At 55.8% G+C, this 69,907-nt stretch overlaps 1 protein-coding gene across 7 annotated transcripts; it reads right to left on the reverse strand.

The window, feature by feature from the left end:
- Positions 1–605: 605 nt before the first annotated feature.
- Positions 606–57,379, reverse strand: ZNF185 (zinc finger protein 185 with LIM domain). Of its 7 annotated transcripts, none has more exons than XM_058292237.2 (23): positions 57,282–57,379; positions 44,149–44,214; positions 43,916–44,039; positions 43,754–43,819; positions 41,565–41,603; positions 41,375–41,452; positions 41,087–41,176; positions 40,463–40,549; positions 39,123–39,206; positions 38,807–38,845; positions 37,815–37,898; positions 37,395–37,484; positions 33,043–33,147; positions 32,525–32,623; positions 30,605–30,694; positions 25,336–25,539; positions 16,766–16,969; positions 13,188–13,298; positions 12,040–12,120; positions 10,100–10,174; positions 8,146–8,248; positions 3,343–3,441; positions 606–2,956 (listed from the first exon to the last, which is right to left on the reverse strand). In XM_058292237.2, exons 2-22 carry the CDS (start codon positions 44,180–44,182, stop codon positions 3,343–3,345), a joined length of 1,986 nt encoding a protein of 661 aa, XP_058148220.1. In that variant the 5' UTR covers positions 44,183–44,214; positions 57,282–57,379; the 3' UTR covers positions 606–2,956. The 7 variants fall into 7 exon arrangements, with proteins under 7 accessions (XP_058148220.1, XP_058148221.1, XP_058148219.1 ...); XM_058292238.2 differs by having other exon boundaries at positions 37,395–37,481; positions 38,807–38,848; XM_058292236.2 differs by having other exon boundaries at positions 38,807–38,848.
- Between the last annotated feature and the right edge of the window lie 12,528 nt (positions 57,380–69,907).

The following is a 69,907-nucleotide window of genomic DNA, read 5'->3' on the forward strand; positions in this document are numbered from 1 at the left end:
TAGAGCTTCCTGAGGGAGGACGTGATCACTACCTCCATCTATGTGAGGGGCTGGCACACAGGAGAGGGACTTGAGAGTGCCAGTGGGTGACAATTCAAGAGAAGCCAATTCTAACTCCACAAGGATTGCACTTTTCTAAAATGTGGTCTGTCCACCGACAGAAGGGGCTTGCAAGGGACTGAGTGCCTGGTCAGTGAGTATGCAGCAGGGACTAGGCAGCCTGGAAGAATAAAATATTTCTCATTAAGATGTGGTAAGTGTGAAGAGTTCTGGTAATGATGGTGGTGATGGCAGCACAACACTGACTTTAATTAACACCACGGAATTGTATATTTGAAAGGGGTTAAATGTTATGTGTTGTATCTATGTTAACACAATAAAAAAATTTTTAATTGAAAAACTGATACTCATTTCCATTATTAAAGGAAAACGTGTGCACAAAAACACTTGGGTATGTGAACCCACTTTTTAACTTGAAATTTTATGAAATCTAAATATAGATCAAGTATTTCCAATGAAAAGTTAATGTTTCAACTGAAATGTGTTTCATGTGTAAAATACACACCAGATTTCAAAGACTTAGAATGCAAAAAGAATGCAGAGTATATCAGTATTTTAAAATTTATTACGGGGAGCAGGTGTAGTTATGTGGCTGAGCACCTGCTTTGCATGTACAAGGTCCCAGGTTCAAACTCCAGTTCCTAAAAAAAAAAACCTATTACATGTTAAACCGACAATTCTTTGTGTATATTAGGTTATAGAAATAATATATATTACTGAGACTAAAGAAAAAAAGATATGTCTAGCCTTCCACACTTCCTGTGAATAGTCCAGTTTCTAGACCTTGCTCTTTTCTCTTTTGATCTGATTTTTCTTAAAAGTATTGGTTCCTTTTGTAGAGTGAATGCCTTCAGGTAACAGAAGAAAAGAAATCACACAGCCCAATACATGAACTTATTATGTTTAAAAAGGGAACCCTTGACATACATGTAATATCTTAACATTTATTAGAATTGTGTACATTAATGTGGGCTATGAAAGTAGGATTAGAAACACTAGACAATGAAAAAGAAGCAAAAATGTAACGCAACCACCCTCTTCCTTGAGTCTGCAGAATTCTGTGCCTGTTTAGACATGAGAGTCTGTTTTGGATGGAAATCAGTGTTGACCTTGCAAGCTTGCTTTCACCACTTGCATGTTGGCACTCAAATTTCCTCAAAAGCAAGGTACACCTTGAAGGTCGGCCTCTCTTGGGCCTCTCTGCCCCACACCCCACCAGTTGGGCCTGCACTGGGACTCAGGCCCACATCTCTCCCCCAAGGCCCTCCACTCATTCACTGAGCACACATGAGTCGGCACCTGCCACAGGCCATGCCACGTGCGAGGGGCCGGATTGTACACGTAAGTCTCACAAGCCAATGTGCCTGGGCTCAGAAACTGGAGAGAGATGGAGAGGCATTTTACTATTACATCAAGGAAAGGCCCTCATCTTTCACCAGAAAATCAAAGACTGGTCCTCCTAAGACACTTACAAAGGATGCTGGGCCCAAAGGCTGCCAAACCCCAGGCAGCTGACCATGAAAAGGTTCATACCTGCCCAGCCAGCCAAAGGGTTCCTGCCTTCTCAGTCTTGGGGCCCCAGTGGTGGCCACTAGCTTGGGACAGAGGCACTCTGCTCAGGTCCACAAGCCCACTGGAGCATTCCCTGGGTTCGGAAGGTCTGTGCTGGGGCACTTGCCAGGGCAATGTGGCCCTGGCAGTACCTGCTGGCGGGCCCAGGCTGCCTCTTTGTAGCAGGGGGCCTTGGGGAGGGCCTGGGGTCTGTTACCTGGTAAGGATCAAGTAACCTGTGCACAGTGCCCAACACGTACCACACACCAACTCAGTGTGTTCTACTGCGGTTCCTGTTACTAGAGAGATCGTGGGCTCCAAAGAGAGACAGTGATAGTTCTGCACGGGGCAATGCGATGGCCACCTCCCTAAACCTCATCTGCAAAATGGAGACAATAACGCCCTCTTCACAGGATTATTTATGGGTCAAATGCCATTGTTTTATCATAATGCCTGGTATTGTAGCAAAGCCTCAAGAAAGGTTAATTGCTTGTCTGCCTTCTGAACCCCACTAGGATCCATTCACCCTCAGACCTGCTTGAGATGATTTCTGTGTCAAGCTCAGGGATTGGGAATTGAGGGCAAAGGTATTATCACCCATCAAGATTCCAACAGACACACTTATCCCTTAGGTCAGCAGCTTCCTAGGATCACACACTGCCACATTTAAATCTAACTGTGCAAACTTTGCAATATATGCCCAAGTATGTGCCTGGAAAAACTCAAATATAGTAAAGGGTGGCTGAGAGGAGGTAATTAGAATCTGCTATATAATTCAATCTAAAGCAACTGTTTTTAAAAGTATATGGATTTTTTTTTTTGTAAAAGCATGGCAAATAGACAAGCTAAACATTAGCTGATACCAATCCTTAGCATTCAATGCCAGTAATTTACCCAGCAGGAGTCGTCAAGACTCTTCAAACTTGGCCTTCAGAAGCCCCAGAGGACTCTCTTTCTGCTCCTGCTGGAACATGGCAGACTCCTAGTCATTCTCAGTCAGGACGGACCAAACCCTGCACTCCTGTCCAGGCTCAAGGTATGAGGCTGCCCAAACTCATCAGGGAAGCCAAAAGGGCATTCTTGTTCAGTCCTCTGTGATTGCACCTGAAATAAGATCATGGGTGGGAAGTGCTTTGTAAATTATAAAAAGCTACAGACACAAGTAACTATCATAGCTTCGTTAAGATACGCTACTGGATGTAAGTCAGTTCAACTCAAAAAGAGCAAAAGCATGAAGAAGTTGAATGGGGAAGGAGAAGGGAGGGACGAGGAGTCAATAGCTTGGGGCAGCCAGGAACAGCCAAACTTGTCCAGGAGTCATCAGCTGCTTCTCAGCCTGAGTGAGCTAAAAGAAAACATAAATAGATGTGAGACTGGAAACACACATCCGATCCAGTCATCAGTGGGAAGCCCATGGGGTGGGTGACTGCTCCAGTAACTGGGAATAACAATCCGGCTAACGGTGGTTTCTGGAAAGAAGGCAAAACGGGCAGGCCCCTGGTGGGAGAGCCTGGCTGTCATGCTTTCCAACTGTCTTCAAGGAACACATTCTGTTCTGGGCTTCTAGCTGAGAAGGGGCTTCCTGAGAGTTAAGAGACCCTGACTCCTGCAACTTGAAAGGGTCCCCAGGAAGGGTCTCTATCCATGACACCCGGGCACTCAGACCCCCCAAGCATAAGGGACAAGCAGCCGGGTAAATGGCTGCGTGATCTCTGGAGTGCCAACACCCACCTAGAAGAGCTTCTCATAGCACTTCCCACAGTGGACGGTGTCGCGGTGAAGGAAGATCTGATCCAGGAGGTCGCCCATCGGCTTATTGCAAATCCCACACTGAAAGGGAAAGCAAAGGCCGTGGTTATGGGAGACCGAGTGGAGTGAACGCACAAAGTGAAGCCACGTGAGCTAGCACTGTCAGGAGGTGGTGCCTGATCAAGATGGACAGATGGATTCTCTGGGCTGTTGTCACACCCTGGACTCTGAAGCAGGCAATACAAAATGGGTAACAAACAAAAACAAAACCCATACCATCCAACCAGTCCAGCTGGCAGGATGACCAGTAGTGGTGAGGGGTCCAGGTTCTGGAGCTATCTTGGGTGGAGCCCTGAATCAGGCAGGACCTACTTCTCAAGGCTCTTAGGAGGACCTGGGGAGGCAGGCCCAGATTGCCTGTAGAGTAAGTGCTCGTGGAACGCTAGCAGGCATTGCTGTGGCAGGAAGGGATGTTAATGGTGACAATGAAGATCCAACAAAAGGTCTGAGCTGGACAGTCCACTGGGCAGGAGGGATTAGGGATGGTGAGAAAGGGAAGGACAGTTCAGCACTGCAGCCCTCAACCTTACAACTCTCCAACCTGCCTCTCCAGTGAGTGCCCAATGAACAAGGACAGCAGCCACTGCAGGGGTGGCCCACAGCCAGTCTTAAGTAGGACAGCCCCACAGTGCCCGTGGGTGTCAGTCCTCGGCCTGGGGCCAAGCCACTGGCTTCAAATCTGCAAAGGGAGCTGGGAACAGCTGCTGGGAGCCTCCAAGCCCCTCGGGGATTCTCACCAGCACTTCTCCAGTGGGGAGCTGGCTAGGTGCTTGCACTTCTCAGTTCTTTCCCCCTGGCAAGTTCAAGTCTTATTGTATATTAGTGCTCTGCTTCCTGAATTCTGTCTGCCATTTTAGTTACTGCGACCCAGGACTTGATCCTCAATGTAGCCGAATGGTGGCGCTGATGCCCTCTGGAGCTCGCTCCAGGGTGCTACAGTCAGGGTCAGCCAAGAGCCTCCTGCTGCAGGGAACAGGATCTCCAGGGGGCTATGATGCTGACGCTAAATACAAGAATATTTTTAAGTGTTATAGTAACACTTAAAAAGATTGTCGATGGAATATTTTTTAACCTCAGGAAGGTGAGGACCTTTCTCAGTAGCAGAGTGTAGTTGGGAAGTCATGGGCTCTGGTGTCAGCCCTCAGGAAGGAGACTCTTGCCTGTGATCCATTTGATGACCTTCTCTGACTCAGTGCTTGGCCCCCACAGTCAGCTCTCAGGCACCCTGCCCACCTTCCAAGAATCCCATCCTCAGTCCCCAATATTCTGTCAGTTTCAACTGCCCTCCATGACATGAGTGCCCCTCTATGCATGCACAGAAGGAGGCCACCCTGAAGACAGCCCTGTGTGCCCCTTAAACCCCAACTCCAGGCCCCCCTCCCACACAATGCCTTCCCATGCCTCCAGCCTGCTCCCACTGCCCCCTCCCCCCACACACAGCCAGCAGGGACCTCAGGGTCATGGGACCCTGCTCTGGGCATAAAATGAGAGCTTGTCACTAAGTTGATACCCAACATCTGCAAAACCTCCTGAGATTTTGCAGGTAAACACACAAGTCAGAAAAAAACACATGGAGAGCCATGGGTTGTGCTCTTTAGCTTGAACGCTGTCCTCATCCTTGGAGGTCACTGCACACCGTCGGCCATCCCATGTCCCTGCCTGGCCCTTCTTAGGGCAGCAAGCTGCGAGGCCTCTCCAGGCCATGCCCCCTTCCAAATTCCTCTTTCCCCACCACTCCAGCCCTCACCCGAGTGGGCTAGGGACACGCAGGGACAGAGATCCCCGACAGTCCACCTCTTGCTCCCTTCCACCAACAGTGGCCCCACTCTACCTCAGTCCTCCTTTGGTGTTCTCCAAATGGGTTTCTGGGACGAGCCTGCTGGGAACTGGCTTGAGGTGCCATGCTTGGGCCCTACCTCACCCCTCCTGACAGAGAAACCCTGGGACGGACCCAGCACTCTGCATCTTAACAAGCCCTCTAGGGGATTCTGATGGCCACACAGACTGAGAACCCCTGCCTGAGACCTTTGTCACTACCAAAAGCTTCAAGCCCAATGCCTCCCCCCTTGACACCTCCAGCTCCCTCCGACATACCCCCATCACCAGCCCCAGCCTTCCCTCCCTCCCACAATCACCCGTGGTAACCGTGCCCCACACCCAGCCTCACTGGTCCCACTCCCTTCATCAAAGGGGGCTGATGAGCTCATCTCTCTCCCCTGGCAAAATCGGAGCCCCAGTAAATGCACCTCGACCCACTCCCCTCCGCGGGCCTCTGCACCTCCTACAGCTCCCTTGGGGCCACTCACCCTCCTGCTCCCCTTTGCTCCTCCAACCCTCCTTCCACTCCTCGCCAACAGATGACCGAACTTTTAGCTGTTATCCACCAGGACAATGGAAGGCCCAGCTGAAGAAATTCCTCCCTTTCCCCCACCCGCCTGCGTGGGGCCTGCACACAGCCTCCCTACGCCTGTGCCCCCGCAGGCTAGGCCGGGGTCTGGAAACTGGCCCCAGCTACTCTTCCTCCATTTGTCCCAGAGGCGCGCCTTGTCGCGGTGGACTCTTGCTCGATACTGGAATACTGCCCTGGGCACCTCCCTGCTGCCTCCCACTCTGCTCCCCTGCAAGAGAGTGGTGGAGGCTCACCCTCTCCACTGCCACCAGTCAGGCTATGGGACCCACCCCTGCCACCCTTCCTGAGGTCCTTGGTCAGCACGTGGCTGACTCCAATAGCCAAGGTGCAGTTACCGGCCTGTTCCACCTCTTAGCACCCACTGACATGTGGCTCCTAGCCACCACCCCCTTTAATACTTTGCAGCCTCAGACTCCAGCAAACTCAGGCCTCCTCTCTACCTCTCTACCTCCTCCCAGCCTAGGTGGCTCATGAGGCCCCACATGGGCAGACCACAGGCCTTGACCTCTCCCTGGGATGCAAACTCACACATCTGGCCATTCCCTGGACCACTCCATGTGGCTCTCTCAGGGTCAGCTTACACTGCAGATGTCTCAGCCTTCACTCTCGAAAACGGGCCCAAACCTGCTCCCTTCTGTCCTGCCCATGACACACGTCAATGCACACAGTGGCCTCTCTTGGCCACCCTCTGGATGCTGGGAATGGAGCCTTCACCCCAGCGTTCGGGGAGAGCATGGTCTCTGCACAAGCCCTTGGAAAGAGTGGGGCTGCCACTCTATCAGGACCAGAGGACAAACCATCATTCCAGAGATGACTCCGAGACCATGAAATCTAATGAAGCATGCCCAGCAGGGTTTTGGAATTGTTTGGGATCTGCAATCTCTGTTCTCCTTCTAATTTCTCCCTATGGGAATGGGGACGTTGATCCTATGTCTGTCCCTCCCTCGTACATAGGAAGCAGGAAGCTTGTTCTCTAGGTTTCGCAGCACCACAGATGGAGAGCTGTGCCCCAGGACACACCACACCCTGAACCGATTCCAATTAGACTTTTTACTAAACATTTCTGAAATGACTTAAGGCTTCTGGGATATTGTGATGGAATGAATGTACTTTGTGTGGAGAAAAATAGGTCTTTTGGGGGTCCAGAGGGTGGAGCATGGTGGTCAGAAACTGTATGGACCCCATAAAGCCAGGTCTGGAGCTTTAATCCATCCCTGTGAGTATGGTCCTGTTGTAAGTAAGGCCCCTATGCCGAGGTGACTTCAGTTAAGATGAGTCAGGTCCAGTCCAGGCAGGATGGGCCTTCATCATCTTATTAAAGGCCTCACAGTCAAAGGAAATGGGGGTTGACGTGGGGGAAAATGAGCCCCAGAGGGAGTAGTCAGAAGCTAGAGGCCAACAGAACCCAGAAGAGAAGCTGGGAGAGGCCACCATGGGCCAGAAGAGCCAAGGACCAAGGAGCCCTGGCAGCCAGCCCCAGACACCAGGCTTGGGGAAGAAAGCACGGCCTTCCACTGAGTGGACTGGGGGAGAGTGTAAACTACAATGTAAACCACTATCCATGTTGTGCAGCAGTGCTCCAAAATGTATTCACCAAGTGCAGTGAATGAAAGAGGTTGTTGATGTGGGAGGAGTGGGGTGAGGGAGGTGGGGGATATATAGGGATCTCATACTTATTTAATATAACATTTAAAAAAAATAGAAAGAGAAATAACGTGGATGACAAATGACTGTGGGGTGAATTTAGACTTCTCCTAGCCTCAAATCAGTGAACCATAAATCCCCACTGTTTAAGCAGGCCCACTGCATGGTATCTAGTTGAGCAGCCAGGAAACTAAAACACGCCCTTACAGTCCCTTCTTTGCTTAGCAGCCAGCGGGGTCCTATAAAAAGTCCAAATCAGATCTTGTCACTCCCCTGCCCAAACTCTCTAACATGTTCCAATCACATTTAGAATAAAACCGGGAGGAGCTCCATGTCCTTTGAGGCCTATCCAATCTGGCTGCCAGCTGTCCCTGTGGCCTCATCTCCTACTGTTCCCCCTCACTCAGGCCACGGCAGCCACATGAGCTAGAACACTATGTGCTGCTGCCCCAGGCCCTTTACACTTGTTGGCCCTCTGCCTGGAGGAATCTTCCCCCAGAAGAGCGCCCATGTCTTCTCCACTAAGCACACGGACTTGCCAACACTCATTCAGTCCCTTGGACTTTGTCGGCTCACAGTTCTGTAAAGTCTGAGACCAAGCATGAGCATATACGGCGATCAAACCTCATGCATGCCCTCTGACTCCTGGCTCTGGAGAATTTTCTTCTTACCTTAAAGCAGTATTCATGGCAGCAGATGCCAAGGTGCTCCAGGGTAATCTTTGGACAGTCTTGAATCTCACGGTTGCAGTAAGTACAGATTCCTGCAGTCATTCTGTGAGACAGAGAAGAGCCTGGCAGTCAGGCCAGCATGCACACCTCTGCTGCCACCCGGTAGACCCGGGGACAGTACCAGGACTCCCGGCTGCCATCTTCTCCTATGTCGAGCAACCAGCAGCAGCTTCACTGGAGCCTGGTCCTGGGCCAGGTGGGCCCTTGGCCAGCCAGAGCCCCCTGCACTATTTCCAGAAACCAGTCCTGTCCCTTCACCTTGGTCCCACTATGTATATATCCAGAGGCTGTTGTCAAGAAAGTCCCGTGTGTGTGAGAACACCCTACAGTGACCCTGTCTTCAGGCTGCTGGCCTTGCACACCTGCTGGAGCAGGAAGGCCAAAGTCATCTTCTACAGGAGACGTGTCAGATGACCCTTCCCCATACACCTAGGGCCACTGAAGTCTCTCCCCTTCCCCACGTTCTTGGGTTTACCCCACTGTGAGTCTGCTCAGGAACTCTGGTGAGTGCCACAAAGTCACTCTGGCTGTAAGGCCCACTTGGGTCTTACATGAAAGTTCAAGGCTCCTCCCTAGTTCCAGGATCCCTGACTTTGTTCTCCTCTTCCCACAGGACCTGCTGAGGCTGCTTGTCTGTCTGCCTCAGTCCTATGGACCTCGGGGAAATGCTTTCTTCCAGAGATGTGCACCTGCTTCTGACAGGAGCCAGGCCAATGCTACCAACCTGGGGCCCCTTGAGCTTTGCTCCAAGGCCCAGAATTGCCAGGGGAGCCTCAGGCGCTGCTTCTCTATGCCATCACCAGCACCATCTCCACCTCCTGTGTAGTTTACCACCCAGTACCCCCACCCAGTTCAGTCCCAGCCCACCATGACTCTGTGTGTTCACACAGCATGTGTGCAAGTAGCTGTGGCTGTCCTTGGAGAGCCCCCTTACTTCCTGCCAGCCCAGCATCTCATCAGCAACGGTGGCTGTGGGCCTGATGGAGCCTGCCATACCCCGGAAAGCGGGGCCCCCTTCCAATTGCTCCCACCCACCTTTCTCTGGTAGCTCTTATCTGTCAGAGCCCCACTCTTGGTGAGGTAACTCACCCAGTGCCTCAGGGCTGCCCAGGACCCAGGTATCTGGCCGCTTTTCAGTCACAACGGTGGGTACAACTTGCCCCATCTGCTCACCTGCCCCAGGCTGTTTGCCCTTCCATGCTTCTCCCCGCCCTATCCCTGGCCTATTAAGTGGCATCCACAGGAATTTCGCTCTCTCAAGAAGTGATAACCAGGTGGCAGAGGAGAAATATCCCCACCTGGCTCTGCCACTAATGTACCAAGTCAGCTATTCTATGTGGACCTCAATTTCTTTTGCTGTCAACTTCATCTTTCCTTCACCATCAACTTGATCTCTAAGATCCACTTTTCCCCAAAAATAGATAACTGGGACTACTTCGTGCTTTAGCCCTTCCTGTGACTGTCCTGCCACCTGGCAACAGTGTTAGAAACTGCTCAACCGGTGTTCTTCTGTGTCTCTTTTTGGGCTCTTGACACTAGCTGGCTTTTTTCTTTATTCTCCACCTGCCCCTCTCTTTTGTAGCTGTTTTTCCCTTCTGGTAAGACCTGCAAGTTAATTAATGATCATTTAGGTTCTAATCGAGGGCTTAAGGGACTCTCAGGCTGCTGAGTCCTCTGGACTTTCTGACACTATTTCTCTTCTTGTGTTCACCCCGTAGCCTTAGCTGGGTTCGTAGGTTCTGGTTGTCCCGAGTGACATCCGATAAGGGAGGTGCCGCCCTACACCACACCCCTCAGGCGCCTCTGATGCAGAAATGCCTCCGACAAAAGCTGGCAGGCTCAGCTGCTTTGCCTCCGGGCAAAAGGCAGCCCCGTGGTGAGAAATGATACATACCGCTCAGAGCACGGAGTGCCATCATACGCAGGTTTCTTCTCCACATCAAATGAGTCCTCTACGCTGCTGACACGGCTGCGGTGTGATGGCAGAGGAGGGCAGAAGGCAGGAGACAGGTCGTTACCATGGCAGTAAGTGAGGAGCGCCACCGCTCACTAACTGCCATTGCCAGGGCAACTTGGAAGCCAATCCATAAGAGGAGCAGAACCTGGTGTCACAGGGCTGATGCTGAGGAGGCAGCAATCCCTCAGGAAAGAGACCTTCTATGGAGGACAAAGGAGGACTGGCACCCGTGAGGGGGTGGGGTGGGGGGCTAGGATCCTTAAGGTTGGAAGAACCTCCATTTCCCTGACAGTCATCAGGAGATGGGAGAATAGAAAAGAGGAAACGTGAATGCCCAGGCCAGGATTACAGGGTGGGATTGTGGTGATTTTTTTCTTTTTTGTCTCCATTTTCACTAATATTGCTTTCCATAAGGAAAGACTAATGGTCACAGACCATCGAACAAAACCACTGCCCAGCAGAGATGATTAAGTACAAGCCCTTGAGATTTGCACTCCAGAGTTGCCGGTTCCATGGGAGCCATGTGGTGACCACCACAGGTGGTCAGCACACTGCTGCTCCAAGGTGACGCCACACTCGGAATGAGGGGCGGCTGGCATTTCAACCAAGCTCCTAGTGAGGCAGAACAAATGGGAAACCCACCCGGCTTGACAATTCTCACTGCCTGAGAAAGAGAGTCTACATGTTTTTCATAAGACGTCAAATATTCATTGAATATTGCATTCAATTCTGAACTAAATTTAACTATCACAAACTAAGGATGAAATCTGAAAACAGGAGTGACTCTCACAGGGAACAACGGTGGCTGGCAATGACAGTAGCTACTATGCATGAGCCAGGGGTTCCCATCTTATAAATCTCCCTGAACGAGGCTCAAAAGATGGAAAGTGGATAAGTGGATGCAAGGGGATCAAGAGAAGGGGGATAGGGAGTAACTGCTAATGGGCACAGAGTTTCTTTTAGGGGATGATGAAAATGTTCTAGAATTAGACAGTGGCAATGGCTCTTCAACTCTGAGTATACTAAAAGAACAACACTGAATTGCATAATTTAAAGACTGAATTTCAGGATTTTGGATTTGTATTTATTTTTAGAACTACCCTAAGGAATCACACATAAGAAAACTGAGGCAGAGAGAGGTCATCTTGCCCAAGATGACCCAATCAGTGGGGACTGAGCTAGCTAGGGCTTGAACTTCAGCTCCATTGGGCCCCCACACCCATGCTCATTCCACAGCACCAGGGAAAGCAGGTCCAAGGCCAGGAAGCTTGTGTCAATCAGTCAAAAATCTTCACACAAGCAGTAGGATGATGTGTCACAATACATTCCCAGTGGGACCTGGTGTCATTGTGGGTAGGTTGTAGCTCAAGAGGTGACACAGCGGCATCCTCCTCCATGACATCAGGAAGCAAGCATTCTAAGATGGAATCAGTGGAAAAGTATGTACACGTGTCAGGATGTGCTCAGATGAGGCAGCCAGGCGTGACAGACAGAGCATGGGAGCTGATGAGAGGAGCCTGGTGTTTTGGAACAGGATGGAATGAAGCAGACAATCCCTAGGGCCCTGCCAGCTCAGAAGAGACATCTCAGGATGTCATTAGAGCAAGTTTGTGCTCTATAAACTAACAAAGAAATGCAGAAAGGGGGCACCCAGGAAATGGGGCATGGCATGAACACCATGGCCCCAAGGGAGGTATGTAGGCTGAGGCGCAACAGTCACATCCCTGGCAATTATGTCACTCACCCAGTCAACGAGCAATGACCCAGAGAGCCACTCTGGGAGAAGACTGGGATGAGGTGGTGAGGGGGCAGGAAGGAGGACGACGCAGGGCCCTGCAGGAGACCACAGAACCGAATGGGGTAGGGGCTGCTCTCACCTGCTGTAATAGGAAGACGACGGCTTCCCAGGAGACACTTCGCTTGCATTCATGTACTCCTTCACGAAGATGATCCCTTTGCTTTAAAAAGAGCACAAGCAGACCAGAATGGGGTATACCAGCCAGACTTGAGAGCAATGGGGTTCCAGACGAGGAGACTCCCGCCTGGTTTGTGGGAACTGAGGCAGCCTGTAAGCAGAGGCACCTGCAGCTTCCAGAGGCTCCAAGGACAGCGGCACGGGAGCTGCTGGGCTGCAAGCTCGGTTACGCCTGTGCCTACTGGCCGACGTGCTGGCCTCACTTACAGACTCAGCTCCACGGGAAGCACGACCCCAACCCTCCCGAGGCTCCTGCCTTCTGCCCCTCCTCTCCCACCAGCTTTCTTTCCACCTGAGCCACCTGAGACTAGGTGGAATCCTAGATGCCTCGCCCCTTGGAGCCCTGCCTGGAGGCACTCAGCTGCTATTCATCTGCACCTCACACTGGGTCTCTCCCTCCCATCCCCGGAGTTCCAAGGGCCCAGACATTGCCTCATCCTGCACAGGCCCCTGGCAGCCTTGAAAACAATGTCTGGCTCAGGCTAGGCTCACCATGGTCCCCCACCTGGCCCGCACCACCACACTGCCGACTCCAGCCTGCCGATTGGACATCAGCAGAGTCCCCTCAGGCACCCTCCACGTGCTGGCCTCACTCAGGAACCTCCCTGCAATGTCACCTCTTCCTGGGCTCTAAGAGGCTGCTGAGACTGTGGACAAGGCAGCACATGTGTGTCTCCTGACAGGCAATGGGCGAGAGACAGACACAGGTCCTGCCCTTAAGGGGTGGCACTGGCCTTCCGAGGCCAGGTCCTTCAGATGACAAAGCCCAGTGTGAATGCCCGGGAAATATGCCCTCAGCTCCTGATTCCTCTTGGGACCATGAGAAGGGCATCTGGGGGGCTACACCCAGGCCCACAAACAAGGGTCTAGAGTGGGTGACTAGGACTGCCCCATATGCCCCTTTGCCAATGGGATGCTGGGAGATGGAGGAGGTGCCAAGGTCAGGGAAGTGACATGATACAAAAGCAGAGCCCTTTAGCACCAGGGAGGTTCCAGGGAACCCCTTGTGCCCAGAGACCCTCTCCCAAATCAATATGTGGCCCTTCTTACTTGTCTGAGCTGGAGTCCAATTCACTCGACGGGGCTGGAATATAAATGTGGGGCTGCTCGGCAGCGGTGGCAACTGTCACGGTGACTACGCAGCTCGAGGGACTTCTCACCCTGAAGGAAATGGAGGTGGAGGCAGTGTGTCAACCTTGAGGGCTGACAGCCTGCAGGGATGTAGTGGGCTTCTCGGTCTAACCCTGAGAATGCCACCTCAATGGGTTTAAAGAATATCAGTAGTTTTGACACCAGAGCTTTTGCTCTTGAAGGCTCCTCCACGGTCAACAAGTAGGCCCTCTCATTGTACAGATGAGAAAACTGGCCAGAGTGGAGCGGAGACGTGCCAGCTCACATAGTGAGCCAGCGGTGATCCCAAATCTTCTCGCCACAGCCAGGGGCCTGGGGCCTGGGATCCACTGGGTCCAAGTAGAGCCATGGGGCCACCCTCTAGAGTAGCCTGGCTGTGACAGGCAGGAGGATGCTAGAAACCTAGACCTGGGGAGCAGAAAGGAGGGAGAGCTCAGTGCAGTTCTGATTAGAGGGGACAGCCTCTTCCTAGATCACCCCTTCCCCCTCCTCTAGAGAACTCTCCAGAGGATACAAGGCTGAGTGAGGGGCAGAGTGCCAAATGAATTCAGAGGTCACCAAGGAAGAAACTCAGCTGCTCCTCATCCTCAGAGTATCTGCCCCAGACAGAGGCAGGCAGGTGGGGTGCTCTGGCTGTGGGTCCTGTCTCCCAGCTAGCCCACAGGCCTTCACCAGCCAGGCCTTCAGGGGTAGCTCCTCCTGCCTACCCCTGGGCGACCACCCCCCACGCCAAAAGCTACTGCAGCTGCCCTCCGCAGTTCAAGGTGCTCTGTCAGCCACTGGCCTCCTTTTGTACTCCAATTCACACTGCCCCACTGCCGATGGCCTCAGGCTGGCACCACGGGTGCACACCACGTGAGAGTCTGCCCTGGGCTGATTCAGGCTTCTCCCCCGCATGCTCCCTCCCAGCCTCACTCCATCGGTGGCTCCTTCATTTGGCCCGGGCCCTGGGCTATTGCCCCTGTGACAGTCTGAAGTTCTTCTATGAATCCTAGAAATTCATGATCTTGGAACTAATCCATTCCTGTGAATGTGAGGCCCTTTGATTCCATTAGATTCAGTGAAGAAAACTTTTGCATTGATTGCTTTTAATTAGTTCACTTTAGGGCCTTTAATTGGACCACATCAGCGAGGCCTGACCCAGGCTGGGTCTCCAGCCTCTTCCTGGAGTCTTATACAAATTGAGAAGTGAAAGCAGAAACACACACACAAAGGAAGCCACCATTTTGACCCTGCCATTGAGAGAGAGGATCACCTGCAGTCTTAGACAAAGAAGCACTGAGAGGTCCCGGAGGTCGGAGGCCGCAGGCTGGAAGAGCAGAGCACAGAGACACAGAAAGAGGCCCCTGAGGGGCTAAGTCCACAGAGCAGCTCAAAGCTGAAGAGATGGGCACTGACATGTGCTTGATTGCCCATAGCTGAGCATGGGGAGAAAATGGCCTGGAGAAGGCAGAGACCCAGACAGAGAGCTGCCATTTTGCCTTGCCACACAGCAGGAGCCCAGGATCTGACCAGCAGCTGACCTATGTTGAGAAAGCATCTCTGCTGAGGCCTAGATGTGGACATTTTCACAGTCTTGGAACTGTAAAATTTTGCTCACTAAATTCCCTTTACCATTTCTGGTATTTTGCATCAACATTCTTTGCCAACTAAAACAACCTCCCATGCTGGAGAATCCAGTGGCCAAGCCCCCGACTGGTTTATGGGTGGGATGGGGGAAGAACAACCATGATCTAGCACCTGCCTAGCTCTCTGACTTCATCTTTTAATGCTTTAACACTACATCACATGGAGTCAAAGCTTTAACCATACTGAATGGCCCACAGCTCCACCGCACGTGCCAAGCTCTTGCATGCCTTTGCAGACAACACTGCCTCCTCCTCTGGGAAGTCCTTCCTGAGTGCCTGCCCTCCCACCCTGGGCTGCCTGAGGTACCCTGTCTCAGTGCACCCACTCACCCTGTGCGTCTTCCTTTATCACCCTGTGACATAGGAATGCGCCATGGAGACTAGAGGAAGTGGACTGACTGATGGTGGGGAGAGATGGACTGGTGAGGGGGGAGGAAAACTGATGGGGGAGGTTCCACAGGAACCTGGAAAGGCAGGTGGAGTAGAGGACTGAATACAAAGCCAAAGAGTGAGAAGGAGATAGAAGAGGAAAGAAACAGAGCCTCTTCTACAGGGACAATAGATGAGAGTCTGGCACCCTGCGATTCATGCCCCTGATTAGAGAATAGGCAAGAATGGACAGCAGAGACGAGAGAAAAGGTAAAAACAAAACCAAAAAACCACAGGCCCCCCGACTGGAACGTGAACAAATGGGAGCCCCCAGCGCACCCATCCCTCGTAGGAGAGCCAGATGAGTGCCAGCACACACAGCCTGGGGGGGGGGCAGAGCCGGCACCTCCTCAGCAGGCAGTAAAGGCCCCGGTTACCATTCTTGCACCTGGGTGTGTGTCCACTGTGGGCTGTGTGCCCTAAGGGCCGGCCCTCAGCCAGCTCACTCCCTGTGTACAGGCCATATCCACAACTGGCTCAGGGAGGTCCTTGCCACACACTGTCTCCAGGCCATGGCCCGTGGCCCTTGGTTATTCCCCAACTCACTGCTGCTTCGGGAAAGGTCTCTGGGGAGCAGAGGAGCCTCTGGACAGGCAAGCTCGCCCTCCTCCCTCATTAACTGTGGCTCCAGGAGGCAACAAGGGCCTCTGGCTTGGGACAGAGATGGGGACCAACAGGCTACCAAAGCTGATTTCCAGAAGTTATCTGGACTGTCATGTTGGGAGATCAAAGCTTAAGAATAAAACAGATCAGAAAACACCCATTTTGCTGAGTTCCTCAGCCACGTGGGACTAGTATAATCTTCCCCTCTATGGATTGTGGGCGGTAGGCGGGGGGTGGGGCTGGGGAGGGTTGACCACAGAGCTAGAATACTAATGGGTAAAGGCAAGGTGAGGCAGAGTTGAGAGAAAAGGTAAAAACAAAACCGAAAAACCATGGGCCCCCCAACTGGAACATGAACAATCGCTGTACAATCTGAGGACACCACTGGACAAGAGGGCTGATGCCCAAATGCCACCTCTGTGTGGCCATGGCACTACCCAGGGGAGGTAGTGGTAGAAGATGAACTCATCCAACTAGCAGCCTTTATCTCTGGTGGCAGGTCCCATCCACTCCATCTGAATGGGACCATCAATGACAAAGGAAGCCCCTATATCCCTCTGCTCACCTAGGCCTTCCTGAGCCAATGGCTACTGGAAAACATGGTTTTCCATGTGCTTCCTCTAGGTCAAGGCTGGTCTAACAGACGCTGTGGCTCCAAGCTGAAAGCTGTGGAAACCTACTCCTGGGGTACTGTTTCCAGTCTGCTTGCCTCTAGCTCCTAGCCACTCACACCTGCAGAGGGTAATGGGCATGGCTAGGGTTGGGGCTTATCCAAAGCCCCTGGCAAAAACCATGCTCCAGCAGATGGGAGCCACCCCAGCATAGCTCACACCTTACCTGCTGGGGCTGCTCTCCAGTTCCAGGAGTGGCTCAGGGTCTGGTCCTCCAGGGCTGCTTGGCCCCTCTGGGGCGCTGGCGTCCACAGGTGGCCGACTGGGCACAGCTGGGTATCCTGGGCCACGTCTGGGGGCCGCGGGCCTCTCCGGCCAGGCCTGCCCAGTCTTGGGGACCACCTTTTCCTCTTCGTAAGCAGAGAAGGTGCTGAGAAAAGATGAGCACCATCAGGGAGCCTGCGGCACCGCATCACCTCTCCTGGGCGCAGTAGGCTCCTCTCCCCCAGGATGAGGCAGAGAAGAGCCAGGTGCAGCCCCCAGCCCACTGGCAGGAGGCCCGGCCGCCCCTCCCGAGCCCACCAGCCCCCTGGTCCTTTCTCGCTGAGGAGAGCGGCCTGCAGGTGCACCTGGTAACTTCAGGGTGGTTTCAAAAGCAGCCTTCTCCTGGAAACACACTGCCATCCTCCTCCCACATTCCCGCCTTTCCCCCAAGCCTTCCCGGCCCCCAGCCCATGTGCCCAGCCTAAGGATGCTCAGGCCATTCCACCTGCTCCCCAACCTAGGTCGCGCTAGGGCGGGGTGCGGGCAGCCGCGGGGGGTGGGGGGGGTGCCCGGTGGGGGTGCTGGCGTCACGCTCACTAAATTGTCAAAGGAAGCGGCAACCTCACAAAGCAGGGCAGGGCCCTGGGAACGAAAACGTGTGCATGGCCAGGCCAATCTGTGATCCTCGGTCGCCATCTCCAGCTGGCGCAGGGGAAGCCCCGCCTCCGCCCCTGGCGATCCGGGCATCCTTGTCGCTCAGCGGCCCGGGCGGCACGTGCAGGCACATGATTGTGGCTGCATGATTATGGCTGCTTTGTTCTTCACAGCTACGACCTCCTTATCTTTATTGCTAAGTAGTCACAACTCTCATTTCGAGACAATAGCATTTTCATCCCCTTTCTAAAGATAAAAAGCCAGAGTGAGGGTCGCTTGCTGCTAATAAATGGCCATCAGAATCTAATTCCCCCGTGCCTACACCTGATCACGTGACAGCCTCGCCACCTCCCCCTCATCTCCAGGTGTGGGGATGGAGATGGTGTGAGATGGGCTCGTCACTTACACATCCCATTTAGAGAGAACAAAAAGCCTTTCTCAACCTCAGTTCCATTCCAGGCACCATTCTCATCCTTCTCCCTCCAACAGGCAAATTTTGAAAGAGCCGTCTGCACTCATAACTCTGTCCTTTCCTTCTCACCGTCAACATGTCACTAGCACCGTTTGTGATTTTCGAACTCATGCCCTGAAGGATCTCCCTTTTCCCCCATCTGTCTGCCACGGATATGTGGTCCTACAGTGCCGCTCCCACACCCAAATCCGACCTCACTACAATACCTGGTCTCTACCCAGTACAACCAGACGAGTCGACTGATCCCACGCTTGAATATGGATGTTCTGACAATGTCAAAATGCCATAAGGTTTACAAATGCTTACTCTCCATTTCTGTATTTCTCACGGTTCAACAGAGTACCCGGTCTACTGGAATGTGGCAATCACTCTGTGGATAACTCTCCTCTAGACACCTTGCAGCTAAATCTAGTTAACCGGAATAGCTGGCCACTCCCTCTCCTTGAACCTCCTTTCTTTTTTCTTCCAGGGCCGTACACTCTGGGGGTTGGCCTCCTACCTCTCTGGCCCCTCCTCATTCATCTCCTTGATGAGCTCCTCTTGTTCTGCTCTTTGTTTTTTTTAAGATTTATTTCTCCCCCCCACCCCCACCCCACTGTCTGCTTTCTGTGTTCATTCGCTGTGAGTTCTTATATTCTCATTAAGCAGCTCCTGGAACCAATCCTGGGACCTTCCAGAGTGGGAGAGAGAAAACCATTCTCTTGCACCACCTCAGCTCCCTGATCTGTTACATCTCTTATTCTCTCTCCTCTGTGTCTCTTTTTGTTGTGTCATCTTGCTGTGCCAGCTTTCCGTGTAGGCCAGCACTCTTGCTCCTGCACAGGGCAGCACTCCTGTGCGGGGAATATTCTGCACAGGCCAGCACTCCACACAGGCCAACACTCTGCATGGGCCAGCTTATCACACAAGCCAGCTTGCCTTCAACAGGAGGCCCTGGGCATCAAACCCTGGACCTCCTATATGGTAGGTGGGAGCCCAACTACTTGAGCCACATCTGCTTTCCTGCTCTATCTATTAACATGGGTGCTTTTCTAGGGTTCCAACATCTAATTCTCACTTTACACACCCTGAACAATCTTACCCATTCCAAAGCTTCAGGTATATTCTACGCCATTGCTTTTCTTATAGATATTTTTTTTAAGATTTATTTATTTATTTCTCTCCCCTCCCGCCCCCACCCCGGTTGTCTGTTCTCTGTGTCTATTTGCTGCGTCTTTTTTGTCCACTTCTGTTGTTGTCAGCGGCATGGGAATCTGTTTCTTTTTGTTGCATCATCTTGTTGTGTCAGTTCTCCGTGTGCGCAGCACCATTCCTGGGCAGGCTGCACTTTCTTTCGCGCTGGGCAGCTCCCCTTATGGGGTGCACTCCTTGTGCGTGGGGCTCCCCTACACGGGGGACACCCCTGCGTGGCACAGCACTCCTTGCGCGCATCAGCACTGCGCATGGGACAGCTCCACACGGCTCAAAGGCCCAGGGTTTGAACCGTGGACCTCCCATGTGGTAGACGGATGCCTTAACCACTGGGCCAAGTCCGCTGCTGCCATTGCTTTTCAACTGGAGATTCACATCATTTGCATATGAAATGTTACTATACAGATACTTAGGACTTTCTCTTCACTGGAAATGAGATTTGATACAGCTCTTAAATGTCATGGTCATAGGGAAGTGGATTTGGCCCAAAGGATGGGGCATCCGCCTACCACGTGGGTGGTCCAAGGTTCAAACCCAGAGCCTCCTGACCCATGTGATGAGCTGGCCCACGTACAGAGCTGATGTGTACAAGGAGTGCCATGCCACACAGGGATGTCCCCTGTGTAGGGGGGCCCCACGTGCAAGGAGTGTGCCTCGTAAGGAGAGTCGCCCAGCGTGAAAAAAGTGCAGCCTGCCCAGGAATGGCGCCACACACACGGAGAGCTGACACAGCAAGATGACATAACAAAGAGAGACACAGATTCCAGATGCTGCTAACAAGAATACAAGTGGACACAGAACACACAGCAAATGAACACAGAAAGCAGACAACTGCGGAGGTGGGGGGAGGGAAGGGAAGGAAAGAGAAATAAATTTTTAAAAATAAATAAATAAGTTTTTTAAAAAATAAATAAATGTCATGGTTATAAATATGTTCTTGCTATATCATATGCATTTTCTCTTGCCGGCTAGAGGTTTCTCTTTAAAATGGCCACTGCCAGTAGTGTTGCTAAACTTTTGTTAGAACAAATATTCCCCACATGGAGAGTTCTACTGGCTCTTTCAATTGACTGAGGAGCCTATTTTACCAGTAAAGTCATCCAAGAAATCCAATGAGTTGTTTCTTTATCTGCCAAATTACATTTTCCTTATCATCCCCTATCATCTGAAACCATAGAACTAATGGACTCTGAAAGGTAAAACTTGGGAAAGTGCCCAAAGAACTCAATCCTGCATGGCCTCACAGGGTTTTATCCTTAGCCCTGATTGCCCTCTGGTCCTACTCTGCTGGATCACACCAAGTGTCCCCATGTAATCATTGGCTGACTCAGGAAAATTCCCTCTTCTGCTTGGATTCTTTAAGATTCTAACCTAGTTGATTCAGACATTCTAACGTCCTACAAGGGACATATTATATATGCCCATACTTGTCAACAAAATATTGAGGCTGCTTTTCCTCCAGTATTGGCGACATGGCACTCTGGAAGTGACATCTCTGGAAAACTCATCTTGAACTCCACTGCAAGAGCCCTTAGATCACCCTCATTATCACTGCCAAACTCTAGGGGGTCCACCCCTGGATCATGCCTCTCATCTAAAAAGGTACAAAAGCTACTTTGACTGGAAATCCACCCCAACTGGGGACCTTACACTGAGGCTCTCTCAAGATCCCTCTGAGGTCAATGGTCCCATGAAGTAGAAAGCTTCCCCAAGGAACGCAGACCAAGCAGGTGACAACAGGAGGTGGAGTGTCTGCCCAAGATGCTGGAAAAACATCCCCTAGAATCCCCTTGCTGACTACCCAGTCTCACGATATTTTGTTGCCCTTCTTTGCTGTATCTTCTTTCTCTGCCCCCTCCAGTGAAACTTTCAATATCCAAAGGACTCCCCTCATTGCAACCACAGCTTTCATTAATAAGCTTTATTTTGTATTATCTCCTCTCCCCCCCCCCCCCTTCCTCCTCACCCAAGCTGTTCCCCTGCTAATAATCTCCCCATGCCTGCAAGGACTCCAAAATCTCTGGCATTTCTTCACTCGACTCTTAGCACAATCTCAGAACCATACTTTCAATTGCTGGTCCTCTTTCCTTTAGAGGTCCCCAGTTCTCCCCAAATTCCCATACGGATCTCAGATTTAAGGACATCCTTTGTGATAACACTCAGGAGCCCTTTAGCTCTTCTCTCAAAACTTCAAGAAGGGCAATCTATGCTTCCACCATACCGAGGGCCCTTTCAGGGGCCTAAGTATTTGCAATGACACCCACTTTGGCACCAATAAAAATACTTCCACAATTACCATGGGTGGCAAAGGGCATATTCTTTGTTTTGTTATATGCATCTAAGAGACCCAGATGATTCTAAACATACTCTTTAACCTGATACGCTTAGGACCACCTGTCCTGTAAACAACAGCCTGATGACTTTCCTCTTCCCAATTGGATGGGACCACATTGCTTTCAAAAGGGTTCATGTACCCGTGTGGAGCTGGCCCATGTGCAGTGCTGATGCGCACAAGGAGTGCCCTGCCACGCAGGGGTGGCCCCCGCATAGGGGAGCCCCATGCGCAAGGAGTAAGCTCCGTAAAGGAGAGCTGCCCAGCGCGAAAGAAAGTGCAGCCTGCCCTGGAATGGTGCCACACACACGGAGAGCTGACACAACAAGATGACACAACAAAAAGAAACACAGATTCCCATGCCGCTAACAACAGAAGCGGACAAAGAAGACGCAGCAAATAGACACAGAGAACAGACAACCGGGGGGGGGGGTTGGGGGCAAAGGGAGAGAAATAAATAAATCTTTAAAAAAAAAAGGGTTCATGTAAATGCCAAGATGCATATCCATGGGACAGTTATTTCCATGAACCCTGGAAAGCCCTTATGGAGACTTATTTTATTTGTTCAACCACGGCTCCTGGTATCTGCCTCCTAATTGGACTGGATCCTGTTATCTAGCTCATCTTTTTAGCCCCTACCAAATCTTTAACCCCCTTCACTACTCTATTACCTCTGATCTAAGGTTTCCAGGTATTAGGCAATCCAAAAGTTCTATAAAAATGTGTTACAGCTACAAGCTTAGGTGCAGAATCTCAGCCCTGGAAGGAGGCAGTGACTTTCCTTCCTCACCAGGTTCTCAAGAAGCCTTAGACCAAGAGACTAAGAGGCTGGGGGTCAACCTCAAAGACTTGACTGCAGCTGTGCAGGCCACTCAGGAAGTATGCCAGAACTCCTACATTTTCCATGCTTGGCTCTGGGCATATGGGTTCAGGACTGGGGATGATCTTAACAAGATCACCAACACCGTTGCCAGAGAACTCCAGGAACTCCAGAAAGCGATCCTCTGCAATCATCTGGCATCACACATGGTTGGCAGCCTCTTCCACACACTCCAGGTACTTGAACTGACAGCTCCCACACCTCTAGCCCCACATGAGATCTTAGCTAAATTCTAGACCTGTTTCCTCCATTTCCGACTGCACGTAATCACTGGGTTCTCAACAGGCACTGCACATTCCACGTGGCCTGAATGCCCTTATCATATCTCCCCACAGCCTCCCCAAATGCTCCCATCTGGCTGGTTGCTGACATGGTTAAGGGGCCATCACTGTCCACCCCATCCCTCGACCCCACAGCCCAGGGAGCAGGCTAGGCTACTATGCCTTTTCTTTGCCACTACCTTTAAGCAAGTCTGCAAGACTTGAGTGCCTTGCCAGGCCTTGTGGACTGTCCCCTGGCCTGAGCAAATACTTTTCTGACAGCTCTGTGCCTCCAGTCTTGCTGTACACCTGCAGCTGTAGGGAGCCTCCCACAACTCAAGTCTATCCACAAGCACTCTCCTGTACAGAGGCCAGCAGTGGGTCCCCAGGCCAGAGTGGAGCCGGGGATGGCCCCCACTCCTTAGTCCAGGAGCTGAGGAGCCTGCCCAGTCCCCCTCACCACCTCTCCCAAGTCACCAACCAACCCTTTCTCCACTGAGGCCACCGGCCTCCTCTGGCTGCCTGGGCCCCTCTGCTCCTGCAAGCCCCAGTAGCCTCCTCTACCCAGGATTCCTTCTATACCACATCCATTGAATAAAATCTTCCTCAGCCTTCCCAACGCAGCTCCAAGCTCACCCAATCTGTAATGGAAGTCTTTACTGACAACATCCCCTCTCCCCACACACATACTGCAGGAGACCTTGTCTGTGTAGGAAGCCATGTGACAAGGCAGGAAGTCCAAAGTTGTTCACCCAATACTTTTGGACTGGGCCTCTACAGGGTCTGGGGCCAACGACAGACAGAGAAGTCAAGGGTGGGTTAGATGTCCTTAAATAAGAACCCTGCTGTATCCCAGGGGACTGTGGCCCTACAGATGGCCTCCTATCTCATTATGGAAGATCCATGGCGTATAAAGGCCAAGGATCAGGAAGGTGGTATGAGCATTTTCATTTTATAGCCATGGGGACCACTTACCTGCCACAGCAGACTACCTGCCCAACTCTACCCTCTCTCTCCTTCTAGCACATTCTGTCTTGGGAATAAGCCATCTTCTTGGTCTGCAGAAGTGTTAAGAGCTTTCCTCTGCTCCCCCTGAAATGAGCTCACTGTGTTTTAGCTCTCTGTGGTCGCAACCATGAGCTGTGTGGGACACATGGTAGCGGGTGGCAAGCTAAGATGCCTTTACAATCTCACCCCATGGCATCGGGCCACCAGCAGACCCCACCCCGCACACACCCGCCCTCCAACACACTCCAGTCCCAGGCTGGATGCCACCCTCAATGCCTCCGCCACTCTCAATTGTGCTCTCACCTCCTTCATGCCCACTGACTCATATTCCCTTCCGCTCACTCTTGGTTTTCAAAAACTTTGATTTTGAAATAATTTCAAGCATACAGGACAGATGCAAAATAATGCAGACCCCACAGAGGAAGCACCAATATATCTCTAGACCCCCAGATACCCATTTCCACCAACTTCTAACATTTTGCCACAATTGCCTTATCATCTTACTATAAAAAAAAAAAACAACAAATCAAAATAGTTACTGTGGCTAAGAGATCTCAAATGGAGATCATTTTGGAGGTTACTCTTGGCAGATCTTGGCCAGATATCACAAACTGCCGAGGCATGCAAAGCCTCAAGCAACCACGTTGCTCAAGACTCAAAGGCCATACAGACACCAGAAACCAACCATGAGACAAAGAACTCAGTTCTCTAACCTGAAGGACAATTAGAGCACCCCAAGTATCCACTGCCCCCAAACAACTTATCTAATCTCTTCTTTTCCTTTAAAAACCCTTGCCTGATTTTCAGGACTTGGAATTTTCCTGAGTGGTACTGCAGGGACAGATGCTGGACATTGTGTATCCTGCCATGGCCTACTGGGTGACAGGGGGAGAGTGTAAACTACAATGTAAACCATTACCCATGTGGTGCAGCAGTGCTCCAAAATGTATTCACCAAATACAATGAATGTGCCACGATGATGAAAGAGGTTGTTGATGTGGGAGGAGTGGGGGGTATATGGGGACCTCATATTTTTCAATGTAACATTAAAAAATAATAATAAAGAGAGAAAAAAAATTTTTTAATGAAAGAAAATAAAAACCCTTGCTTGGAAGTGCCCAGATAGGACACGAAGTGGGTTGCTATTTGAATCTGGGCACCCCAAATTGTAATTCTAAGACCCCAAATAAAAGTGTTTGTTGCCTTGCAGCTTAGTTTATTTCTCAATCGACACTGTCTACCAATCACTACATCCCTCCATCTGTCCATTTATTTTCTAAGCACATTCTTCTGCTCATTCTTACCTTCTCTCTTTCTCTGCTGTGCCCTGTTACTCACTCTCTCTTTCCCTTTCTCACCCTCTGTCCTCTACCAGTGCCATTTTATACCCACAAACAGCCCATATCCTGCCTGGGACCCCGACACTCCAGCAGACAGCTCCTCCCTCCTGTTCTGTGTCAGCGCAGGGATTCTTACTCCTGGGGACAGACACCTGCTCCCAGCCCAGGCCCCCAGGCCAGCTCCTCATGCTACCAAGAAGCCACTCAACACCACTCCAGGCCCAAAGTCAGCACCATCACGCCACATGCCATGCATGAGCCCAAGCACCCAGGGTGCCATGTAGCAGCCTTGTCAGGGAAGGGGGTGGGGGGAGCAAGTCACACCTGGTCCAAGGCCCCTGTCAAAGACCAGGCTCGAGCAGGCATGAGTGACCCCAGTGCAGCTCACACCTTACCTGCTGGGGCTACTCTCCAGTTCCAGGAGCGGCTCAGGGTCAAGGCCTCTGTGACTGCTCAGCTCCTCTGGGGTGTGGGCATCTGCAGGTGGCTGACTGGATGCAGCTGGGTGTCCTGGGCCACCTTGGGGGGCCACGGGCCTCTCTGGCCAGGCCTTCCCGGCTTTGGGGGTCACCTTTTCCTCTTCGTAAGCAGAGAAGGCACTGAGGAAAGATGAGCACCATTAGGGAACCGTGGTACCCCCCCAGCTCCCGCCAGCACAGTGGGTTCGTCTCCCCCAGGGCAAGGCAGAGAGGAGCCAGGTGCTGCTCCCAGCCCACAAGCGAGTGATCTGGCCACCCCTCCTGAGGATCCCGGCCCTGCTCACCCCTTCTCCCTGACAAGGGCAGCCTCCAGCTGTGAAAGAGGAGGACTGAGCCTGCAATGACTTTGCCAGCCCTCCAGGAAAGAGAGGGTGTTGTCCCCTGCAAGCTCAGTGGTGGGCTGTCCATCCCTGCAGCAAGAGACCCCAGCCCCAGCTCCCCCCAGTGCTGGGACTCTTTGCTCATGGAAGTTAAGCCCTGCCTTCCAGCTGGGTGAGCAAGGGGAGCAGGGCCCTGAAGCAATGGCACTCTTCAGCCCCAGCTGGGCTGGCTGCCACCTCGAGCTGCACCTGGCAGAACTACAGGCAAGAGGATGTGACACTACCCCAGTGACTCTGGGGAAACATTCCATCGGTGCTAAGCCTCTCTAGGCTGCTTCCACCCTGACGGTCCATTGCAACCCATGCAGATACCAATGTGCCTGCTCCAAGAACACTGGCCCAATGCCCCGACACACCCAACCCACCTCTGCCAGTGACAGACACGCTGAGCCAAAGACAAACTTAGAAGACTGAGAGATCTTGTCTCCCAAATCTGGCGTCCCTGAGCTACACCTTCACTGTGGACTAAATCAGATGTCCTCAGTATAACATGGTAACAGAGGCAGTCCACACCCAGATGGTGAATAGAGCCAAGATTCTCTGCCAAGGCAACTTGGGGTCCATCACCACATAGGGACAAATGGATTTCAGGAGGGCTAACCATCTGGGCCATTAAAACAGCTCAGTAAAGCAGTCCCACAAAGCCTTGCTGAGCAATGTAACATCCCAGGGTGGCTTACCTCCCAGGTATCCTGTCCAGGTCCCTGAGTTAACTGCCCAGAAGTCAAATTAGAGATAAGCTAGATAATACCGGGGACGGCCATCAGTGATGGCTCCTCGTAATTTTGATTAGTTGGTGGAGTGGGTTGAATTGTGTTCCCCAAAAAGATCTGTCCAAGTCCTAACCCTCAGGACCTGAGGTGACCTCACTGGAAATAGGGTCTTTTTACATGCAAGGAAATTAATGATCTTGAGATGAGATCACTGGATTTAGGGTGATTTAGGGACATTTGAGGCACACAGGCAGCGAGAGATACACAGAGAAGACCTGTGAAGACAGTGGCAGAGATTAAAATGCTATGGCCACAAGTCAAGGAACTCCTGGAGCCACCAGAGGCTGGAAGAGGCAAGGAACGTGGCACCTCTGGAACCTCCAAAAGGACCATGGCCCTGCCGACACCTTGATTTTGGATGCCTGGCCTCCAGAACTGGGAGAATACATTTCTGTTGTTTGAAGCCACCCAGTTTGTGGTGATATGTCATGGCAGCCCTGGGAGACTAACAGTCGGTTCATCTGAAGCCCTTCCTTCAGGCTGTAACCAGATCAAAGCGTCAGTAGCCAGGGAGCAGATGTGGCTCAAGCAGTTGAGCACCTGCTTCCCACATGGGAGGCCCCCCGCGCCGTCCCCAGTGCCTCCTAAAAACAAAACAAAACCAAAAAAACAAACAAGCCAACCATAGAAAAAAAACAACTCAGGGAAGCCAATCTGGCTCAGTGGTTGAGTGCCGGCTTCCAACATAACAAGGTCCTGGTTCAATTCCCAGTCCCAGTACTTAAAACAAACAAGCAACAACAACAAAAAAACAACAACACGAAAGAGCCACTAGCCACCCACAGCCGTTGTCGACTCCTGACACAAGTGTGTCTTCTACACAGAAGAGAATGCCTCCCTTCCACTCACACCCTCCTTCCAGTAGACCCCTCCACTGGATGACAACTGTCAGCTGTGAGATGTGCCTAAAGGTCCCCTGCTCCTCCTGCAGACCTGAAAAGCCCAGCCTTGCAACATATCCAGAGAAAAACAGCATCTAGTTTAGAAGTAAAATCTAACAACAACAGATTAGGAGGAAGGGGACGAGCTACTGTGTCCTGCCGCAGGAAATCGGACCAATCAACCCGGTAAAGGAGAACAGAGACTAGCTCCCCTAGTGGGAACAGAGGATATTCCTCTGGTGCTCCTTGGCCTAAGTTGTGGCTTTTATAAAACCAGCATTTCACATTACTTTGTGCCATGAAATACCTTATATGCTTCATTATACAAACCCGTTTTATCCTCCCAAGACCATACGTGAGAAGCGCTATTATTACCACTTTTTACAGGTGAGAAAACTGAGGCACGGAGGAATTGAGTAATAAGGCCAAGACCACAAAGCTGAGACGTGAAACCCAGCGCCCAAGCCCCACTGTACTCTACTGCTTCTCCCTACCGTAAGCAGGGCCGAGTTAGAGTAGGCCAGAGGCCCTTAAGCTCGGGACAGACGGCACTGCTTTGGAGCCCAGGAAAAAGGGAACTCCACGGCGCTCCCGGACCTGGGCAGCCCCCGGTCCCCGACGCCCCCTCCCGGGGAAATCAGCCCGTCGTCTCTGTCCTCACCGCTGGGCCCGCCAGCGCACGCCGGATCAAGTCCGGGGGTGCGTGGTGGTGGAAGACCCGCCGCCCGCGCCCGCCCACAGCCCCTGGACGGCTCGGAGGGCCAGTGTCCCCGTGTCCAAGGGCCCGCCAAAGGCGCCCGGGCCGCAGGACCCGCCTGTGCTCCCGCCGACACCCTGTCGCCCTCCGCCTCGGCCACCGGTGCCCAGAGGGACCCGCGCCAGCGCCGTCGGGTCACCGTGGCCGCCACGCCGCGGGGGAGGGGCCGAGCGCGCCACGCCCATTCACGAACCTCGGGCGCCACCTAGTGGCCTGCGCAGGCACGGCAGCGGAGAAGCCCCGCGAGACCCAGTTCTACCCGAGCAGCCATTTCGCGGTTGACGGCCAGAGCCCGTGGCAGCAGGAAATGGCGGCGCGCGCAGGCGCAGGCGCAGATTCGACGGCCGCGCTCCCTGAGGCGCGCAGGCGCACTCGTGCCACGCCCACTGCTCTGCGCTCGGGCTACGGGCGAGCAGTCCCCAGCCTTTGCTTTTTCCGTGCCTTTGCTTTTTCCGTGCCGACTCTGGCTTCCACGGAACGTTGCGGAAGCTGTAACACACAGAATCGCCACAGGACCACTGACATTTGGGGCCTACTAATTATTTGTCGTGGGGGCTGTCCGGGGTACTGCAGGCTGCCTTGCCCCTGGTGCAGAACCACTGCCCTCAGACAGCACACCCGGGCTGGAAGAGGAGGAACTGGCGCTTTTAAAAAGACGTCGGGTGCCTCCCATGTTCCCAGTGCCTCCTTAAAAAATAAAAAAAAGACCAGCACACAACAGACACAGCGACTGCAAACCATCGAGGGGATGGAGACAACTAAATAAATTAAAAAAAAAAAAAAAGACATGGCTCGTGATGCCACGGCCCCAGAACCATTAATTCCATATCGTTGCCTGGGTCATGGGGAGCTTTTTTAAAAAAAGATCAAGAAAGAATGTACTGATTTTGCAAACTTTTAAACATTAGACACAAATACCTCCAAGCCTGGCTCTAGAGCAGGATAGATCTGAGCTGTTCTGGCTCTGCCCCTCACTAGGAACGTGTCCCTCATTTCCCTCCTTTGTCAAGTTGCATCACCCGAAACCCACATTAACCATCTGGTAGTTAGTGGTTTTGTGTCTTGAGAAGAGGCTCAAAAGAAGAGAGTTCATGAACTGGCTTTTTTTTTTTAAGTTTCTCCTGAGGTTTTCCTTAGAACCTCTTCCTTTGGGACTCAGCTCTGCCACTTAAACTTATCCATTTCACAGGCTGCTGGGAAGACTGGGACAGTGCAGGTAAAGCACCTGGCTGAGCTGCACTATAGGTGTTAGCTGGTGCTTTCATTCTGGCTGGTAGCTGTCACTGTAATTGGAAACAAAAAAATTACATAATAAAGCCTCATACCTTAGCCACCCCTTGCACTGCCCTGCCCCACCCCCAGCATCCAGGTTCCGTGGAAGTGACAAAAGTAAAGTAAATAACTGCATTGTGGTGTGAAAATGCACTAACCTTTAAAAAAACAACCCAAAATCAAACCATGTCCCTCTTTAGCTGAAGGCTTGGGCCCTGCTCCATCTACAGCGCCCCTCAACAGCAGCCTTATGCATTTGAACATGCTAAGCGGGTTTGGTCACAAGGATCTTAGGTTTGCGGTTCCTTAATCTGAGATCTTTTCCCTGTGGCCTGCCTCAAGTTGATGCCTTCTCTACAGAGGAGCTCGCCTGAGCACCCTCCTCGCTGCCATCACTGTATCTGCACCCTAGCTGTTCCTGTCAAAGCATGAGGCACAGACACCTTGGGTTCCAGGCCTGTTCTTCATTCTGATTAGGCATAAACCTCACGGGGTTGCGGGGAGGACTGGATGAGACACAGAAGGTGCTCCAGAGTTGAGCTGTTGTGTGGTGATTCGCACCATCATAGTAGGAAAAGCCCATCAGCTCCTGACTTCCTCTCACCAACCCCCTTCCCCTACGAGCGCCTTCAGCGCCAGCTGCACTCAGCTACACAGTGTCCAGAAACCACCAGGTTCTCCTGAGCCCTTTGGATATGTAGTTCCCTCTGCGTGGATGGCTCCCGTCCACCTTTTGAGATTCGACTCAAAAGCTACCACCCCCACAAAGCCATTTCAAGCAGTGCTGTCAGTCTATCACAACTGCTAGGGGGAGGGGTAATGGTGTGGTCTGGGCTCCTGAGAGCTCCTGGAAGGCAGGGCCTGTATCTGCTTTGTCTGTCAGTCCAGCCTCCAGCATAGGGCAGATGCCATCCAAATGGGGGCTGACCACAAGAGCAAGCGGCTTTTCCTGATTGCGGACTGCTTCCTGGCAGAGGCAACAGAGGGTGGTGGAAAGCTCCTGGTCTGAGAGGCAGAAGGTGCCAGCTGGGGTTCTGTTCCTCACCACGTGCCTTGGGCGAGTGCCCAGGCCTTGCTGACACACATCCGCACTAGAAGCTTAGCACTGCCTGCTGGCCTTACCCTGGCAGGTCTGCCTTGGTATCTTCTGTGTCCACTGGGCTTCCATTCTTCATGCCAGCTGGGGCAGCAGGGGCCAAAGTGGCACTGGAGCTGAGGAAGGAAGCACATGGGCTTGCTGGGGACTCCAACCCAAGGAGGTGTGCCCTCCCCCATTGCCTTCTCTCAGTCCTGGCATTAGTGTGGCCCAGATGCCACTGTCTGTGGTGATGTCGTGTGAGCCCTGAATGTGGTCTTAGCACTGCCCCTGACCAACTCGGGGTCCCTGGGGAAGTCTCTTCCTGAGTCTGGATTCTGGGATCCTTACCTGACCCACCTCCTGAGATTCCAGAAACATCTTTGCTTACTAGGGCTTGCTAAATACTCCCCGTCCCCACAGCCAAACAGTTGCTCCAGGGGCAGCTGCTGGGCAGGGAGATGAACTGGGGCCCACTGCACCTGGTGTCCTGGGGCCGTTTGTCCCCCCCAGCTGCCTGCCATCTGGATCCCTCTCCCTGACCCCTGCTCACTGGGTCACCAGCTGGAGGAGGGTCACTGAGACCCCTAGCGGGGGCTCCCCAAACTCCTCCAGAAGCCCACCTCTGCCGACAGCCCCACCTCCACCTTTGCCGGGGTCCCTGTGGGATGGTGCTGGATGTGAAGGGTCAACAGCTTGTCAGCTGGTCCCTTCACCCCACTGCTCTGAGAGGTGGGTCCAGTTCTAGGCCAGGGCCCCTCCCAGGCTACCCTGCCCTGCTGTGACCCCTGGTGTGAAGATGGCAGGAAGGGGAGACGTTCAAGGGCACACTGGGACCTGGCAGCTGAGGTTGAGCCCAGAAGGCTGACACACGACAATGGCCTTGGTGGCTGAGTAGCGGTCCAGGCTTTCAGGACTGAGCATTGGTGCCACGCCTGTCATGATCTAGAAGAGGGGCCAAGCGAGTGGCCCAGCACGGCCTGTGGAAGGCGGCCACGCCCAGTCTTTGTTCAGGGCTATCTGCCAGCCTGCCCTTTCGGAGGGGGTGTCTTCTGTGGTGACAGCGGATGGGACTAAGGCTCTGCTCAAGTGGATACTCGGGGCACTGTGCTCATTGGCACCCCAAGGGCCCCTGGCACCTGGTTAAATGTATACTCCCTGGAGTGCGGAGGCGGGGAGGCCAGGTGCAATCCTGGCTTCGCTTCCTCCAAGCCATGGGCCCTAGGGCAACTTGGCCCACCTCTTTGGAGTTCAGTCGTATCATCTGTGAAATGGGGACATTGAGCCTGCCTGTTGGCTGAGAATAGATGCCAAGCCCTCGGAACAGTGCGCCAAAGGGCTCCTGTTATTATTATGCCTAGGCAAGTCTGTACCCCACCTGAAGCTTACCAAGGGTCCCTGGGGTTAGCTGCCAAGCCCATTCAGGCAATGCAATGACTAAGTCAATGAACTGTTAAGTCAACTTAGGAAAAGGAAGGTGGTTGTTTTCGTGAGAAGTACGTTGAATCATTTCGAAAGACGAAAGAGGCGAGTTTTTTACAAATTGTTGTCAAACTAAGTCTAACTAAGTACAGATAAGACCCTGTGAAACGAAACCCTAACAGTCTAGAAGAGTCTTCATTCAGATTATTTTGCCATTTACTTTGAGGTTTTGCCTGCCTTTGAGGAGGGCTTCATCTTCCCTCTGTGTCTCCCAGTTAGTGGCAGTTCAAAGACCCAGGTCTCAAGCTCAGTGGCCTTGCCTCAGACCTGGGGACAAGTGGGACCGGACCATTACCACTTCCCAAATCACCTGAGAAATGGCCCGACCAAGTGTAAGCACGAGTGGCAGGGGGTAGGAGAGGGGGCAAGATTCAAGCAGGTAACTCCAAGAAGAGGAAAGTGTGGGGGCAGAGGGCTGTGGCTGTCACCCAGGGCCATGAGCCACTCAGCTCTCCAGGGCCATCGGCTATCCCCGGGTTGCTCACCCTCCTTTCGCCAAACCGATGTCTGCTCTGGTCAAGGCTTCAAGCGGGGAGACCATGGCCCCGGATGCCAGGATGGCCTCACTCGACTGCGTGCTCGACCTGTCAGCAGAACAGAAGCATTCACTGACCCGGATTCGGGGTCTGAGCGCATCCAGCACAAATGTCTGGGTTCGTGTCTGAGGCATGCTTCTCCCAGCAACAGTTTCTGTGTTTATTCCAAACCTGATGGGCTGAGAGTAAGAAGGGAGCCAAGAAACAGAACCACTCTGGCTCCCCATGGGATCTGCGCAGGGGCCCGCCCCCTCCAGGCCCATTCGTTTATTCATCTATTTGCTCACTATTTATAGAGACCCTGCCCTGCCCCAGGCTCTGGGAACACAGCTCCATCTCTTGTTCACTGGGCTTCTGGCTGCACAGGAACAATGCAGGGCTCCGGCCAGAGACCATGGAGGACCCTTGGCTCAGTGGCATGTGGCCCTCGGTCATGGAGGAAGGGTCTGCTTTCTGCAACAAGTTACCTTTCAGAGTTGGAGCTGGGGGCCTTGATGGCCTCCTCGCCGACCACATCTCTCTTGGGCTCCCTGAAGCTGGGGTCATTCTTGTCTCTGAAGCCTGGGGATGAACTGTGGAGGAGCCACTCACACTCAGGCAAGGACAGTCAACTCATCCCCCAAAGGGCAGCTGTCCCCAAGGGGCTGAAAACCGGACATGGACAGATCGGCCGGCTAATTCTCCAAAGGTCCTTGCTAACTGCAATTTGGGGTGAGCCGCAACCCACCAGGCCCTGTACTCATGACTGTCTGCGTCAATCCCAGGCCATGGGCCCTCGTCGTCTGCGCCCACTTTGCAGGTGAGCTAATGGAGGCCCAGAAAGCCCGAGTGGCTTGCCCCGAGTTCCACAGGTCATGGGAGAAGAGCTGGGATTTGAACCCAGGCCAGATGCTGGGAGAGCAAGCCTTGGTCCTTATCGCCTCATTTGAGCCCTCTATTCTCTCCAAGGTCATCGCGGAGCCCCAGGGTGTCAAGCCCAACGGAGACACGCCCAGCATTACTGTACTGCCTTCCTCTTGTCCCTCTCTGCCCTTGACTCTGGGGCACCACCTGCTACCTCCCTGGCCACCCTCCCTTCCCCTTAACCCTTCCCTCTTCTTCCTCCCTTAAAGGGCCACAGTCTCAGGACTTGCTTACACCCCATGCCACCTGGGCCACGTCTCATAGCTGCACGCCAGTGACCTGGACCTGTTCCTGCCTCTTGCCCCTGGCACTGGGGCCCATGCCCAGCTCCCTGGTCCCGCTCCCTGCCCCCTCCCTGAGCCCCCTCCCCATATCAGCTCTCATCTGGCTGCGTGTAGTGCAGAGACCTCTAGAGCCCTGACTGCTCTCCCAACCTCCATCACAAATCCTCCAATGCCTCCGGAAAATGTCCCCTATAAATAACCCCATCGCTTATTCATTCAGCAAACATCAAGCATCACGTAGTGAGGCAGGCCAGGTGGGAGCCCTGCACCTGGCTGGGACCTTAACCTGTTGGCCATTCCCAGATGCGATGCCAGCCTTGTTTCCTTCTGCATCTCTCGGGGTCCCTTTGTCCCCACCTTCAGAGCCTGGGCACCGTGGGGAAAGGAAGCCACTTCCCACGTTGCCTTCCTAGAGGCCTCATCATGCTGAGTGATTCTGGTGCACTCAAGCAACGCTCACTCCTGCACCGCTATTTGGCACCAGGCCCTGGGCTGGGGGGGTGAGGAGAACACTGGCGACACCTAACTGGCATCTGCCCTCCTGGACCCTTGGGACACAGTGGGGCAGACTGGCTGGTAGAGGGGCAGCCCCCCCCACCCCTCCCAGATGCGGTCTGGGGAGGACACCCAGGGGATGAAGGTGCTGGAAAGGCAGTGGGTGTTGGGGAATGGAGAGAGGCACAGGGAGGGCACGGGGTGGGAGGGTACGAGTAGGCACGCCAGTCCCCTGGGTGCAACCTCCAGTGGGGCCCTGCTCACTCGACTACTTCTGCCTTGTAAAAATATACCCCAGACCAACAGGACACTGACAGAAACGGGGGGGGGGAGAGGGCAGGGAGGGTGGAAACCTCTGTACAGCAAGAGCAGACAGGCCTTGGTGCCTGGCTAGGGGTCAGGACTGGGAGGGGGATGAGCCAAGGAGAGGAGAGGGATCTCCAGATCCCACAGGACTCATGGCAGAGGCCACTTCCTCCAGGAAGCCCTCCCTAAGCACCCCCAGCCCATGCAGGTGAGACACCCCTGCTCCCTGGACTGTGGGCCCCATCTGGCAGCAGGTGTTCAGTGGGTACCCGGGAAGGGTGAGTGGGTAAAAGCGCTGCAGAGGAGCAGGGAGGAACCCCACCCTCGGCCTGCCCCTCCAGGCCAAGGCTTCCTCCCTGCTCTGGGCTCGCCCAGCCTCCACTCCAGCTTCCCTGGACCCCAACCCGTCCCTGTGGCATCTTCGATCCTGCCACACCCTATTACTTGACGGTCTCACCACCCTGCCCCAGACCGCCAGGACTGTCCTCCGTGGCAGCAGCAGGGCTGGTCGTGCCACTCCCTGTTCCCAGCGGCACCCCTCACCAAGGCAGGGCAGCTGAGCTGTCACTTCCTTGGCAGGGAGGGGCTGCTGGGGGCCTCCCACAGACCAAGGGCTCACTCTTCAAATGGGTGGTTGAGCAGATGAGTGAGGCCAGGTCAGAGAACCCCAGCTGATCTCCCCCCAACCAAGCAGCCTGCCATGCTGACCCCCACCTCTCTAGGAGGGTGTAGAAGGAGCTGCAACAGTGGCAGGACCCCCCTACTGCCTTCCTTCCGGATCTAGGGCCACCAGGTAGAGTCCCACCCTAAGAATCATGATCTGCAGGTGGACATTTTCTCACCTGTCCTGCTACAGGCCAAAGGAGACAGCCAGTGAGTTGCTGCTCTGCAAAGCCTCCCTCTCCCCAGCTTGTACTGGGGGCCACCCAGACCCTTTGCCCATCTTCATTCTGCCCTCATCTCCCCTTTGGCCTCAGGTCTTCTTGATGCTGCAGCCAAGTGGTGGCCCAAGTCCCAGCTCCAGAGGAAGGGGAGTGAAGGGCTCCTTCTGGGTGGAAATGGGACCCAGATAATGACCTCAGCTCCAATGCCCTGTCTCCAGCTGCCATCCATGGTACAGCCTCTGGACCATCCCATCTGTGGACAACTTGAGAGGAGAGCCCTGCCGGGGGCACCGTAGTGCATCTGCGGTTGTTATGTGCCAGGTTGGCAAGAATTCTGAGTTCATGGCCAAAGGTGATCATGGTGAACATGATGCCCATGGATGCGACAAAGCAAATGATGAGTGAAGGCCAGTGGGATGGGTTCGTAGAAGACTCGGGATGAGGATGAGTAACCAGATACCCATGAGCTGGCACCCACATGGTCAGCGCACCTGGCCCCACTGCAGGGCCTGAAACCCAGCCAGCTTGGGCTGCAGTGCTGTCCCAGGGTCCATGAGATCCCAGAGCTCCCTGGCTTTGGGGGCCGTCTGACATGACCAAGCTGGCACTTTAAAAAGGCCACTCAGGCATTTCAGGGGGAGAGGGGGTGAAGCCAGGGTAAAGGCAGGGAGGGGAGGAGGTCCCACTTTGGGGGCCCTGGAGCTGACTCTGGAAGCCGTGGAGGCCCAGGCCAGGCCTCGCTCTTCCTGGCAACAGAAAGACAGAAGGGGCCCGCTCCACAAAGCGGCTCTGATTTCCTCCCATTGCCTCCAGTGGAGATGACCATGATGATGACAGTAAAGCCATCCCAAGCCAGTAAAACATACGTTCTCACCACTGTTTCTGGTTTCACTGCAGAAGAGACAGAAACAAAGGGTCGCCCCACCCGTGCCTCTTGCCCATCCCTGTGCCTTGGTCTGGGAGGCCTTGCCCCGCCTCCGCCTCTCAGGGGCCTTCAGGCTCTCCTCTGCTGGCAGCGCCTATCAGCCCTTCCCCCCTGGACCCTCAGGCACTCTGAGGTTCTGCGAGCTCCTGGAGGACAGGAACATGCCGGAAGGCAGCACGCCCTTGGAAGGCACTCAGAGAACACAGAGCCTGGTGCCTGCCCAAGTCCAGGAACGCAATGCAGGTCAGCAGACCCTCAGTGCTGCCCCAGCTGCCCAGCCCAGAGGGAGGCGGGCCGCTGCCCACAGCTGCATTTCTGGCCGGGGCCAGCAGGGGGCAGGAGTGGTCTTCCACCAGGGCCCAGGCACCGCACTAAGAATTTCACAGGCATGATCCCACTTAGTTCTGGTGACAGCTTTGGGGGGAAGCTATTACCACCATCCCTATTTATATGCCAGGAAACTGAGGTACACAAGTGACATATGACAGCCCCACAGCCAGTAAGTAGTGGAGCCAGGGATGGGCCCTTCCCAGCCCCAGCCCAGCAGTCCAGGTCCCTCTGCGGCCCACTTGCCCTCCTTCCCTCCGCCGCCCACTTGCCCTCCTTCCACCTATCTACTGATACTGAGGGACTGGGGGAGCAGGAGGGAGAGCCCAGGGCCGACTGTGGGAAAGGGACAGTGGTGGCATTTGGGGAGCTGTAACCACCCTGGGGTTCACTCAGCTGGGAGCCTGGAAGTGGTCTGTAGGAGCCACCTCTCTGTCCTCAGGGGCTTCCAGGCACGTGCTGGAGGCCCAGCAGCCAGCTTCTCTCAGGAGGACTTAGCACCATTTGGTGCAAAGCACTAGGAGGTAGTGATTTCTCTTCACCCGCAGCCAAGAGAGCGCTGTTACCTGCCCAGAGACTTGGGGCTCAGAAGCCAGGGCAAATACAGGCCCCACCTGGGGTGAAGTCACAAGCCCTGTCATCCCACATCCAGACCCTCCCTGGCTGGCAGGCCCGAGCCAGCCCACAGCACCTACCTGGGCTCCTGGCTCCCTGCTGGGCTTGGCCCACTGAGCACGTGCTCAGGCCAAACTGCCCGGGCCATTGAGGTTCCACCACCATCCCTGCTGGCAAAGAATGCTGCCATGAGCACCCGCACCCCGCCTCCCCGAGACAGGCATGTGGGCATGGCATCAGGAACCACGGGGCCTCCTTCCCACTCCTGTCAGACCCCGTGGTTTGGACTTTCCTCAGATGCCAGGCCGTCATCTCCGTGGTGCAAGGGTTAAGGTGACACAGATAAGTGCTAAAGAGACCAAAGCAAAGCACTCTGTCCCTGGAGGCAGCCCTGGAACAGCCAGCCAGGGGTTGCTGACCGATATCTGTGCCCCAGTTTGGCACTGGGCATGTGGGAAAGCCAACGCTGAGGCCCTGGGCTGAAAGGAGCTCCTGCGTACCTGCTCAGGCCAGGAGGGTATCTCGCCAGAGCAGCTGGGTCCCGGCTGTTCTCAGAAGGCCCGTCCTCATCCACGACCTCAACCCTTGGAAGAAGCAGAAAAGAGATGCGCTGCCCCTCTCCAGGGCCCTGGTGGCCTTCGCAGCTCCCCTCAAGCCTGCCGGCGTCTGAAGGACATGCTTTCACTGCCGGGAGGCAGCCAGCCTGGGGGCTCAGAGGAGCCACCTCGGGACGGGGACAGTGAGAGCACAGCACACTCCCTTTGTGCCACCCCCTTACACACTCGCTGTCTTCGAGGTCACCTTTCTGTTCTTCCGACACAGCCGGCTAGTCCCCCTCAGGCCTCTACACTGCCTGCCCCTTGGCCTGGGACACTAGTTCCCCACTCTGACCATCCTGCTGAAGGCCCCAGAAACTCAACTCTCCAGAAGTGGAGTCGCTTTCTTCCCCATCCCTCAGACTACCATCCTCCACTGAAGGTGTCATCCTTTAGGGCCCATCTCCAACATCATGGTCACCCCACAGGGGAACTATTCCTCTCTACTCAGGCTGCTCAGGCTCCTGTCTCCCCCACTACACTCTGAGGTGGTGACAAGGGACACACAACCATGTGAAGACAGAGGGTGGGGTGAGAGGCAGGGAAGACTCTTGCTGGGGGACCAAGGAGGATGCCTCCTGGTACCTCCGGCTGCCGCCTGCTGATGGAGGGAGAGTGGTGACCTCCTGGGGCCCAGCTGGACAGGTGGCTCCCAGTGGCAAGCTCCTGAGCCCCAGCCCAGCGGCCCCTCCTGCCAAGGTAGCTACTTTTGCTTCAGGACGCACCTCGGGCCAGGGGCTCATCCCTGCGAGCCCTTGGCAAATGGAAGTTTCCAGTCACAAGCCACGGCTTTAGCGCTCTGTCAGCCAGGCTCCTGCCGCCACCTATGCTGTCTCCAAAGCACTCGCACATCGCCCTGCTGACAGAAGCCCAAGGCGTCCCTCACTGACACTTACCGCTTTGCAATCAGCGGGGCCTGCGCCTCCTGGGTAGGGCTGCTGGAAAGGAGACGGAAAGGTGGCATGTTGGCCTCAGTGGGTCCCAGGCCTCTCCCCACCTCCGGCCCCTTGCCTGCCCTGCCGGCAGAGGCCCAGCTGCCTTCTCCAAAGCACACCTGAGTCTCCAAGAAGGTCCAGCCAGGAGGGCCCTTGGAGCTGACCTCCCTGCCTGCACCCTCACCAGCCTGAGGAAGAATCCAGACCCCGAGGGGAAGGCAACTGTCCTAGCATCCCCACCTCCTGTCCCCGCTGTGCCCCTGGCCACCCAGCTCACCTGCTGCTTTTCTTGGCCGCTGACAGGACATAGGAGTGCTCCCGGGGAGCCGTCTTCCTCACCACGCTGCTCGCGGCCTCCGACCTGGGGCAACACAGGGAAGACATCCGAAGGCGTTAGGCTGGAACCGTTCTGCCAGCCTAGTCGGGGATGTACCCAGGATGGCTCAGGGCCGCCCCAGTGAGGTGAGGGGAGCAGCTAGAGAAGTGTCTGCCACAAGGACCATTCAAGAGGACAGAGAAAAATGAAGGGCAGTTGAAAGCTTCCACCACCCCCCCTCGGCCCACTGGCTTCATGACCCTGGATCACAGATTTCCCAGGGGGCCTTCAGCTCTACTTCACTTGCCAAGCCACAGAGGTGCCAGCACACGCTGGGACTGGGAGCGGGCCGAACCCAGGGCTTTGATTCCCTCAGGGCCTAGCTGCTGCTCGAGACGAGAGCTGGAGGCATCCAGACGCCCTGGGCTCATAAATCCAGCCCTGACATGGCCCACTGGGGGTATGGGGCTGTCCCCTAAGACAGAGGGTGGAAGGAGGGCTGGAGGCCACCCATCGGCTGCTTGTCCCATAGGGGTCCCAGGAGCTTTGTTTCCCAGGTGGGTGGGAGGGCAGCCTGGAGCTAGGGCTGTAGCAGTTTGACATTATTGATGAATTCCAAAAAGAAATACTGGATTATGTTTGTTATCTGGTCTTTTCCTTTGGGCATATGAGATTATATTGGATTCATAGGTTTACCTGATTAAACCTCTTGTGTCATTAGGGTGTGGAATCCCTGCCCCTTGGTGGGTGGGGACTCCTAGATAAAAGGCATGGCAAAGGACAGGGTTGGGGGTTTTTGATGTTGGAGTTTTGATGTTAGAGTTTGATGCTGAAGCTGTAAACTGGAGCCCTGAGAAGTAAGCTCACAGAGGAAAGAGAAGCAAGCCCCAGGAAGAGAGGAACCCTGAGCACCGGAAGAAGCAAGCCCTGGGAAGAGAGCAACCCTGAACCCAGAGAGAAGCAAGACCCTGGAAGGGAGAAACCCAGGAAGACTGGACCCTCACAGACGTCGGCAGCCATCTTGCTCCAACACATGAAAATAGACTTTGGTGAGGGAAGGAACTTATGCCTTATGGCCTGGTATCTGTAAGCTCCTACCCCAAATAAATGCCCCTTATAAAAATCAACCAATTTCTGGTATTTTGCATCAGCACTCCTTTGGCTTACTAATACAGGGGCTTTGGTTTGGGGTGATTGGCATTTGAACTTCCAGAGCCATCTCCCCCGCTGCCTGCTCAGTACATCCAGTGCTGGCTTCGGTCCTTCCCTCCCACACGGAGATGCCCAGCAGGTGCCATTACCTCCTTCTTTGCTCGTCAAAAGAGAAGGGCGCCTCCTCCTCCTCGGCAGCCCCTGAGGATGAGCTGCGTCTGATGTTGTAGGGGGCCCTGGTGTGGGGGAGGTGGAGGTTGGGAGATGGGCTGAGAATGCACTGCCCTCACCTCCCATCCTGCTCCCACCCACAGGCTATCCCTCTCAGCAGCACAGCTTCCTGGCTTTCACCACCGCCAAAAGCTGGGATGGCTGCCTCAGGGCCTTTGCACATGCCATTTCTTCCTTCTGGAGAGACAGCTTTCCTCTCTCTCCCAGGGCACACAGGAGTGAGCCTTTGACACAGATCCCAAGGGGAGCTTCAGGGGGAACCTCAAGGATTTATATCTGGAAAGCAGCCAAGAGTTAGGCAGAAAATGTCCTCAGGGCCACCAGGCCCCCAGCCTGGTCACCTGCTGCTGTTTCCTGGCTCCTCACCTTCAGGAGGGCTCCAGGCCACAGCTGCAAGTGGCGGGAGGTCTCAGGCTGGTGGGACTAGCTGTACCCTGGCCGTGCCCAGAGGTGGGCTGCCAGCTGCCTCAGGGGCCCCGGGTGTGGGCTCTTCCTTGGAGCAGACATGGGGCAGGATGTGGGATGCAGGGAGGCCTACTCACAGCTTCTTGTACTCCTCAGTGGTCATCTTGTAGCCGGAGGATAAAGGCCGGGGACGGCCAGCACCAGCTGCTCTCACCGGACTGCAGGCACTGTTGGGGCAAGAGGTTCCAGCAGGCCCATGGCAAGTGCCCAGAAGACCTCGGGGGAACAGCCTGGCATCTTTCCTTCCTTCTTCCTTGGCCTTTCCTCTCTGGCAGTGCCCCAAGCTCAGCCCCTGTGCTGCTCCCCACTTTCACCCCCAGTCCCCCCCAGAGGCAGGTGGGCCTCCCGGCACCCTGCAGACACACCTTTTTGGAGCTCCATTGGCCTTGGGCAGGTGCTGCTGGGGCTGGAAAGAGCTGTCTATGGGCTTGGTGAACACTCCCCTAAAAGAGAGCCCAAGGAGAAGCAGCTCAGCGAACAGCCCTATGGGGGGCTGCGGGGGCGAGAAGGGGGCAGGTGGGTGTGGGGAGCGGGCAGGGTCCTGTAGTCACCTACCGGATGATGTAGCCAGTGGGAGCCCTTGTGCTCGGGGGCCTGCCCGGGAAAAAGAAGGCATGAAGTGAAGCGAGACCGCTTCTATTCTGCACCCCCACCCCCTGACCACAGCCAAGGGTGGTGGCTGGCAGGTGTCCAGATGGGGTGGGAACAAGGGGAGAAAGACTCGGCTACCCCAGTACGCCAGCCTGCCTCCCACTTGACTTCCAGGAAGGGACCTGTGGCTGATGCTGTGGTGGCTGGGCATTGGCTATAGAGGGGTCACCCCCAAATGCCAGCTTCTTCCTGGCCTGCCAGGCCCAGGGCTCCCCGCAAGGCTCAGGCCACACTCGAGGTCGCAAGGGAGAGCTTGTCTCAGAGAGCCGGCAGCCCTGCCACCCTCTGCTCTTGTTCAGACCCGACACAGGCTGGAGTCAGGTCAGGGCCACGGACATTCCCAGTCCTGACGTCCCACCCCAGCCTCACCCAGAGGGACGAGCCCAGGCCAGGCGGGCAAGAGCCAGATGCTGTCCCTTCCCTCCTCTGGGCCCTTTCCTCCCCCCGGCCCCGGGGATGCCCACATTACAATCCCAGATGGAAGAACAAGGCTGGAGGGCTGGGCCGAGGGGGCGGCCAGCAGCAGGGAAACACCAGGCTCCAGGGGCTAGGGCCTCCTGCCAGGGAGGAGCTGACAGCTCGGGATCATGGACAGGAGATAAGAACACCATCAAGGAGGCAGGGACCCAGGGCAGGAGGGGGCTTTGGGCTCTAAGGGACCCCACACAGAGGGCAGCCTCCTGGAGGTGCAAGTGTCCCCCAGAGGCCCAGTCCCAGAAGTGCTTGGGATGGTGGCCAAGAAAGGCTGCTCACGCCCATTCTAGTCACCCAAGCATGTTTGAATGAAATGCCTGTGGGCGGCGTGGGGGAGCCCTGGAGATCAAAGCTGTAGCTCCGGGCTGGCCTGGGCCTCCCAGGGAGAAAATGAGAGGCAAGGACTTATTTAGATTTCAAGTCATCCCCGTTCTGGGCCATAAGCAACAAAGCCAAGGACGGGGATGGCACCCACTGCCTGGGGATAAACAGACCCCTCCCAAGAAGAGTGCCTTGGGGCAGTTGCCCATCCCTTGCCCACCTGGCCAGCCACACACATCAGCACGGGTAATTTATCACTTTTCCTGGTTGTGCCCCGTACAAGGAGGGACTAGAAGAAAGGGATGGTGTTTTATGACCTGCCAGTTGTTGGGCTGAGCCTCCCACCCAGTGCCCCCGCTCTCCCTCTGGACACAGCTGGGCAAAGATCCTGGAGAAGAGATGCTCTTTCAGGAAATTGAGAGAGCCAAGGGCTGCCAGCCTACCCCGGGGAGACAATAGGCACTCAACCACTTCCCCTGGATTGCTGATGACCCAGAGTCCCCTAGGAACCAGGGCTGCCCGGAAGAGGGAGGCACAGGGGAGACTCAAAGCAGCAGGAAGCGCCTCCAAGGCAAAACAGGAGCCTTCTTCACAAGAATGGCCCTTTCCAGCCCGGTGGGCAGCCAGAGCCATGGTGGTCACACAGCCTAGCCAAGCTGCCTGCCACACTCCCCTTCCCGTGAGGGAAACTGCCCACTCCAGCAGTGGGCTTCAGGGTGAAGTGGATTTCAGCAAAGTCCTTCCCTGGGCCGAGGGTGAAGAACTTTTTCCTTCCGAATTGGTTTCCCCTTCTTTCTGCCACACCTAGATCATTCTTTCCTCTACCCTTTTCCTTTTTTTTTTTTTAATTTGATTATTATTTTATTTGCTATCCTATATGATATTTTCTTTTTTTTTTAAGGATACTATAGATCACATACAATGTTACATTAAAAAATATAAGAGGTTCCCACATACCCCACATCCCACCCCCCACCCCCACTCCTCCCACATCAACAACCTCTTTCATCATCTTGGGACATTCATTGCATTCTGTGAATACGTTTTGGAGCACTGCTGCACCACATGGATAGTGGTTTACATTGTAGTTTACACTCTCCCCCAGTCCACCCAGTGGGCCATGGCAGGACACACAATGTCCAGCGTCTGTCCCTGCAGTACCACCCAGGACAACTCCAAGTCCTGAAAATGCCCCCACATCACATCTCTTCTTCCCTCTCCCTACCCTCAGCGACTACTGTGGCCTCTGTCTCCACAGCAATGCTACCCTTTCTGGGCGGTTCCCCCCACCCTCTTACCTGGCCTTCAGGACCTCCCCAGCTGATGAAAAGGAGGTGGCACGGCTCCGGTTGGAGGGCAGTTCTCTGCAGAAAGGGGGATCCCAAAAGAGTGGCTCCCAGGCTCCGCCATCGACCACCTTTCCCGGCCCCTCGCGTGCCCTGCAGCCCCTTGCGCCTTACATGGTGCGGCCCTCCGAGTCATCCTGCTTGGTGATCCAGCTGTTGTCCCCCTTCAGCGTGGTGCGCACCTTCATCTGCTTGAGGACATTGTTGCGCTCCTCCTCGCCGGGCGGGAGAGCCTTCCCTGCGGGGGCCAGGCCGCCGCCTCAGTGGGGGAGCCCAGCCCTGGGGCCCAGGGGCCCCCCCTCCGGCCCACCCCATGTGCTGCTGGCCCTCGGCTACCATGGCCTCACCTCTGGGGCTGCTGCCCAGGGCCGAGATGCTCATCCTGTCTTCTCGCGGTTGGTGCGACAGGGCTCCTGGGCACAAAGACAGGGCACACAGTTCATCACCTTGCTTGTCGGTAATGGCTCAAGAGGCACCGGCTGGGCTCTAAAACTTCACGGCGGCCCCTGGCACAACAAGGCCATCCAGAATGTTCTTTGGGCACGGGCCAGTGAGCGGACTCTCATGTGAGCGGACTCTCCTGGTCATCGCCGGGCTGCCCACCCACCACACAGGGGCTCAGGGGCTGCCAAGAACTGTCCGTCCCAGGCAATGGCTGATGATGGTGCAACTGGAACTCTCCCAGTGAGCGCTAGCGGTCAGATCCTGGGAGGAGAGAGCTGGCTGACGGGGTGGCTTCTCAGGCTCCCCAGATGACTGTCGGGTGTAGGTGGCAAGGTGGGGGTGTGTGCCTGAGAGAAGGATGCCTTCAGGACGGGCAGTGAGGCGGGAAAGGCGAGGAGCTGTGGGGCCTTATCACTCTCACCCTGGGGGCCTGACAGTCAGGAATGTCAGAGTCTCTCAGAGCTGCCTCAGTTTCCTCATTTGTAAAATAGGAGTGAAAAGCCTACCTACCTTTCAGGATGGATGTAAGGACTGAGTGAGCCAATCTTTACGCAAGTGCCCATGCCCACCTGACCCAGCAAAGTGGGCTGGACAGCTGGGCAGGAGCCTGTCTTTGGCAGGGGGAGGGGTCCTGCACAGCATTGGCCATCCCGGATCGGGCCCAGACTGGCCTGGGGAGGAGGTGTGTGGCTCCACGTAGTATGGAGGTTAGGTCCTCCTCCTTCAGGAAAAGCCAGGGGCCCCTTGCCAGCTCCTGGTCACCCTCGAGGGTGGCTGTTTGTTGAGGGTCGCGACCTGCTCTCCCTGTGGCCCCCACTGCCTTGTGCTCTGCTCTAGCTTCCTCTCCGTCTCCTGTCTGACATGCAGCTGTGTGCCCCTGAGCCAGCTGTGTGGCTTCCCACAGCTGTCTGGCCAGTGAGGGTGGGGTATGGTGGTCTCCCATGAAGGTCGTGTGCCCAGAGCATGAGGAAGCAGGCTGTCCCAAGTGGGAGCAGCCCGGGGCTGTGGTGGGGGCCCTGGGCTGGGAGGCTGAAGGCCCAGGGCCCAAGCTGGGTCACAGCCATGGGCAGTCCAGGTCCCCCCACCTCCGGCACCTCTCCAGCACCAAAGCCCTCAGGGCAGTGCTGGGGGCTGGGTTGCACAGGCAAGATAGTGAGCCCCTCCGGTGCTAGGCAGTGACCGGCCCCAAACTGCTGCCAGCTGGCAGGGCTGGGAGACGTTTCCATGGAGGTCGGGCCCATGGGGCAAACTGAACTGGGCAGGGCAGGGAGCCAAGGGCAAACCCAATGAGCCACGTCAGCAAGAGCCCACCCTCCTGTCATAGAAAGAGGTCAGACACCCCATGAGGGGGGTGTGCCAGGAACAGCACCTCATCACCACAAACGGGAGGCCTATGTGCCCAGCACCTGCGCTGAGGCTGCCCTGTTGGCCTTGTACGAGGGTAGACCTCATCCAGGAGAAGATCCTAGGGTCCCACAGGCCCCCTGTCCCAATCCCAGCAGACTGTGGAGTGGCCCTGGAAGCCAGTGCAGACTGGGGCCTTGGCCCCAGAGTTTCCTGGGGCTGCTGACTGGCCGCGAGACACCCGGTGAGTGCCTCAACCTCCTCTGCCCTAGACAAAGAGTTCTTCCTACTATGTGGGCTCGGGGTCCCTGCCACCCCACCAGGATGAAGTGCTTGGGTAACTTCGGTGCCGCGTGTCCCACAGACATACTCCTTTCAGAAACTGGGGACAATGTTACCTCAGCAGTTTCCCCTCACCTTCTTAACACATTTTCTGCCAAATCCAGCCCACCCGGGGCCCCAGGCTGCCTTGGGCCCATCTCTGTAGGTGAGATTCCCTCCCTGTCCAGGGCCCACAGCCCCACCTCACAGGTGGAGGCCATGGCAGTGCCTCCACTGTGGCTTCCTGCCCTCAAGCCTGGCTGAGTTTCAGAAGACAGATTTTTTTTTTTTTTTTTTGATGTGAGAACAAAGCTGAAAGAGTCAGAAAGATCACTGCCTGGCCAGAATCCTTCCATGGGACAAAGAGTGGGGCAGCCCTTTGGGACAAGGAGGCTTTAAAATGACGGTACGTCGGATAGGCAGACAAAGGGAGGTTGACTCCACAGCCGAGCAGAACCCTGGAGCCTGTCGGGCCAGCATGCTCCCATCGGGCTCTCCCCTCCTCCTCACGCACTGTTGACCCAAGTTTTCCCAGTTTGGCCTGCTCCCTCCACCAGCCTTGTGGGGGGCAGGACCGAGGGCCCCCCAACAAACTAGCCTGTGCCGATTGTCCCTTAATTGTTGTGCTTCAGACTTACCGAACCTCAGACCCGGGTTTCCTCTTGGAATCACCACCCCCTTCCCTTGTGCTGTGGGTTGAACTCTGTCCCTGGGAAGACATGCTGAAGCTCTGACCCCTGGTCCCTGGGAAGGGGCCTCTGTTTGGCAACAGAGTCACTGCTGATGGCATGAGGCCACACTGGAGTAAGGTGGGCGCTGATCCACTCTGACCAGTGTCCTTTGTAGAAGAGGAGGACAGACACAAAGAATAGGGCCATGTGAAGAGAAAGGTGACAGAGGTGGCAGCGATGCTCTCTACAAGCCCAGGATGGTCAAGGATGGCCAGCAAGTCAACCTCTTGTCCACCCCTTTACAGAGAGTGGGCTGGCACTGGGGGAAAGGCCTCGCCTGCAGACATGAGCAGCCTTGGAGAAGAGGGGACACACTCAGGAGGGGCTCCTGGGCAGCTCCCACGAACTGCTGATGGGAAGGGGCACGGGAGATCGTCCCGGAGGACAACTATCTGTATGCATAGAAAGCCCTGGAAATGGCACAGCTATTGACCCAGAAATCCCACGCACAGTCTTCTACCCTAAGGTGTGCAAGGAATGTATACAAGACTGGGAGGGGCCAGCAGGAAGCAGAAAGTTGAAGAAAGAATCCAAGTGCCCAAGAGAAGTATTTCAACATACTGTGGTCTATCCATTCAAGGATATACTACGCAGCTATTAAAATTGAAATTAAGGGGAGCAGGTGCAGCTCAGTGGCTGAGCATCTGATTCCCATGTACAAGGTCCTGGGTTCAATCCCTGCTACTTCCTGAAAATAAAAAAAATCGATATACAATTAACATGCCTTCCAATAGGTTTCTCACATACTGTTAAGTGAAAAGCTGCTTCTAAAACAAGACTTGCAGGATGGTGCAATGTACATAAAAATATATTTACATATGGGAAGTGGCTGTGGCTCAATCATTTGGGCTCCTGTCTACCATATGGGAGGCCCTGGGTTCACATCCCAGGGTCTCCTTGAGAAGGCAGGCTGGCCCACATGCCGCAGAGAGCCGCCAGCCCAGGCACCATGGAGTGCTGCCGGCCCACAAGCATTGCAGAGGGCTGCCAGCCTGCAAATGCCATGGAGAGCCAATTCAGCAAGGTGACGCAACAAAAAAGGGAGACAAGCAAAAACACAGGAGAGTGCACAGTGAATGGACACAGAGAGTGGACAACAAGCAAGCTGCAAGGAGGAGGGGAATAAATAAAAATAATAAATACAGACACAGAAGAATGTACAGTGAATGGACATAGAGAGCAAACAGTACATTAAAAAAAAGCTACAAGGGGGGATTAAATTTTTAAATATATATATATATATATATATATATATTTACATAAAAAGCTCAGGCAAATACATCTGAAAGGATATGCAAAATGTCTTCCTCTCCTACATGGTTTAATTTTCCAGCATTGCCATGTACTTCCCGTACAATAAAGACTAAAGAGTGGCTTAACCAATTGGACTGGGAGCTGGGACTGTGTGGATCATCAATGTTGAGTCTTGAAAATGCCGCGACGCGGGCACTGCCGAGCAGGGAGTGTGGAGGTGGGAAGGAGCGTGGGCGCAGGGCCCAGGGACTTCTCCCACAGGGGAGCCAGCGCCCGAGGCGGCGCTGCCAGCCCCGGATGCACCTGTCCTGCCAAAGACTGGCTTCTAAGGGGGCTGGGGACCCTGCAGACAGGTGCAGGATGGCGCTGCCAGGGCCCGCTGCATGCACTGATGACTGGGACGAAGGGGTCTGCGGCCTCCAAAGGGTCTGGACAAAGTGTGCACGTGTGTGTGTCTGAGAGACTATCACTGGAGGCCGGCTGAGAGGAACCAAAGCCCAGGCCCAGGCTCCCAGGTAGCAGGGACAGGCCCAGAGAGAAGGGGAAAGCGGATAGTGCTGGTGGCATCAGAGGGGGTGGCGCCAGGGCCATAGATTTTAGGGCTGTGATAGCTGAAGGGGAATCAGAGGCCTGGGGCTAAGCCTCCCAGGCTGCATGTTTCCCAGGTTGGGGAAGACAGTGTGTGTGTGTGTGTGTGTGTGTGTGTGTGTGTGTGTGTGTGCACGCGCATGCGAGTGTGGGTGTGTGTTTGGGGGGCAGCACTGCTCTGACGTGGCCACAGGCCACCCACGCGGGGCATCCATAGCCGACACTGACACAGGCCTGGCAAGCCCACTCCTGCAGGAGTGGGGCTCTCAGCCTCCCACGCAGCAGGGGCCCCCGTAGCCACTCACAGCCCCTGCTCCTCCTTCTGCTTGCCCTTCCACAGCGTACCACGCCCACCCACACCCCTCCGGTCTTGTGATGGAACAAGATGCAGACAAGAATTCCAGAAGAAATTTGAGTGGTGGCACTGCCTCTTCCTGGCTCAGCCCGCAGAGAAGGTTGAGAGTGAGGCCAGAGGGTCTCCAGCTGCCTTCGAAAACAAAATGGACCTCCTGCCTGCCCAGGCCTCTCCTCTGGGAAACAGGGGTTCCTGTAAACCCTTCCCAGGCCACCCCAGCAAACAGGGTGCTGCCCAGCCTGAGAGCCCTGCCCTGGGGGTTGTGGCCTTGCTCACAAGTCCTACCCTCTTCCCTAAGTGGTCTCCAGTGGGTTCCACTCTGACCTTCAGTGTCCACGTCTGTAAAGGGGGGCGGCTCATGGTCCAGCCTGTGGACCTGCTTGCTGGACCTCCCCCCGTCAGGACACTCCCAAGAGAGAGCAGGGAGCAGCTCCCTGGGATTGGGCCCCGGCTCGAAGTGTCTTGACGCTGGTGGGTGCCCTGGCCTTCCAAATGGCCTGCCTGAGTCTCTCTCTACTTAGAGCACTGGGCAGCCCCACAGCCCCTGCTTCTACCCTGCTCGTGGAAAGTCTTCTGGTTCTCTGGGTACCCCACAACACCCTGTTGGCTTATCCGGCAGCTTCTATACCAACTGTCCCTCATGGCTCAGCCCTGGAGCCCCACCCACCAAGGGCCCCAGTACTCAGCCCCCTCCATATACAAGCTCTGAGCAAGCCCCTACCCTTATGGGACAGTTCCTTCTCCCATTAGGCTACAGATGTGTCCCCAGGGGCTCTCGTGTCCCTGGCAGGGCTAGGTGGGGGACAAGGCCTCTGAATGCCAAGCAGATGCTCCCTCTCCACCTTCCTGCTAGCTGCAGCCTCTAAAGGCTGCCCAGCAACATCTAAAGGAAGGGGCCCCCTCTCCTGATTGGACAGAAGTGAGGAGCCAATGAGAGGGGGGCAAGCAGCCTGGTGGCATCAGAGGCCAGCAGCGAGTCAGAGCAGATCACGGTGGAGGGAGCTGGGGGAGTTGGCAGACAATGACGCCAATGCTTGGCTGGTGCAGAGGAGACAGAGACACAGGAGTGGCAGGAGGAGGGGTGACCCCCGGCCCACAGGGATGCTCTCTGCCCCCAGGACAGAGGACTGACTCAGAGAAATTTCTGTCGCATCACCGCCCTACTCAGCTCTGGCTCTTGTGCCTGTGGGTCCGCAGGCCCCAGCGGGCCACACAGACTCCCTTTGTGCTTCAGCCCAGGAGGCACCTCCCAGGCGAGCCCCCCAGTCCCGCTGCCCCCCGGCAAAGGCACACACCCCAGGCCGACTCCTGGGCATGTGGCACTAAAAACAAATGTGTGTCCCACTAGCCTGGAAGGAGGAGGGCATGGCAACGGAGAAGGAGGGAGAGAACCAGGTGGCCTGCGTGGGTGGCCATCTTCCTTCATACAAGCCCAGGCCGAGTCCCCAGCAGTGCGGAGGCGCAGCTGCCCTCACTGTGGTTCTGCTCAGCTTGGGTGGGCTGCCTGCTGCTGAAGAACTTGAGTAAACCCTAGGGAAGGGGTCAAGGGGGCTGGGCCTGAGACACACACAGTGCAGGCCTCAGTCCTGCCATGCCCACCCCAGCCTCAGACCCCTGGCCTGGGCTCTTGGGGACTCAGGCTTGTGAGAGCGATTGTCTCTCACCCCCTTTCCCTCCTCCCGCCTGCTGAGAGTGGAAAAGGATGGCACCCAAGCTGTGGAAAGGAGAGTGCTGGTGGCAGGCAGGGGTCTCCGAGGTCATCTGGGATGGATGAGGGCAGAAAATGCTTTGCCTTCCAGGAGCACCAAACGCTGCTGCAAACGCACAAGATCTAGCCAGAGGACAGTATGCCAGGGCCTGAGTGTGTGTGAGATGGGCACTCACCACTGGGTGGCAGAGCTTCTTTCCCAAAGTTGACTGGCGGAGTTCTGTGCCCAGGGAGCTGAGAGGACGCCCTGCTTTGTTCTCCCACGGACACCAACCCCGGGGAGGGCGCGGGTCTCTTCTCAAGCTCAGGATGGGCCCTTTAGGTGTGGGCAGGAGTTGGCATGAGGCAGCCAAGCCCAGGACACGGTTGCTGAGCCCACCCCAGCCACTTTCTGTAAAGCTCTGTGTGAGAACAATTTGGGGGCTCCTGGGAGGGCAGCCCTAATGGAGGGAAAAAGGACTGCTCCCCCCTGAGTCATAAGGGAAGAGGCAAAGTCAGGAGAAGGTGCTTGCCTCCTGACAACGTTTTCACTGAAAGGGACAGCCCTGGCCTATGTCGCTGCCCAGCTGGGCATGGATGAAGGCCTCCGAGGAGACTGCAAGCCTGGCACAAAGGAGACCCGGCCATCCTTTCTCCTATAGGGCCTTGGTTCCCCGCCGTCCCTGCTCAGGTGACCTCCTGAGTGAATGGCACAATGGACGTGCACGTATGGAGAAGGGGGTGCCCCAAGGTCCCAGCATAGCAAAACGACTGCTCCAGCCCCAGCCTGGAGGGGATTCTGGGTGTGGGAGCGAGGTTCCTGCCCATTTATGGTCACTGAAAATGTTCCCTCTGGACAGAGCCTCCAGGGGCCCCAGCCTCGGGACAGGGACTCAAAGAAAAGTCCCCATGCTTTGAGGCCACCCTCCAGGAGAACCCCCAGGGTCCTCTCTGGGTGGATGTCGAGCAAATGCCCTTGACCTTCCACTTTAAGTAAGTGCCCAAGAGAGGCCCCTCCAGGGCTTCCTAAGTTCACTTGCTGGAGACCACCACCCTCCACAAGGGGGCAGCAGAGCTTCCCTCCTGGCAGCGGGCCTGGGAGCCTGGGGCCTGAAGCCACTCCCACTGATGACTGCTCCAAGTCAGGTGCGCCAGAAAGAGCACTAGACAAGGAGTCTAAAGATCCAAGACCACGGGAGGGGTGGCTGGCCTTAGGGAGCACCTGGTCTCAAAGCCGGCCCCTGTACCTGGTCACTCGGGAATCTGTGGGCTTCGGCCTAGCCCCTCTGCTCATCGCCAGGGCCCCAGGGCTTGGCTGAGCCACAAAGAACACAAGCTGTGGCAGTTTGCTGAGGCTTCTTCCGCCCCCGGTCCCATCGTTCTCCCTCTGGAACCCCCCGGAGAAGTCAGAGGCCCAATATTAGAGGGAGAGGGCTGGCTGTGGGATAGGCTTCGCAGAGGAGGCAGCGGTGGGAGGTGCCAGGCTGAGAAAATGGGGCCAGGTACTGCCTGGGGACAGGCACGGAGTGGCATGAGTGATCAAACGTCCCATTCTATGAAAGCTGCCTCCTGTGGCCGTTTCTTGGGGACCAGGACATCCTGGCAAGTCACCAGTCGGTGGTCAGGTTGCTTTCTTCCAGGAAGGGGATCGAGTGGGCACTGCCGAGATTCAGAGTCTTGGCAGCAGTCCAGGGGACAGGAGGCCTTCAAAGGCGATTGGGGACCTTGGCTGGGCCCACTGGCCAGGGTGCCCGCTAAGCAACTGGGCCTCGTCCAGCCCCTGAGTCGACCTCATCCACTGCTCAGTGCTCAGCTCCAGGAGTCCCGGGTGAGCTCCCGCCCGGAGGCCAAGGGGGCGGCAGGAAGAAGGCACAGCAAGTGGAAAAAAGAGCTGGGGGAGACTTGGGTTGTAGAGGGGAAAAAATGTAACGTGGAAAAAGAACGCTGGGGGTGGGGGGGTGTTTGTAAATGTGCTTTACAGGTAAATGACTTTTGCATGAAAGTCTGGAATTTCGCCTCCCCCCACGCACGCTCAACACCCAGAACCGAGACTTCTTGGCGTCAACCTGGAGGGGCCCTGGGAGCTGCCGTCTGGGGCCCAGCTCCGTCCCCACGCCATGGGGAGTGGAGGCCCGAGGAGGGAAGGGCATCCTCCTGGGGCCCTGGGGCCCCTCCCCGGGCTCCTGCACCCAGTTCTCTTCTGGCTCGCAGAGGGCTGGGTAAAGCCACTGCTCGGGCCTCATGGCCATTTCAGAGGTGGGCTGGCCTCGCGCCAGTGCGGGCTGCCGGGTGGGCCCTCTGAATCATGGCTGTGGGGGCCAGGCAGCCGGGCAGGGCCGACGTGCTGGGGGCAGTGGGGCCCCCGAGCTCTCCCGGCTCCCCCTCCAGAGCCACCTCCAGGAGGTCTGCACCATGCCGCCACGGGATGCCCACTCTTGTCAAATGACACGCAATTGTGAGTGAGGCTGCAAAGAAAAGAGCTACCCAGCCACTCCCATCCGCTCCAACGAAACCTCCCCACTGGGTTCTCAGGTGGACATCCCCAATCAGGTCCCTCCCTCCTCTCCCCCTTCTCACCTTCCTGTCCTCAGGACCCCAAACTCCCAGTCCCCTGAGCCCCACCCTTACCTCACATCACTGCCCCAATTTTTGGATAAGAAAATGGAGGCCCAGAGAGGAGAAAGCATCTGCCTGAGCTCACATATTCACTTGTTTTAACAAGCACTTCCGGAAAGTTCACTACCAGGCTGGATGCGGGGGAGACAGACAGGAGCCCAGGGGCGGGCGAGCCCAGCTTCACTACCAAGGAGGCACCCTTGGCTCCGGCCCTAAAGAATGAGTAGGAGCTCGCCGGGCAGAAGCGGTGAAGCGAGTCCTGCTTTCTGTGGTTTGGGTCGGCTTTTTTGGGAAGTCTAAATCAGACACTGATGTAAGCATTTTCACCAGGGATACCCGTGCTTATGCCTGGAATCGTGCCTGCTCTCTCCACGGCAACCCTCTGCCACATCAAGCTCCCAGGGAAAGCGACCTAGTCATCAGAAAGCGGCGTGCTGAGCCAACAGTCCCGGGGCCCGGGGCGAGGCGTGCCCATGGATGGAGCCCAGGCCAGGGACCACCAGCCGGCCACCTGCCTGGGCCCACCCTCCAGCACCAAATGTCAAGCCTCCTCTCCCTTCAACCCAGGGATGGGTTCCAGAACTCACCAGCCCCACTGCAGCCCCAGGAGAAGCTCTCTGGGGAGATGGGCAGGTTTTAAGGAGCGGGGGTGGCCTGCTCTCCCCACCTTCCTCTGCTGCCCCAGATCGCTCCCCAAAGCCTAGGTCTCTGGGTCTCTCTGGCCTCAGAATCCTCTGGGCTATGTATTTGAGCCACAGATCCCTGCCTCCTGCTCTCAGCAGCCAGCCTGCAATCTGCCTATGGTCTGGAGTGAGTCCCTCTCTATGTCTCGGTTTCTCTTTGGAAAAATGAGCTGACACCACCCCTGCCAGTTCCAAGGAGGGCGACCTTGGTGGTGAATGTATCTTTGAAACCACAAAACTCCAGAAACATCTGGGAGGTCATCAACCTGCATGGCTCCTTCTTGTACAACGAGGGACAGCCCAGGTGACCATGTGGGGACTTGGCTGCGGTCACTTGACTAGCACATATCCAGGCCAAGATTGGAACCCAGCTCTATGGGACTGCCAAGCCCAGCTCCAGACCCCTCCACTGCAGGGTCACTCTCCAGGGGAAGGTTCCAGTCACACAAGGGCTCACAACAAAATACCAACTTCCCCCTTCCGGAAGAAATCCAATCCAAAATGTGGCAAAATGTTAATAGCCGTGGGGAATTTGGACACGGCTTCCCAGGAGTTCTCGGTACAATTGTTACCACCTTCCTGTAAGTTTTCAGTTAAATCAAACTGTAAAGCCGTTAAGTGGAAACTACGGACATCAAAAAGAAAGGTCATGATACTTTGGCAGAAAGATCTGGAAATCAAACCACAACTGAAGTGTCCTGTAACCATCGTTTCAACTGTGAAGAGATACCGGATACCTCGTCAGCACAAACAGATTTTCGTTTTTCCACTTTTTCCTCAGGTGGAGGGGCCGCATCCAAATCAGCTTCTCCCTCCCCACCAGTCCCTGACCTTGTCCCCTGCCCACCGTGGCTGTGTCATGGCAATCCTGAGTGGCAGGAGCACCATCCAAAGCCTTGGGAGGGTGCATGCCTGGCCCAAGCCTCCCAACTGGACAGTGGCTGAGCAGGACTGGAAGCAACCCACTGAACTGCTCGGCCTAGGGGGCTTCCCGTCAGCCAGCACCTGCCCCGCTGGGTGTGGGAGAGTGGCCCGTCCAGCCCTGCCCCACTTCCCAAGGGCCCTGCCAAAGCAGGAAGCAGGGAGTCCCGCCTCCCCCAAGGGCTGCCCTGGGGGGCACAGTGGGAAGGATCATCACAGCCATTGGTCTCCCCCAGCCCCGGGGACCCAAAAGTTCCGGGGTGCCTGGGTGAGCTGCTGCCCAGAGGTCTGGAGCCACAGAAAACCACTGTCCTCCTCTCTGGCCACCGTCCTGTCCCATGCCATGAGAGCCTGGCAGTGGGGACAGCCTCACGGCTCAGCAAGCCTGACCTGGCACCTGATGAGCTGTGGCTCCAAGCAAGGCTTAGACTAAAGGGACCAGTCAATGGTGGGGGCTCAAGTGGGGAAGGAGGAAGGCAGGTTTCGCGTCCCTTGACTGAGAACAGTTCAGGGAACAGGTGCCGCTGCCTCCGGAGGCCAGGTCCTAGGCATGGGGCAGGGGGCCCAGACTCTCTGCCCTCTGAGATCTCAAGAGGGTAGCAGGAAACTTGGAAGAAGTGCAAGTAGCACAGGGTAGGCTGGGGAGGTTATGGCAAGACATTGGCTGCCCCTGGGACCACCATCCTTTGGGTCTGTCTAGAATCTGGACTTGAGGCAGACAGCCCCTGCCAGCGTTTCCACGCAGGGGGCAGCACCTTACTGAGTGGCTTGTCTGCCTCCTCCACCTGACTGTCACTCCTCAGGGCAAGGCCCGGGTCCGATTTCTTCCCGAGCCCCCACTGCCTTGCTCTGGGTAGACGGTTCACAGCAGCTCAGGAAGACTTTCCATGAGGGGAGCTTTGTTGGGGAGACTAGACTCAAGTGGCCCCAAAAGCCCTGTGTGGGCAGGGGCCTTGACCGCTGGCTGCTGAGCTCTATTTCCTGCTCCCAAGCCCCCCTCCGCCAGGAAGCCTGCCCTGACCCTCCTGGTCAGAGCTGCGCCCCCTTCTCCAGGCTCCCAAGGCCCCTAGTGCTTGTGCCAGTCATCGGCCACCTCTATCGTTGACTTGTGGGTGTCTGGACGATGGGAAGGAACACATCTTGAGCACCTGCTGTATGCCTGACCCTGCGATGGTTGCCTCCTATCAGAGCCATGTAGCTAAGGAGAGAGGCCGGGCCAGGAAGGAACCAGGGCTGGGCTGGGGCCAGGGCTAGAAGGAAGGGATTGGGCAAATCCAAGGGGTCTGCGGCAAGTGCCATGTGTCTGCCCCGCCCATTCCGAGGGTGGGCCAGCCTGCCCCAGTCTATGCATCCAGCCATTTGCTTCTAAATAGCAAGCAGTGCCTCTGAGCTGGCCCTGTATGTGCCCCTGAGCCTTCAGATGGCGCTGGAGACCCTCCCAGCCCCCTCTGCAGCTCTGGGACTCTAACCCAGAGCCCTCTCCCCACTCTGTAGGCCAGGCAGCCCATGGAGCCCTGCTTCCTGGGCCCCAGGAGCCAGAGGACTGGACTACTGCTGGAGTTGGCCTTGCCGGTGGTGGCCTGGGGGTAAGAGGCAGGAGCGGGAGGGGCTCGGTGTTCCCAGTGCGTGGGCGCACTCCCCGCCCTCCCTCAGCTCCACAAGTCCTGAGATGCCAAAGTTAAGGTGAAGTGCAAATGGCACCTCCGATGTCCCAAAACCCAGTCACCCCCACCGCCTACCCGGTCTGAGCCCCCCACAGCCCCGGGGGGAGGCGGCCTGGAGTGCCACCTCCCTGGCCAGAAGGTACGGCCAGGTGCCCCGGCTGCTCAGTAAGTAGCAGGGCAGATGGGAGGACCTGCACTTACAGCCTCTTTCCAATAAAAGAATCAGCCTCTCGGCTCCCCCGGCCTGTTCAGAACAACCCAGCCACAGAGCCAGGGCGCTGCCGATCGCGGAGATAACGCCAAGTGACGCTGGATTCGGCGCCTTCTGTCTGAGCAGCTCCCTACCCCGGCAGCCCTCCTGGAGTTCGCCCTAAGCCCGCACATTCCCTGGGGTTGCAGGATGAGCGAGGGGATCCCCAGGCTGGGCCAGCCTCCGGGTCTCAGTTGCCTTTTCCGTAAAACCGACACAGAATGAACAAGCTGATTGGAGATTCCCTCATTTCCTCTGGGTTCAGCGCTCAGAGCGGCCTGACCGCAGGCCATCTATCAAACCGTCTCTTTCAGACAGGGCAAGGACAGAGGGACCAGGCCCGTGAGGGGGCCACTTGCCGCTGCCACATACGCCGGCCCCCTCTGCGTCTCCGTTAGTCTCGGGTTCAGAGGGGAAACCAGAACACCAAGTGCGTGGCCTCCCCAGCAGCCCCCCAGGAGGGATGCTCAGAGCGGGTGAGGATTCTGCAAGGGGACACTCCAGCCGTGGGTTGCCCTTGTCACCCGGGTGGGCTCGGGCTCGGCACCCGACGTAGGGCCGCGGCGAGTGGTCCCGCTGCCTCCACGTCGGGCCGCGTCCGACGGCGACTCGACAGCCCTACCTGGCGCAGGTGCCCGGCTCGTGGGGCGGCGGGCGCGGGATGCGAGTTCCCTCGGGTGGGCAGCGCCGGGCCGGAGCTGCGGGCGCAGGGCGTGGGGCGCGGCGAGGAGCGCGAGGGGCGGCGAGGAGGCGCGACTGGGCTCCGCCCGCAGGAGAACAAACAGGTTTGCTCAGGCAGGCCGGAGCCTCGCCCCTCGCCCCTCCCCTCGGCCGGCCCCCTTCCTCTGCCCTCTCCTGGGGTAGGTAGATGCGCCTGGCACATTCCGCACATTCTCCCGCCCGGGTCCGCGGCGCGCCCGCCCCCTCCTCGCCCCGCCCCGGGGGCTGCTGGAGAAATCAAGGCCGGGGCGCCCCTCGCCCCGCCGCGCGCGCTGCCCCGCGCCCACGCCAGCAGGCTCTGTGGCCGTGGACCACTTCCAGGCGAATTCCTCCAGGCTCGCAGCCCGCGGGGCGCGCAGGGGGCCCCGGGGAGCCTGCGCGGGCCGCCACGTGAAGAGCGCCGGCGTCCCGGAGCGCGGGGCCTGGCCTTGCCCGGCGCCCTGCGCGCGCGACCAAGCTGGCCCCCTCTTGGGCCAACGACTTCCACAGATGCTGCCGGTGTCTTGCGGTGGAGAACTCCTGTTCCTAGATCCATTTTACAGATGGAGCTCCCAGACAGGGCGGGGAGGGGCGCGGGGCGGGGGACGGCGGCCTGGCGGCTGAGATCATGCAGGAAGTCCCGGAGGCAGGCGAGAAGGAGCAGGAGCTCCGCTGTCGGCGCCTGGGAAGCCCTCTCCGCCTAGGAAGGCCGTTGGCGGCGCATCTGCCAGTGGGGCGGGAGGGCCTGCCGCGTGCTCGGCCTGGTCGGAGAGGCCGGCCAGGGCCCGCACGGTGGGATTAGCCAGCCCGTCGTGTTTATTGAGGGCTTCCGACGCGCCCGGCGCCGCGCCGGGACCAGGAAAGGCAGCCCGGCCGTTAAGGCAGCCCCAGAGACAGCACAGAGTTGACCAAGACTTGGCCTTACCAGAGTGGGGTCAAGAGGCCCTTTGTCATCAAGTCCTTTCTGTGCCCCAGTGGACTCTTAAGTTGGTCCCCTTCTCTCCATGCCCACAGCCACCACGGTAGGCCAGGTCTCCCTCATCCCACCGGGAGCACTAGGCCAGCCTCCCTTCCCTCCCAGCCTGTCTCCACACGGAGGCAGTTTCAGCACAGGAATCTGATCTGGTCACTCCCGGCGTACAACTCTTCCTTGGTCAACCCCTTAAGATGCACCCCCCACACCCCGTTTCTGCTCACTCCATTCCAGCCACACTGGTCTCCTTCAGACTCCTGAGTACATCACATGTCCTCTCACCTTGGGGTGTTTGCTCCTGGTACTCAGACTCCATAGAATGTCTGGCAAGAAAACTCATTTTTCAAACCTTAGCTCAGGCATCCTCCAATCCAGTCGACATCCTCCAACTTGACGACACCCAGTCAAGTTGCTCACTTCCTCCTGTGCCCTCCCTGAGTTCCCGCTGGTGACATTGATCTATCGTGATGGTTGTCACCTTTTATTGTTCCAGACTGAGCTCCCAGAAGGCTCGGTCCAGTCTGATTCACCACTGGGCCAGAGAGACCAGCACAGGGGGTCTGAGAATATTTGTAGGTGGGGAGGGAGCCTCTGGAAACAGCCCCCTCCTTCCCTTCCTGGGGTTCGTCTCTTTGTGTGTGTGAATGTGTGTGTGTGTGAGGGGAAATGGTTTATAAAGTCTGTCTCCCGCCAACAAGCGTTTTTGGACTTCCAGCATCAGGCACCCCAGCCCAGTGGCCAGCCTCAGACCCCCTCCTCCAGCTGCTGGTGGCCCTGCCCTGGGTTCAATGTCCTCGCAACCAAATGCGCTCACTATGTGAACCACTCTCTGGGTCTCTGACCCATAAAAAGCCCCCTAGCTCAAAGAGGGAGAATAGTGATGTTGGGATGAGGAAGAGGGTGACACTTCCCACCCAAACCCACCAGTGGACAAGGGCAAGCTCAGTCCAGTGCCCTCACTTGGTGGGACAGGGGGCAGCTGGAGGGCATGGGCAAGAGTTTGCCGTGGGCCTTAAGCTCTTCCATGTCCTGGTGACTCAGCCTGGCCCAGCTCTGTCATGACAGCTTCACCCAAGGGCACCAGCCTTTCCTCAACTCCTCCCTCCCCGCCGGGCTGCCAGGCCCTGCAGCTGATCTCCCCTGCAAACGGGTTTGACTGGCACAGTAACTGCCCTGCCTTGCCCTGCCCACCTGCTCACTGCCCCAATGATGCTTTCGCCTCGCCCACCTCCCCACCCACCTCTGGTCACCTAAGCCGGGCTTCCAAGTCCTAGATGACATGGATCCAGGTAGACCAAGTGCTTTCACCCCGCCGGACCTGCCCAAGATGTCCCCTTGGTCTGGAATGACATTTCCTCCCTGGGGACACCAGGTGGCCTCCCACTCACTCTCCTTCATTACCTACTTTATGAACTTTCCCTTAGAGCCCCCTCAAGTCCTAGGCCAAGGCTCTGGGTGCTGCAGGCTGTCCCCAGACTGGGCTCGCCCCTGCCTAACCTGAACTTGGCCCTGCCCTTCCTCAACGTCAGTGCCTCTTACACCTTGGTCCCTGTCCCCAGCCCCCAGGCTGCAGCAGGCAGGGTGTGGGCAGGTGGTGACCCTGCATGCCAAGGTGGGCAGCAGCCCATGAGCAGGTGATGGCAGTGGATTCTCAGGGAGGCCCAGCTGAGGCAGGCAGATGGGTAGGGAAGCCTGCGGCACTCCTCAGCTGCAGAGGAGACCCCATTCTGATTGCCAGGCCTGGGGACAGAATTTGGGCAAGCTGGACTAGTTGAACACATCGCAGGTTACAGAGGGAGGCAGTGGGTGGGGCCGTGAAAGCAGTCTGGCCCCAGAGGCCTGACCCTGACTAGACAGGTGAAGGCTGCTTCCAGGGCAGGGTGGGCCCACACTGGTAGGGCCTGGAGACAGCCACCCACCCTGAAGCCTGCATTTGTACAAATGGGGAAACAGAGACCCAGAGAGGGGTGGGACCTAGACAGGGTGGCACAGCAGCAGAGGGGGAGGGGGAGAAGCCGGGGTGCTGGGGATCACTTGTGAGGAGGGCCTGGTGCTCGTTGGCATCATAATCCCCTTCACCCTGCCCTCTTTCGGGAGCCCCGCCCTGCTGCCTCATCCTCCTAAACTCTTCAACCAGTTTCCACTTGCTAGGTGACTCTGCTGTTTCCAAGCAGGGCGGATCCCCCGGGGGCAGGGGTCCCCAGGTGTGGCTGCACCCACAATGGGCCCTAAGGAGCCCAGAGCCTGCGGGCCAGGCCTCTGCCTTGGGAACTAGCAAATCAGGTTGCTGGAAGCCAGTCCAACCCCTCAGCAAAGGGGGTGAGGTGCCTCTCCCCCACCCCACTGTCTCACCTTGGGGTCCCCCACCTGGCCCTCAGCCTGCTGGCATACGCCTCCTCACTCATCAAATGTCTTCTCTGGGCCTCCTGACCCGTCTGCTCTGCCACCCCACCCCACCGTGCCCAGTCCTGCTCTGGAGCGTCTCCCAGGCAGAAGCAAGAGGTAGACAACTTCAGCAATGAGAGGCAGCATCTGTGCCTAGGGACCCCTTGCTCTGTGGCCTTAGAAAGCACGGAGGGGAGTGGATGTAGCTCAAGTGGTTGAGTGCCTGCTTCCCATGTTAGAGGTCCTGGGTTTGATTTCCAGTACCTCCTAAAAACAAAAAAGCAAACACACAAAATGAAAAAACCAACTCTGGGGAGCTGGTGTAGCTCAGTGGTTGAGCGCCAGCTTCCCACATAGGCAGTCCCAGGTTCCATGCCCGCCCGGGCACCTAAAAAACAAACAAACAAAAAACCCAGAATCTTCCTTTGTCTGGGACTCTGAAGCGGCCCCAGGCCGGGCCTCCAGAGCCTGTGTGCAAGAGTCGAGCCAGGGCCTTGCTGGCAGATAATCCCCGCATGCCCCGAAGAATGGCTTGTTGCTGCTCTAAGAATCATCCACAGATCGGAAAAAGAATGTTCTAATTGGAAAACCTCCCCGCCATGGTTTTCCGGAGTTTTAGTACAGTTGGCCGGCAAGAAGGCTCCAGGGATGAGGAGGAAGGGAAGCCACGAGGAGGAGACAGTGGGCTCCCTGCCCAGTGCCCCCTTATCCCCGCCCACCCCCTCTGAGCTCAGCCGCTGCCGGCGAGGGGCCGTGTGGAGAGGGCCCAGCCTGTCTGTCTGTCCAGCTGCAGCTGTCTGGCGTCAGCTCGGAGCCCCGCCCCCCGCCAGGGCTGACACCCCACAGGCAGTCTGTGCCTAGGCCCCAGAAGAGGAAAGGGTGCGTGCTGCCTCCTGCTTGGGAGCTGGGGAGGCCCGGGCTGGGAGACAGAGCAGAGTGAAGCGGGCTGCAGGGCACAAGACTTCCTAGCAGCTCAGGCTGGCCCCCGAGAGAGGGCGACTCAGGGGCCCTGCTAAGCTGGGTCTGGCTGCACCCATGGGGACCAAGGGTCTCTCCAGCCCCAGCAGTTGTTGGTCTGTTCCAGGGGGGCAAGCCTAGCCCTTGTGCCTGGGGAGGGGAAATGCAGTGAGAAACCCGGGAGCTGCACCCAGGGCCTGCACTAGCCACCATTCTATTCCACCCACTCTTGGGGCGTGGGGGGCCTCGACTTGCCCGAGGCAGGCTTGCTGCTGCCCTCCTGGTCCTGCACACCGGGCTGCCTACCCAAGTCGCCAAGTCTTCTCACTAGGTCTTCTCCTAAAGGACTGGGCTGCACCAGGGCAGGGTCCCCTCTGCCCAACCCGTCACATGGACTCTGGGACCACCAACTCGCCCAACAAGTGGGCGTCAGCACGCTCATCCTGCCCTGCCCTCCTCCCAGGCCTCCCCTATCTCCATTTCTCCCGGAGAGGCTGCCCTTGGCTCCCTGCCAGGCCCCCTGCCACCCTCTCCACCCCCTGGAGACACTCCCCTGCTCTTGGGTAACAGCCTTGCTCCTTCCGCCTCTGACACTCACCCCCCTGGGGCTGCTGCTTCTTTTCTTTTCAGGCGCTGGGGAGGCAGGGAGTGAGTGTGTGACTCCAGCAACTGAGACTGTGTGGGCCATCCATCCCCGACCCTCAGGCCTCCCAGTTCGCCAACCCTGTCGCTTCCAGATACCCGGTACACTCCACCACAGCCACCTCTAGCCACCTCTTCCCTCCACATCCTATCGTCACTCCCCCCACGACCCCCTTGCACAAGGCTCTAACACCAGCTTGCCGCTTTCTGACTCCCACCTCCTCTCTGGCTAGCTGGTCCACCTCCTTCTGTGACAATCCACAATCGTCTTCAAGCTCATGGGGACCTCCCTCCCGTTCCACTGGCCCCTCTTCTCTCTTCACCTCCCTCCATATCCAGCCAAGAGGCAGTGGCCCAGCACTTCAAATGTTCTCTTGCCAGCACCCTCATCTCCCTTGTCCTCACTGTCCCCCTGTCTCCCCTTCCCCAACACAGCATCCAATCTGGACAAAAGCAAGCATCTGTTTTCTTCACATCTGTGCCAAGGGGATGTGCGATGCTGGCAGAGCCCACAATCTAAACTCAGGGCTCCCACCCTTTCTCATCGACTGACGGCCTTTCCTCTTTTAATTCTCTCTTTTCTCTTCTGCATCCTAAAAATGTCCATTTCATCTGGAGCATCCCCTTCAACACTTTATTTTAAAAAGCTCCTCACTGGCCCTTCTTTCTCTGCTCCTCTAATGAGCAAAACTCAAAAGAGCCGCCTGGACACACTGCCTCTCCTCCCTTGCCCCATTCTCTCATGAACTCCTTCCAGGAAGGACTTCAGCCCCCATATTCCCTTAAAATTGTTCTCAGCAAGATCTCCCACAGTCTCCACGTTGCCGCATCCTGTGCTCACAGCTCTGCCCTCACTGTTAGCCTCTATTGAGTGTTCACCTTTTTGGAAAATCCTGGCTTCTCTTGGCTCCTCTGATACCCCACTTCTCTGAAACTGGACTGTCTAGGGGCAGATCTCACCTGGGCCAATTTAATAGCTGTGCAATCTTGGGCAAGTTACTTGCCCTTTCTGGGTTTCCATTCTCATCCGTAAAACTGAGGCAAAAGTACTAGCATCCCCGTCCTCGGGTTGTTGCCAGGGCCATGTGGAGTAGCGGTCACAGGGCCCACAGTTTGTTACATGGCAGTGCTCAGTGATGGCTTACCACTGCCACTATAGTCCCTTGAAATCGCCGCATAAATGTCTGAGGGTGGACTCAAATGACATGTTTGTTCAAAACCAAGCTCGTTTCCGGCCCGGGGACCTTCAGAACTCTTGCCTGCTGGGCCTTCCTCATCAAGACAGATGGCACCACCTAGATGCACAGGTCAGAGGCCTGGTCCACGCTCACCTCCCTGTGCTCTCTGACTGGGTGACGAGGGTACTTCTTTCACCTGGTTATCCAAGTTGGAACTAGGGTGTCACGTGAGAGTCATCCTTCCTTCTCCCCTGCAGGTGGGTTCCTGCTGTAACTTCGACCACCTTCCCTAACCCTCAAGCTCCAAGCTCCCCAGTCATCGTGGAGCCATCCTGGCCTCCTGGCTGGTCCCCACGATGCCGCCTGGCTCTCAGCCACCGGGTCTCGGACACACAGGACAACGACTTCCTGCCGAGGGTCTCCCACCTCCACAGCCCGGATGCCCAACTCTGCAGGGCCGCGGTCTCCCTTCTCCCTCCCTCTTGGATGTCAGCAACACTCTCACTCGCTCACACGCTCACCGCTTGCCCTCCACGCCGAAATAAACTCCAGATGGCTCAGAAACCCCATGTAAAAAAAAGAAAGAAACCGTAAACGTGCCAGAAGGAATCCTGGGGCGGGGAGGGCCTTTTTAAGTGTGTCATGAAAACCAGGAACCCTAAAAGAAAGGATGGAGAAATGACGACCTTCTCTATGGTACAACTGACTGTCACTGTCATTAGACAAATGACACACGGGGAAGGGCTATTTGCACTGCCTATGACAGCAAAAGGCTCAATCATCTTCCAACAAAAAAGCGAGGGTTGGGGGGGGGCGGAGCTCTTTTCAAAGCTCTTTTCACCGCCTGGAAGGGAACTGACAATTCACAAAAGAAGACTTACAAAGTGGCCAATTAACAGTTGAAGGAAATGCAAATACCACCAGCGGTTCCCACCCCTTCCTTGGCCAGGTAAGCCAGAAAAGGCTTCTGATGTGCAAAGCCTGGGGTTGGCTGCGGTGTGGGAAAATGGGCAGTCGCACGCCCCACGGGCTGGAGTGTAGATCCGGGTGACCTCTCTGGGGCTGCGATCTAGAAATATGGAACAAAATGAACAATGAAGCTTCCCTTTCACCTGGCAACACCAACGCTTGGAAATGTGTTTTCTTACGTAAGGAAAATAAAATTCATGTGCCTGTGATAGAAAAGGTGACACACGATTGATCCAAGCTGTCCTCAATTCCCCTCGCCCCTTCTCTCCCGGCCCCTCTGAGATCCAGCTGTCACTCTCACCACGCCACGGGAAGATCAGCGAGAGTGTCCATGTTGCTATGCCTGATGGTCAGTTCCAGTCCTCACCTTATCGGCCAAGCCAAGTGGCCACCAGCCATCACCTCCTCTTGCTCTTGGTTTCCCTCCTACCTCACTGGCTGCTCCTTCTAGGCACCGCTCCTTGGTTCCCTTCCTACAGCACCATCCCCCTTTAACTTGGAGAGCCCCAGGTTGCAGGGCACTCCACCTGGTGGCCCTAAATCCCATGGGAAGGCTGGTGGCTCCCAAAGGAACATCCCCAAGCTAGCCCCTGGTTCCTCCATTTGTATGGCTAACCTAGCTCCGTGCCCCTAACCCAGCTCCCATCCGCCCTTGCCCACCTGCTCCTCCCACATCAGGCCCCCACCACAGCCATCCTCGTGGCTTGAGCTTGGGCTGGGAACCTTGGTGTGTTCCTTGGCTCCTCGTGTTCTCCCAGTCGAGGACCCAACCCCTTGGCAAGTTCTGTCAGCTCTATCTTCCCAACAGACCTGGAGTCAGACCACATCTCGCCATCTCCCCCACCAGTGAGGGCACGGGTTGTCTGTGCCTCTGAATATTCTGGAACACAATTCCTGACCACATGAGCAAGAGATTCTTTAGAGCAGTGGTTCTTAAAATTTGGCGGGCCTCAGAGTCCCCTGGAAGGCTTGTCAGAGCAAGGGGGCTGGGTCCCATCTGCAGAGTTCTGGGTTCAGTGTCTGGGACCAAGAATTTGCATTTCCAACATGTGCCTGAGGGAGGGAGGGATGCCTGGGAATCAAGCTTAAAGAACCACAGCTCTAGGGGATGTGGCACCCAGGAGTAGCACGGCTGGTCACTGGACACATGCAGTTTCCACCAGACAACACAGCACACACTTTCCTTCCTATCAGCAGCACATGACACGCGATGTCAGGTGCATTAAGTTTAGTCAGTGCAGTAGATAAAAAGGGTTAGTTGTGGGATGTACTACCTACCCACTCACATTTATCCTCAGGACAGAACTGGGTGAAAAAAAAAAAACCCTCAAAGTTCAAGCGTGCTCACTACAGCCTTGTTTACAGTATTAAAATTCTGGTAACTAACTAAGTTTCCACACACAGAAACATTCAAGGCTTATACCAGAATAATATGTCGCTGATCAAGACGATGATTATAGATCTCTAAATATGGACATGGAAAGTGCCCATTTCATATTGTTGAATGAAACGGGCTGGGGCAGCAGCTGGCATCAAGGCAAGATGCACGACCACAGGTATAGCTTGATTTCATTTCTGTGGAGTTGTGCAGAGGCATCGGCAGCACCTGGGCAGGGGACAACACTGGGCATCTCTAAGAGATGGATGTCAAGTTACCTTTCTTTTCTTTTTTTTCTTTTCTGTAAAGTTTGATTGCTTTAAAAAGTGTGCCTATCTCATTTTGTTGAAAAGAAGAGCCATTTTCACAAATGCATTCTTTTACTTCTCATGTATGTAGAAAGTACTGGCAAGGTTTCTCATGAAACTGGTAATAGCAGCTACCTCTGGGGAGTGGGTCTGTGTGGGCTGCAGGAACCAAGCAAAGGCCTTTGACTTTTCTCTTCATTCCTTCCTGTACTCTTTGAAATTTTATGACAGTGTTACTTTCGTAATTAAAAACAACAACAAAAAACCCACTAATAAAAACAAAAAAGAAAAGAGCGGCCTTCTTACCACTCCAAACCAGCCCTGCCAGCTGCTGCCACTGCCGGCCCAGCACTCCCAGGCCTGCCAAGGCCCCAGCATACTTCACAACAAGCCCACTCAAGTTGTGCCAGGCCTCCCATGGCCAGGGAGCTGCGGAGCTGCGGAACTGCTGCCAGTCACAGGCTGGAGCCAAAAGCAATGTGTCACCCCCAGAAAGTGTGCAGGTGCTGGCTCCAGGCTGGCAAGAGAGGCCGGCCCCCCAGAAGGCCCGGATTGGGGCCATTTAACACATCAAGGAGCTGGACACTTCCAATACCACATAACTGGCATTGTGAGTGAAGCACATTTGGGTCTGGGAAGGTGAGAGCTCTGAGGAAATAATTAATGCCTACCAAATCAGAAGGGTGTGGAGAGAGTGGTTGTGGACTCATTCACAAGGCACTGACGTGTGAGAATCAGGGGTTGCCCCCAACTGAGAGAGAATCCACTGGGTCTAAACCAAAGTCATGTATAAAGACATCCCACAGCAGCTCCCATCCCACAGTGGGATGGGGTCTGGTTTTAATGGCCTGAAGGCCACCAGAAGGGGATGTTCCCTCTGGAGCTATTGGCAAAGCCATACCAACACAATGGATGGGATCATTTCCAGGAATGAAAGGAAACAGAGGTGCCATTGTGCCACTGCCCATGTTTCTAAAGTCAAGGTAGAACGTCACACCGGCCCCGCTCGCAGCACTTGGCCGCGGAGCAAATTATGGAAGCAGCAAAGATCGCTGGGTTTGAAGTCAAGGCAGTCTCCTTGGATACCTCCCCAGGGAGCCTGGAGGTGGCACTCACATCCATTTAGAGTGACCTTCTGGGAAGCGGATGTGGCTCAACAGATAGACCGCCCGACTACCATATGGAAGGTCCAGTTTTCAAACCCAGGGTCTCCTGGCCCGTGTGGTGAGCTGGCCCATGCACAGTGTTGCCGCTCACAAGGAGTGCTGTGCCATGCAAGGGTTCCTCCTGCATAGGGGTGCCCCATGCGCAAGGAGTGTGCCCTGCAAGGAGAGCCACGCTGTGAGAAAAAAGTGCAGCCCAGCCGGGAGAGGGGCCACACTCATGGAGAGCTGACGCGGCAAGATGATGCAACAAAAAGAGACACAGATTCCCGGTGCCACTGAGAATGCAAGGGGACACAGAAGAACACACAGCAAATGGACACAGAGAGCAGACAACTGAGGGGGGCGGGGGAAGGGGAGAGAAATAAATAAAAATAAATCTTTTAAAAACAGAAAAGAAAAGTAGAGTGCCCTTCTGAGATCTGCTAAAAGTGTCAGGGGCAGGGAAGGCCCAACTCAGACATGACTTTCTCCAGGACATCAACTTGACATTCCCCAGGCAGACTGTGATTCTGTCTAAGGGTCCCCTAGGGGCTTCGCCTTTTACTCTCTACCTATAAGGGTTGGACTCAGCCTTCATGTCTAAGACAACTAAGTCTTTATTCCTGTATTCTATTTTATATAAATAGGTGACGAGGTGGGGCGGGGAGAGAGGGTCAGTGCGTGTTCCATAGCAATAGGAGAAGGAAGAGAAAAGAAGGCCCCGGGAGACTCCTGCTCCAGCAGTTAGGAGCCAGGGGCAGGGGGCAGGGCAGTGGCACGATCAGGTCCCTCCCTCCCTGTCAGGTCAAGACTCCATGGGGTGGGGGTGGGGGTGCGAATGTAGCTCAGTGGTTGAGCACCTGCTTCCCAAGTACCAGGTCCTGGGTTCAATTCTCAGTACCTACTAACAAAAAAGAAACAATAGTGTTCTGGCTGTTGGCAGTAAACATGGATTCCCATTGGTCCGGCCACTTGGATGCAGGTTCCTTGTCCCAGCAGAAGTGTTCCCGTGTGGTGTGCATACCCTTTCGTCTCTCCCTTCCCGGGCTACCACTGCCGCTTTCTTCAAGGGAGGCCTCCACGGCCCCTCTCCTCCCACTTGGCCTGTCCAAGTACAAGACGGGCAGAGGGCGTGCAAGGCAACCAAGAGCAGGCTTGACCCAGAGGAGTTTGGGCTGGGGATGGGCGCAGGAGGGTGCCGTGTGAAAACACTGTGCTCTGCTCTTTGACTTGGGGAGGGGAAGAAGGTGGGGATCAGCCCTTCAGGACTGGGCCGGGGTACCGTGGGTTGATGCTGAGGAAGTCGGTTTGGCAGACAGTGACTCTGAGGGGACACAAGCAGGTGGAGGAGATGAGGGGTCCCAGGGCCACGTGGGGCTGGGACTCCAAGGGGCAGGCTGAGTTGTGCGGGTGGTGGGGGCAGCCTGAGCAAGGAAAGGTGGGAGCGTGGCAGAGGGGGGACAGGAGGGTGACTGGGTGTCACTTGCTGCTCTCCAAAATGGCACTCAGCCATCGCCCCACAATTTGTTGAGGCCGGCTATGAGCCAGCCCCTCACAGTTGCAACCAAATACCTTCCCCAGGACTAACAATCCCTCCCTTTGTCAGCCCCTGCCGCAGCCCCCCTCCGCTCCTCACCTCTCTCCGCTGCCAGGGACCATGGAGAGCAGGAGCTGGCCTGCCCACAGCAGGGTACTGATGGGGCGAGGGGCAAAGTGTCCTCAAAACCCCTCACACCTGGCCGTGGGAGAGAGCTGGCATCCACCCGCAGGCCATTGGCACCAGCATCTGGGACATCAAAGAGGGTGGGGGCAGGAGGAGGCTGAAGGGAGGCAGGCTGCAGGGGGTGACAGAAGTGGGGGAACTAAATACAGTCTGAGGTGACATTTTAAAGTGGGCTGCATTTTACTGCTCCCAGGAGATTTGAAACTGGTGAAACCTGGCCACAGACGTGGTGGCCTGGCCTGACCCAGCTCAGCCGAAGGGACTGCTTAGAGGCTCCACAACTACCTCACATTTATTCATTTATTCAGCAAGTTCTCTGTTCCAACCACATCCCAGTCCATCCATCCCTGTTTTACAGATGAGGAAACCGAGGCACAGAGAGGTAAGTGGCATGCCCAGGTACCAGAGCCAGGATTCGAAACTAGGTCATCTTGCTCTAAGGCCTGGACTCAACATTCTCGTTGACTGCCCTGCTGGGCTCAGATGGTTACAGAGGGAATCAGGAGTCCTCTGTGGGAGCCAGGCTAACCGTACCATCAACAAAGCTAAGTGCCTTTGTTTGTTGGCATCCAGGAAAAAGCTCGTGGTAAGGAGGCCCTCTTCGTTGGGTGAGAATTAAATTTCACAACACTTCCAGGCTTTAATGGTAAGAGAGGTCGAGGCAACCTGCTGCTCATGAGTGTAAATGTAGCGCAAAATGCCACCTTGGAAAGAAAGTGTATTTCTAGAATGATCAGTGGGTGACCAGCTGGAGCAGCCCCTCCACGAATGTGTGGCTGCTTGCAATGCGAGATGGGGTTCCACCTCACCGGCCCCCAGAAGAAATGCCCCATGGCAGTCTCTCGGGCCGCATGGTGGTCGAGGTGGGGCTCAGCTCGGCCAAGGGTGCTG

The sequence above is a fragment of the Dasypus novemcinctus genome, chromosome X (genome assembly GCF_030445035.2).
Source record: "Dasypus novemcinctus isolate mDasNov1 chromosome X, mDasNov1.1.hap2, whole genome shotgun sequence".
NCBI lineage: Eukaryota > Metazoa > Chordata > Mammalia > Cingulata > Dasypodidae > Dasypus > Dasypus novemcinctus.

Bases quoted from the DNA above. Each gene is read 5' to 3' on its own strand.
- ZNF185 (XM_058292236.2), bottom strand. From the start codon at position 44,182: ATGAGCATCTCGGCCCTGGGCAGCAGCCCCAGAG. The intron at 41,177-41,374 runs GTGTGTCTGCAG...TTGCCCCAACAG, and splicing joins GCCAATGGAGCTCCAAAAAG to TGCCTGCAGTCCGGTGAGAG. The intron at 25,540-30,604 runs GTAAGGCCAGCA...ATCTTTCCTCAG, and splicing joins ACCAAGGCAGACCTGCCAGG to TGCCTTCTCTGCTTACGAAG.